Consider the following 52142-nt stretch of genomic DNA (forward strand, 5'->3'; position numbering starts at 1 on the left):
TTGCATTTATCTTCGTCTTTTGTCCAATGTTTGAATATAATAATATTTCTTTGTTTACTTCGTTATCAAAATATAGTCGGAACAAAATGCAGGCGAGTCCAAAACATACACACGCACAAAAGTATTCACAGGGATGCAAAGTTGAAGCAAAAATAAGTTAAATAACTAGAAGTTCAACCATTACAAACCGTTAAATAAGAAAAGAAAAAAAAATTCAACGCTCTTTACTTGATTATGCAAACAAAACGCCAATGCAAACGCGTACGTTTAAATGGAAAATGAATACCCAGTAAAGTAATATTTATCCTATTTTAAATGTAAACAAAGTTTAAAAAAAGAACGAAATTAATACACAAAAGTTGCTTAAGCTTTAAATATGTTATCAGTTAAATTTTTGCAATAATTTTTAAATTTTTAAATCATTGCAATAATTTTTTTAAGGCAAATGTCATGCCCCATAGAATGTGATGCCCGGGGTAAAGTACTTTAATGTCCCCTCCCTCTTGGTGGTCTTGTATACAAGTATATATATATATATAAATATATATATATATATATATATATATATATATATATATATATATATATATATATATATATATATATATATATATATATATATATATATATATACATATATATATATATATTGTAAAACAACTTGCCATTATTATTTGCTTATTTTAAAAAAGATTGTTCAATAATTAATGAAGAGTCTAGTTTTTGTTTTGAGAAATTGATAATTATAACATAAAAGTTATTTGCTTAATTTCAAATGGAAACTAAGTTTCCATTTAAAAATTATTTGTTAAAAATGACGATAATGTTAATTATGATGATAATGTCTCATTTGTTATCTATTTTGTGTATTCCTTTTTACTTTATCTTATTTAGACTATCAGTAGCTTTTTTAACTTTTTTTTTGGTATTGAAAGAGTACTAGTTTATATATTTTTTAGTTGTTTGTTTTTTGGCCCAGAATCTTTTTCTACTACTCACAGCTTTTTAAAGAAAATAAATAAATAATATTTAAACTAAAAAAAAGGGAAACAAATCTAAACTAAGGAGAAAACTGAAAATTATATATATAAATATTAAAGCTATAAAAAAGAAAATTCAAGTAAATTAAAAATGAAAAACTAATTCTTTAATAAAAAATAATTTGTAATTGTTCATTGTTCACTGGCAGCGTGATAATACGCACGTTTATAATGTGATAACAAAAAATTTAATAAAATGTTATGTCTAAAGCTTTTATGTCATTTTAAATAGAGACGTATTTCATTTTAAGTATTTAGATCTTTTAATAGAGGGTGTTATAGTGTGTTGCGATAATAGAGGGTGTTATAGTGCTTTGCGATAATAAAGGGTGTTATAGTGTTTTGCGATAATAGAGGGTGTTATAGCGCTTTGCGATAATGAGTTTATTAAAAATTCCCTAGACTTAAAACCAGAAATGTTTCTTTATAAAATTACGTAAAGTGATAGCCGTTATCTTTCATTATTTGTTACATCCCAGTCTATATTTTTTAGGTGTTCAATGCTCTGGCATGTGTTGCATAGGCGGAGAATGTGATTTTAAAAAAGGAATTATGCGCTGGACCTGCCCTAAAAATCAAAACTGCTTTAACGTCAATTGCGCTCGAAGTTGTCGTTTGTAAATGTCGAAGTTGCCGTTTGTAAAGGCTTTTTGAGGTTGCAGCAACATGTGGAACAAATTTTTATTTCATTAATGACAAAATATTTTTTTTACTTAAATATAAATAAATTTTCGTGTTATTAACTGGATTTTGATTTTAATGGTTAGTTTTAATAGTTCAATCATTTCAAAGAAAAAGATTATATACACTGGCTTTAAATATATCGACCAATTTTTATTTTATCAATACTTAATTACTTTTAGAAGTATGTATGTGCAGTTTGTTTGTAATATAAAATATGATAAAATATAATATACAACACTTTTTCATATTTTTGATGAATTAAATTGATAATTGATTTTACCTTTTTATCAATAAATTTAGGAATTTTCACCATTCCGGTTTTGACAAAATATTTGATCGAATAAGAAATCTATTTTTAAGGATCTGTTTTGAGTCACTGGTTAGTGCAACTTCTGGTTCAGACACGGCGCTTTTTAAGAAAATAAGCAAAACCTGGACAAAACTCGACAACTGGTAGAAATGAAGTGCCTGATGATGTCCGCTCTATCTTACTTAAAATAGTAGAACACTAACTTTCTACCTTGGCTACTTGAAGAAGCAACCAAGAACGTAGCTGATTTATTACAATTTGATTGAAATGATGATTGATTGATATTGACGTAGTTATAATTACGTTCTAAATCATAGTAAGTAAACATAGTAGACTTAATGATTATAATCATAAAACCTAATATGTTCCAACTTCACTCTTAAAAAAAAGGTCGAAATTTCTACCTTTTTTTTTAGTGTGTTAAAGACGTTTGAGATCTGCCGAGCAGTTGTCCAATTGACCGGAAATTTACTTATTGGAACTTATTGTTTTGTAGTTAAATAATGCATTTGTACCTGAGTGATCCTTTAACTCCTCGTATGTATAGAACAGTTAAAACATATAAACCAGAAAAGAATTGCCTTATGCGTATTTTTGTTTCTACTATACCAACTTCAAGTTTAAATAGCATTAGTTCATGTTGTGACAAAACTAGCTAGTTTTTTTTACGTACACTAAGACAGCAGTTATGCTTTGATTGCTACTCAACCAGTAATCAAGAGCTTATTTGAAACAATTAACGGATTTTGCTGTTAAAACTTTAATTGAAATTAAATTCCTTGCAATAGCAATTCTGTTAAAAAAGAAATCTTACCTGGAAGGTTGTTTAGCGAATTCTTTGTGGTGTTTAAACAATGTTATCAGTTTAAACAGTCTAAACAGTTTTTAACAAACCGAAAACATTTTCCACTCTTTATTTTATCTATACCATATATAGTTCGAGATTTGATCAAGTTATACCATGCATAATTTAATCAAATCAATCCATTTTTTTTGTCTGTTGAAGTTATCAAGCCTAAGGCAACGAGCCAATCTTCATATTTGAGACTTCTAGTTTATGAACCAAGTTTAATTGCTCTTTGTTTTATTTTTTTAATCGTTTCGATTTTTAATTGTTTCATTTAAGAAGGCCAAACAGAAACTTTAAAAAGTGGGCAAACGAATGTTAAATAAAGAGATCTCATAAGTTAAAAGCCGAACTTTGCAACCAACTTCTTCATTTGTCCCAGCAATTAAACTATTTTACCAATTTCTATAGATTCTTGATCTTGCATTTCAGATTTGAGAAAAGTATGAATCCGAAATCTCGTTCAAGCTCAGAATCATGAAGTTCCATTAATGAAAGGTGGGCAACTCTTATTGGTGGAACCAATAAGTTACTTACTTTTTGAAAAGTATCACCAAATGTCCTCCAGTGGTATTTACCAAGCAAAAACTGTGTATCTATTGCATACATTTTCGGATTCAGTGGTAAAACTCAAATCTAATGTATTAACAACAACTTCATTTGAGATTTGGGAAGTTGGAGCCCTTAAATACTGATATATAAAAAAATGCCATTTAATGTGTACTAAAGAAATTTTTAATTTCCTATCATTTATAGAAGTTGCATTTCGTTAGTCCAGTTCATTAAGAAATAATTGAAATCTCCCATAAATAAAACATCATAGAACCGCTTTTTGTCATCATTTTTTTCTAGCTTCTTTAAAAATTAAACCAAAATTTGTAGTTTTTAAAGAAGCTAGAAGTTTTAGAAAGAAAGCTAGAAATCTATTTTTCAAAGATGTTGCGTTTAATACATGCTGTTTCAAAAAATGTTTTTTTTTATGTTTTAATATAACTTTTTATCTAGGTTACATAAACATTTTTTTATTTTTGGGTTTTTATTTTGACAGCTTCCATATCGAAAAGGAGAGTTGGAATTCAATTCTGAACTAAATTTATTTCTTGTTTGAGTTGATAATGCAACTATAATTCTGCTTTAGTTAAATTTGAACTTAAATATACTGGTTTATGAACTTCGCTATTTCTCAAGTTTTTGGTTGCTAAAAGAATTGGATTTTATAGGCTCGCTTCACTAAGTTCAACAAGGACCGGTTTTTGTTGAATCTTTAGAATGCTCGTGTATACTGGCTTATCGTTTACACTGGCTTCACTTCAGTTTTATCAATAAAGAACAAAATAGCTTTCACACAATTTCACACAAACTTTCGCATCTTATTTTGTTCTAAACTTTTTGAATAATCAGAGAGTAGATACCCAGAAAAAAAGCTCTATAGAATTTCTATAAACTTTGAAACATATGGCCTATAGAAATTCTATAGAATTTCTATAGAATCTCTGTTAATTTCTATAGAAATTTCTATAGAATTTTTTTCTACTATTTTTTCTATAAAAAAAAGATTTTTAGCAATTTCTATAGAAATTAATAGATATTCTATAGAAGTTCTATAGAAAATCTATAGAATTCTATATAATTTCCATAGGCCATATGTTTCAAAAGTTTGTAGAAATTCTATTGAACTTTTTTTCCTGGGTAATAAGACAAACTATGAAATTTTGCCACACCAATTATGTAACAGTTTCGCTGCGTTTAAACGTCTCGAAACTTCTGCATTCAAACGATCATACAGCAAAAAAATTAGAACATAAGAGCAATATCTATTGCTATATATTAGCAGTATTTAAGGCATTTATAAAATGCCATGATGCCAGAGCAATAACTATTGCATTTTACAGCAGTATCAATGTAAAATCCTTTTAGAAATTTGTCAATGACAGCTACAACCGTTTGTTAAGCTGTAGATAATGCTTTAAAGTTTCTTGATATTCTTCATGAACAGGGTTCTTATCTTAAATACAGAGCTTGAAGATATATTTAAATATTTAAATTTTTTTAGGTGTAAATATCACTTCAATAGAAATGAACAATACGAATTCAAAGTTTATCGTTAAAGAGCTATTACTAATTTATAATTTTTTATAATTTTTGAATTGTGTCCAGGCTATCGCCTGGACACAATTCAAAAATTATAGTTTATTTGGTTTTATGGATAGAGCATTTTTACTGGTTTTATAGATAGAACTAATAAAATTTGCAGCCAACGATATCTCCATCTAGAGATTAGTTATTTGACACATGTCTTTTTTGAGGATGAGTATGAACTAATACTAAGATTTAACAAAATTATAAAGTGTATCTAGAAAAAAAAATCTAAACTATCTAGAAAAAAAATCGAATATCGTAATAAAAATCGTTGTAAAACTAACAAACTTTAGCAAATCGAAAATAGGCAAAACAGCTTTAAAATTTTAACAAGAAAACTACGACTTAAGAAATCCATTCAAGATTGTAATTGAGATTCCTCTGGAATATCAAATCATAAATAACTGTGTCAAGGAGCAATAAATTGGGATAATATAAAAAGAGTGTCTTAATCACACAAAAAAAACTTTAAAAAAAGAAAGAAAGATCCTAGAAATTCAACAGGACCAAATGATTTCATGGGTAATATACACTTTTAGTGTATTCTACCAGCTTTGTATTTAATTGCCAAGCAATAATCTACCTTGGTAATTTGTTTAAAAACTAACAATAAAAATTATGGGACTTCCGTAACTGAGAAAATTTAAAGAAATTATCTGACTCTTAAATCCAAGATGTGAAATATGTTTGAAGTTGATGGTATAAAGATATTTGAAAAGTATAAACATTAAGTGGATAGCTACAGTTAAGAAATTTCAAATTCTGGTTGGGAAAGGGGGGGAGGGGAGAATTTATTCATCTATACACCGCCCCCCTTCCTCCTCCCCGCCAATTCATTACTTCAAAATAAATTGATTTATTTTATTTATTTATTTATTTATTTCGTCATTAAAAAGAAATAAGCTTTTACAATGTTTTTACAACATAAAAATATAACATTAAAGTTTCGACCGGAGCCGGCAGAAGACATGGTCTTATCATCCAGCCCCGTTAATATAACTAAAAAATTCAGCCGATAAAAATGAAAAAGGAAAGTAGAAACTAAAGAGAAAACTGATTTAACAATCAATTTACTATTTGCAGAAAAAAAAGAAGAAGAAAAAAAAAAAAAAATTTTTAATTATTTTTTAAAATTATTATTATTTTTAATTTTCTATTTTATTCTACTTTTATTTTTATTATACACGCACACACACACACATACATGCAAATATAAGTCCGTTCATATATACATACAAAACCAAATAAATTCTGTTTTATATTCCATCTACAAATGGCGTAAGTTATAATAAATATTGCATTTACAAATTGCGTTATTATTATAATATAGAATAATATCAAACATGTTTTTAAGTACCATACAATATAATTAACATGTTGCGTCAATTTATTAGATATTAATTAAATAACATTATCAAAATTTTTAATAAAAAGATAGTAATTGCTTTGTATCAAAATCAAATAAGTGTTGTTTTGTTGCACGTTTAAATTGTTGAGTTGAGGTTAAAGTTTTTATATTACTCGTTAAAACTAAGTTCCATAACCGCGGCCCTCGGCAAGATATCGAAAAATCAGCTTGTTTTAATAATGTTTTAGGTATAAAAAAGTTATTTATTGAGTATTTAGTTTCGTATTTGTGGTTTAAAGAAAAAAAGTAAGTTTGGAAAATGCTTGGTAGCATACCATTTTTAAACTTGAACATAAAAATAAGTATATTAAGAATATTTATTTCATAGACATTAGGCACTCCAAGTTCTCTTAGTAGTGGTCTGGCACTAGCGTATTTATTTGCATTTAATATCAAGCGACTTGCTCGTTTTTGTATTTTGTAGATTGTATTTAACTTTGAAGGATAAGTACTTGCCCAGATAACGTTGCAGTAGCTGATGTAGCTATGAATAAATGCAAAATAAATATTTTTTAAACAATTTGCGTTCAGGAGATGTTTTGTTTTATACATAATACCAATAATTTTAGATATTTTATTTTCTATTACTTTGATATGATTACTCCAGCTAATATGTTCATTAAGAATTACGCCTAAAAACTTGATTGAGTATTCTCGTTTAAGTTTTGTTTTATCAATTAGTAAATCAGGTAGTTTTAAGGGGAGGGTTTCAGATTTTGATAATTTTGTAAAAAGAATATATTTACTTTTTTCGACATTTAAAGAGAGTTTGTTAGCCTTAAACCATTCGTTCAGGTTCTCAAGTTCTTGATTAACAGTGTTAAATAATAGGCTAATGTTTGTGTGGCTAAAGAATACTTGCGTATCATCAGCAAAAAGGACAAAGTTAAGTATGTTAGAAGATAAGTAGATATCGTTAATGTAAACGAGGAATAACAATGGACCAAGAATTGACCCTTGTGGGATCCCACAAGTAATGTTTTTAAGTCGTGTTACAGTGTTGTCATATGATAAAGCTTGTTTCCGATTATTAAGGTAAGAGCGAAACCATTTTAAATTGTTATTTCTTATTCCATAATTATACAGTTTATAAAGAAGAATCTCATGGTCAACTGTGTCAAACGCTTTTGAAAGATCGAGAAAAACCCCAAGAGTGTATTTATTGTTGTCAAACCCATTTAAAATTTCGTTGACAAGTTTGGCTATAGCGTGTTCTGTTGAATGGTGTTTTTGAAAACCATATTGGTTATTATTAAGCAGGTGGTGGTTTAACAGGTAGTTGTAAAGCCTATTGTGCATTATGCGCTCTAATATTTTTGAAATGCAAGATAAAATAGAAATAGGCCTGTAGTTAGAAGCTATAGAATCATCTCCGCTTTTAAATATAGGAACAACTTTTGCTAGCTTTAGCTGATCAGGGAATACCCCATTTTTTAAAGACAGATTACAGATATGCAGAAGGGGATATTCAATAATATCGTAGACATTTTTTACAACGTTCACGCTAATGTCATCTAGACCTGGACTTTTGTTTTGTTGTAAGGTATTAAATGCTTTTTTTAAGCTCATCCGGAATTATATCAAGCTCGTTCATAACTGACGTTTTTTTTTCTAAATACGATTTATAACATTTTTTTCCAGGAGTTATTTTATTAGCTAGATTTTCCCCAATTTTTATGAAATAATTATTAAATTTCTCTGCAATATCTATTGCCTTATTGGCTACTGTATCATTCTCATCTGTTTTTAAGTATTGCGGGAATACTTTTGTGGCATCTTTTTTTTTCCCTGTTACCTCTTTAATTACGCCCCATGTTTTTTTTGTGTTACCGCTATAGTTTTCTAATAAATTGCAATAATAGTTTTTTTTTGAATGCTTTTTTAATTTTTCAAATAGATTTTTGTATTGTTTATATATTTTTTCGTTTTTATAAGTCTTTTTTTTCAAAAACTTTTCATAAAGCTTTTGTTTTTTTTTTGAAGATTTGATAAGACCTTTTGTCATCCAAGGACTTTTAAGGTTTTTGAGTTTAGTTAACTGTTCAAGCTTCGGAAACGCTTTTTCGTACAAGCTTCGTACGCTTTTTCGATTGTAAACTTTGTTTAAGTTATAACTATTGTAAACTTTGTTGAAGTTATAAAACTATTCGTTTTTCTGTCAATATTTATGTTGTGTTATCATTTACAGTTACTGCATCAGTTATACATTTTATTCTTCAAGAGTTTTAGAAAGATACTTTAGTACGTACATAATGTAGTTTGTGAAAAATAAAGTAGCAACAAAATTAAAAGAAAGTATTTGCTTTTGATTAGAAAGTCTTTTTGATCTTGCTATTTATCAAATGTTTTTTTAATGAATGAATTTCATAAAAGCTTTCAGATTCTGAACAAAGCGCTCTTACCGCTTGGTTTTGAATAGAGAGGTTGGTAGTTCAATGCCTGCGCTAGACATATTTACGACATCGGATAGGAAGAAAACGTGAACGTCCTTGGTGCGGTGCGTTTTGACCGTAAAGAATTTTTAGAGAACTTAAATAACTAGCAAAAAAAAAAGCTTTTAATCAATTTGAACAGTTTTAATGTTATCGCCACAAGCTGTCTACCAGTTTTTAACAAGTTTCTTAATCACAATACATTTGGCTACGTAAAACATATCTTAATTGGTATTTATCTTTGGATGTTTAGTAATTGATGTTAACAAGAAGACCTACATGTATTGTAACATAAAAGTGTAAGGTTAATATTAGTTATAGTAAAGTTTGCTCTATATAGTTTTGATTTACTTCAAAGCTTAAAAGGTATTTGATGCTGATGAAACATTGAAATCTTTTCGCTTCAAACAAAAATGATACATTTTAGTATTATTTTGGCAACATATCTGATAATATCAGGGTTTAACAATAAGTTTTATAAGCTAAATCTAGTTTACCAAAGCTATGTGATATCTATGGTTCAAGAGATACTCAAAGGAAGTGTTGAATTTCCCATCATTTTCAACATCAGCACAAATAGTTATAAATATAAATACAGGAAATATTATCAATAGATAATACATAAAAAAATGGCAATATAAAACACGGCAGTCAAATCTTTGGAAAATAAAACCAACAGGATTTGAAAGTGAATTAAAAGTAAATTATGTTATTTTTAAAACTTTTTTCATAAAAATATCTGATTCATCTTGAATGCCACATCTAGTAGGAGATTTTCTTGATAGACCTGGAAAAGAAGATGACAGAGAAAATAAAATTTCTTTTGTAGCATCATTCGATTATGTATATATATATATATATATATATATATATATATATATATATATATATATATATATATATATATATATATATATATATATATATATATATATATATATATATATATATATATGTGTATATATATATATATATATATATATATATATATATATATATATATATATATATATATATATATATATATATATATATGTATATATTTATATTAGGGTGGTCCAAAGTTATAAACTATTAAAATTCATTTCTCCACAAGGCTGCCTTTGTTCCTAATAATATTTGCAATATTGTAGCCAAATTTGAAGCAAATCTGAAAATATTTAGGGGTTGCTATAAATTTTGACTTTTCAAAAAATTTATGTTTTCACTATTATTTAATATCAAATTGAAAAATTAAAGAAACTAACAATTTAAATCAAGTAAATATGTATGCTTGCAAAGTATCTAATGAATATAGATCATCTGATCAATTTTCATTAAAGTATTTCAATATTTCGTAATTTTTAAACAAAAATGTAATATCAAGCAAGAATATTGTGAATATATTGAAAAATGTATGTTTATTAATCAAAAATTTTGTCATCTTTCGCCAACTTGGCTGCTTTGGATGAAGTAGGGTATAGCTGGCGGTGACGTTGAACAAAACTAAGTAGGAACTGATTTTGTTCTTCATCCTTTGTAATCGATTCTTTGTACTGTCGAATTAATGCAATTCCACGTTTCGCGCTGTCATTAACGTCTTTCATTCTTTGAACTCTCTCTGCCAACTTCTGATATGATTCATTGTCTTCCCAATATCTAGGATCTTTTAAAATGAAGTTTTTAGCCTCTTCTCTATCTGTACTGCTCAACAGTTCGAATAAACTATAGGTTCTCATAGTCACAAATGTCTCTAGTCTGTTGAAGTCGGTATTCTTGGAATCTGCTCTCTTCGGTGCTAGAGTTGTTTTGGGCACGTGGAGGTTAACTACCATGGCCCTCTTCACATCCAGATCAAACCGACTATCAAAAAATGCCAGACCTATAAGATGTTCTGAGAAGAACCAATGGTGTCGAGAAAATGCAGTAAAAGCTGCAACGGCGATTGTGCGGTTTAGATACTTTTGAAACTGTTTCAGTATTTGAGCATCATTAAACGGAGCATTTGCAGCCAGAGGAGCTTCGTGCCAAAAACGTTCATAAATTAATGCCACAAACAATGCAAGCTCTACTAGATCTTTCTTCTCTTGAACAGTCAGAGTAAGCTGATCTTGAAATAGTACCATTTTCAGAGCATAGATGGTCTTCGACATCCATCGAGCATGATGCATTGCTCCTGGAGCGCGAAATGTTATCTCAGCACCAACAAAGCCTCCCCAAAAAAGACCAGACATAACCAGTTCAAGATAATCCTGCCTAGGTTGCTTTTCATCGATGGCTTTGGTGTAGAATGCTACCATTTCCTTTCGAAGGACTTTCATATCTCCAATAAAGAGCTCATTTTTAGCTGGAAAGAATCTCGCATGCTGAATATATAGCTACTTCTTTTGAAACTGTTTGAACAAGCCAACATCAGGTCCCCCTGTTCCACTAAAGAGAGCTGTAAAGACATTGTTCAGAACAACCTCCAGAACATGGTGGCGGCAACCAATACTAACAAGCTCACGACCAACTGCTTCCTCGATTAGAAAACATGCTCCTTTGTAAATGCCTGTGTTGTGTCAAAGACTAAACCATGAGGTTTGTCTCGAACTTTCCAATCATCTAAGATCTTTAAGCAAGCTGCTGCTTGTTTCACTCCTGTTTCTCTTCCATATTTTGGTACCACTAGCAGTTTCTCCAAATCATTTCCAGCTACAATCACTGCAACGCGGTTCACTGTTTCTTTTAAACCAGTAATATCTGGAAGCAGTTTCCCATCCCAGGGTAGAAGCAACGAAAATTCAATGGAAAACTTGTCTTTGTCATTCTGAGTAATGTGTTTACGAGTAGACATTCGAGATCTCCTGATTGTACTTCTAGACAGGCTTAAGTCTGCAAGAGAATGTCCTAGTGCTTTAACCACTGAAGCAACAACAAACATAGCTTTGCGATCTGGAAGGCTAACTCTGTCCAAAGCTCCAGCAACTTCTGGGCTTGACACAATACTTTTCAGACGCTTTGGCTTTGGTGTAGAAGAAATAGATTGCAGAAGACAGAATCTCAAAACTCGGGTTATCATCGCTGTCTTGACTGTCTTCTGAGCTGCTGATGTTGGCTGAGACAGGACCACTGAAGTGTTGCTGTTTTGACAACCTTGCATCAAATGCTTGATCTCAAGCTCTCTTTCTGGCTTCCTTTGCCAGTAGGTTCATATCAACTCCGGCCATGCTGCAATTGGTAACATCTTCTCGCTGCGTTGTAAGAAATTGCCTATCTTCAGCAATGGTTATTGTCTCAATTGCGGTTTTAGTTGCCAAGTCAAAAAGCTCATAAAGTGTGTCCTTGAACATCTCTTCTTTAATTCTACAGCTTTCTAGGTCTGTAGCTCGATTCTTTTTTAGAAGCTGAGAGGAATTGTATAATTTCCGAAGTTTTCTTTCACCAGAATCAATTCTTTGTGCTGCGATTCTTGCCTTATTCTAAACAACAATCCTCTAATGAATTGTTTGATGAATGCTCTCCTTTATTGTGAGATGCTTCCAGATGATAAAAGAGGAGACAACGGAGGACATCTCCATTTGTTGCCAATCTTGATGATTAGAGCTGCTTAGATGCCTTTTCAATGAGCCATACCTCTGCAGAGCTTCTTGTAGTAACTGCAATAGGTGGTGATGAATCTGTTGATATAAGAATATTAAGTATAAGAAAATAAAAATATTTGTTACCGGAAATAAAAAAAATAATCATTATAAATTGTTTATTGAAATACTGCAGACATGTGCCTATTACAAATTGGGCACCAAATTTTAGACAACTAAAAAATATTAGATATATAAGTGAATTCATATAGCATCTGCTTTTCAGCAAGCATTAATTTATTTACCAGTGTTGAGATAGATGTTCAATTATGCAAAAATTACACAAAAATTTGTATAAATTCTTAAAAGTTGAGTATTGTCAAAAAAATAATGAAATCCTATCGACCTCTAGAACTGTTCAGATTGGTTCAATTTTTTGTATGGTTAATCTCTTAGCATAGTCGAACAAAATTAGGCTTGTGGAATGAGAATGGAGACATATTTTGAATTTTTACCACACAAATCTGGACCACCCATATATATATATATATATATATATATATATATATATATATATATATATATATATATATATATATATATATATATATATATATATATATATATATATATATATATATATATATATATATATATATATATATATATATATATATATATATATATATATATATATATATATATATATATATATATATATATATATATATATATATATATATATATATATATATATATATATATATATATATATATATATATATATATATATTAGGGGTATTCCAAAAAGTGAATTTTCAAATCTAAAAAACCATACCCCCTAAATTTGGGGCAAATATATAAAAAATGAGCCTCACAAAGTTTGAGCGCTGTCCGTTCACTTTTGACCCCCTCTCAAGCTAATAATTTAGGGGAAAATTGACCGAAAAGTGGTCGTTTTCGGGCGTCTTGAGGGAGGGGCAATTTTTTTTTTTTCAAATTTTTTTTTCTGCTATATATATATAGGCCTATATTTTTGTTTAAAAATATATGGTTTTTTCTTTACTTCTCAAAATTCTATGTTTGGTGATATTGAAAATCATGAAAATTGGTATTTTTTAAAATATATTTTCTGTTATGCCTAATGTTATATACATACATTTTCGTGTAAATTCTGATAGTTTAAAACTTTGAATTTTTCTAATAAATACACAAGTGAAACAAAACTTAGGTCAATAAAAAAGGAACTTTTTATTATAAAAGAGGCAAAACCAGCTATATCAGGTATAAACATTTTTATTAATATTGGAATTATAATGAGTCATTAGTTGCTAAAAAATTTATTTTATTTATAAAATATAAATTTTTCTATTTAGATATACAACTTCCAACAGGCTTGGATATATTTCAACATTTAATATATAACCAACAATGTCGATCTGTATCAATATCAAGTATTATTGCTTGTCCCCCTAAAAAAAAATTTTCTAGATGTTCGGAGAGTTGTTGTGAATGTATTTTGTCTAAAATCAAGAGACCCTGGATTAAAGGTGGATTTGATGTGTTAACTGATTTAAGTTTAGTTAAAAAACTTTTTAAATTGCATAAGTCCTATTCCAACTTGAAAAAAAAGAGGAAATAGTGGTGATTTGGCTAAACAAAACGAGTTTGAGATTGAAATAAAAAAACTTTTTTGGGCTGGTAAATCTAATTTCAAAGACACAATCAGTAAAGATAAAAAAAGATCATTAAAAGACAAGATTGAAAATCTAAAATTTCTTGAAGATCAGGAAAATGAAAGAAAGTTTGTTATTGGTTCAGAGGACATTAAATATAGAAAAAAGGTATTCAATACTTTTAATGAATTACTTTAGTTCTATCTCAAGCTCTGTTAATTCTTTTTTTCACTAATTTTAAAATTAAAAACTAAAACTACATTTTTTCTGTTAATTAGGCAAAAGAAAGCATCAGGAAGAAAAATTGTTTACAGCCTAAGATTTTGAGAGATGATGTACCCAACGTTGAACTTATAGACACAATTCAAAGCGATGATTCTTCAATTGAATCTGATTTCGAGCCAGGTGATTGATATCATATAGAAGTCTCTGAAAACCCAGACACAGTAATTGCAAAAATTCCAAATGATGTTTTTGCTGGTAATGTTTCACTTACTGCTACAGCCTGTGATATATCACCAAATGTTTTACAGAAGGTAACAAATGCAATTCTATATCAATCAGGTGTTGATCTTAAAGCAGTTAAAAGCAGTTAGTCTACCGCATATAGAAAAATGAAAAAAGAAAATGAAAACATGGCAAAAATTTCAAAAAAAGATGTTAAAGCAGCCATAGACGCATCTCCATATCCATGTATAATTCATTTTGATGGGAAGACCTTGTTTGAGCTAAACAAAGGAAAAATGTTAAAGAGGGATAGAATGGCTGTTTTAGTTAACATTAATGGACAGACTTACCTACTTGGAGTACCTCCACTAGCATCATCCACTGGTGAAGATCAGTTCTTAGGTGTAATGAACTTAATTAAGGAGTATCAACTTATGTCAAAAACTAGAGGAATATGCTTTGATACAACATCACCCAACACCGGGACGAGTAAAGGATCAGTTTCCAGAATATCTCAAGAACTGGATAAGTATCTCCTCCAAATAGCATGTAGGCATCATGTGACTGAATTAAGAATGCTTCACTTTTGGAAATTAGTGACCAATGAAGAAACTAGTGGACCTGATAATCCTCTTTTCAAAAAGCTTAAAAATATTTTTGAAGAACCTAATTTTAACTATAATTCAGTTTCACTGTTAGGGTTTGATTGGAATAAGGTTAAAAGCAGTTTTTTAGAAAAGGCAGCTATGAAGTCATTAACATTTTGCAAAGCATACGTTAGTAAACCAGGTATTACAAGAGATGATAGAAGTGAGCTTGCAGAATTAGTTGTCACGTACTTATCCCCTATAACATATAAAGTAAGAAAAACTGGTGCTATTCATCATGCAAGATTTTTAGGAAAAGCAATTTATTATCTAAAGCTTCGGCTTTTATCCAATCAACTTACGTTTGTTCAGGAAAATGATAAACTGAAAATTGAAATTAAGCTTATTACAGAATTTATTGTTTGCTTTTATGCAAAATGGTATCTACAATCTGAGGATGTCATCAAAGCTCCTTTTCTTAACATTACAGCCATACATCAAACGCATCTGTATAAGAAGGTATGATCAAACCCAATAGCTGTCGATGCTGTATTAGAGTCTCAGTATAAACACTGTTGGTATTTGGATTCAACAATGATACCTTTAGCTTTGCTAGATGATGAGTTAGCATCAGAGGAGAAGGCAAAAATTGCATCAGCAATTCTGTCATTTGATATGCCTAGCTCTGACTATTATAAGCCTGAGAATAAAGTAAAGCAAGATATCAAGGAAATTTATAAAATAAATACAAAAATTGGGAAAAAACCACCATCCTTGTCTGCCTTGGTTGATGTCTTTTCTAACCTGATTTTTGACATAATTGAGTTTGATAAGCAACGAGTTCAAGACTGGCTCTAACTTTCACCAAATTTTTGGCATACTCAGTCATGCTTCAAAAGTTTTCAAAAATATGCTGAAACTTTGATTTTTGTAAATGACCATTCAGAACGGTCAATAGGTATGATGGGGCAGTATATTCATAGATATTCTGATGAAACTGAAAAGCAAAACTGTGGACAAAGTTCGATCTGTATTCAGATCACAAGAACAAAAATCCGGTACAATTTCAAAGATTAAGTTTAATGATGGACTTGGTGTGATGCGAAAAAAGATATAGAGTTAAGCTTGATTATTATTAGATTTGTAAATTTTTTTTCTGTTATAAAACTTGAATATAAATTTATAATCTTATTTATTCTTGCTGATTTTGATTTTTCAATATAGATAAATAGTGTTTTTTTCAATATAGATAAACAACATTGCTGAGGTCACAACCAACAACTGTTCATTCTTTCTGGCAAAATGAAGTTGGTTGCTCCCTCTGGTATGTTTTGGGAATAGTTAGAGAGGCCTTGTGTGTATATGTTAATACACACAAGGTTTATAAATAAATAAATAAATATATATATATATATAAATCTAAATTTTCATGATTTTCAATACCACCAAACATAGATTTTTGAGAAGTAGGAAAAAAACCATATATTTTTAAACAAAAATATAGGCCTATATACATATAGCAGAAAAAAAAAGTTAGAAAAAAATAAAAATTACCCCTCCATCAAGGCGCCCGAAAATTACCACTTTCCGGTCAATTTTCCCCTAAATTTTTAACTTGAGGGGAGGAAAAAAGTGATCGGACAGCGCTCAAACTTTGCGAGGCTCATTTTTTATACATTTGCTCCAAATTTAGGGGGTATGGTTTTTTAGATTTGAAAATTCACTTTTTTTGAATACCCCTAATATATATATATATATATATATATATATATATATATATATATATATATATATATATATATATATATATATACATGTATATATATATACATATGTATATATATATATATTCATGGTCGTAATACAATACAAACCATGGTTTGTATTAGATTTAAACCAATTCTTTCTATTACCAAATTTAGTTCTTTTTAATTTTGGTAACGCAGATCTTTTTATAGCATCAAGAACAACAAAATAAATGTTAGAAGTTTATCAGTTAAAACCTATTTTAAAAGCATAAATGTTCATAAGTTTATATTATTAACTTATGAACACTTATGCTTTTAAAATAGGTTAAGTTTATTAGTAAATTTATAACAACATTCATAAATAAGAAAAAAACAACGTATATAAAAATTAAATCTCTGAAGAGTGTTTAAAATTATCGTTTATTGCAAAAAATAAAAGGAAACTGCGAATTACTATATTAAAAAAAACTCATTAGCTTTCCTAAATATTAGTTTTTATGGCCGCCCATGGTCGTCTGTTTATTTTTAAAAGGAGAGTAAAAATTTACGGTAAATAAGCAGTTGCGATTTTAAACACGATTTTTTCACTTTAAACACGGTATTTAGTTAAAAATATACATTTTTTAAACTTGAAAATATGATTTACGACCCTAAAATCTCATGTGAACCCAATTTTTTTTTTGTTAAGCTTTATTTAAACTTCTTTTAAATAGCACTATTTTAGTTGTTTTGTTTTTTGGTAACCGTTTGTTTTTATCTGTTTTTGCAAATTCTTTAGTACCTATTTAATTGTCCAAAAAAAAACCAGCAAAAAAAAAAAAGAGGCATTTTTTTATTATAAAAAAAAAGGAAAAATCCTATTAAAACTATGTATACGAGCATACAACAGACAAAAAAAAAACAGCAAAAATTTATTTGTTTATGTCAACGAAAACATAAAGTCATGGCAAACATACAATCTATAAAACGTTCAAACGGACTATTTACAATTACGAATTGACCATTCAGTTAAAAAACAAGATGGGTTTGTATCAGAGGCTACTATGGAACCTTACTAACTATTATAGTGTTCCACACAACCAAGTTGCGTTGTACTTATCATTATTAACTAACAAAAACCATTTCCCCATATATTAAAAACTTAGTTATACAATAATTTAAAAAGACTTTATAACAATTTTTTTCTCTACAACAGGTTAGCATTTTGTTGTGTCAATAGTATTGTTAAATTGTAGACTTAATTTTGGTCTAACGTAATATTTTAGCTAACGTAGTATTAGCATATAAGTACCAACTTATTCGTCAGCATTGGCATTGTGCATGTTTTACCAGGTTGGCTTTAAAACTTTAACTAGGAAATGCAGTTTATGATCAAAAAGCATTGAAATGTTTTTGTTATCAATTGAAAAGATTGAAACAGTTATTCGCTTAAAGGTCAAACTGGCTAGAAAACATACTTGAATTTTTAAGTCAAAAAGTAATTAAATGGTATAGTTAATTTATTTAAATGATGTACTTTTGTTGGCAGGCAAACGTTTTAAGTTCAATGAATAAAACTTTGGAATGAGTTTACTTGTGATGCAGTTATCGATAACAACATAAAACAATACATTTACAAATAACAAAATAAACCTAAGTGCAGAAATAACTTTTTCTCTTTGTTTTTCCAACTAATGTAAAAAGAGGTGGCCGTTACAGGTTAAATAAAGTACAGGTTGCTTAGGATAGATCCCAAGCAACCTGTATTATTTTAACCTGTAAATATTATTATTAACAACTTGCTGTTGATCTTGCATTGTATTTTTGTACAGTTGTCGTTCTTCATTAAGTTTGTTTTTAAGATCAGCAACTTTGTTTATCAAACCTTCAACTTCAACTAAAAGTGTGTCGTTAAATATTTTATTCTCCGATATCATTACAGTTCTCCATGAAGTATAACTAACTAATAAAACAAAAAAACCTGATAGAAGCACAATATACATTATTTTCCATTTTATTTTCATTTTTCTAAATTCCAGAATCAAAATCAAATTCAAATTAAGAATTACTTTTAATTAAAGTTGTACTACAACATTGACTATCGCATATATATTTAAACAAAAAAAAAAAATCTGAAACATTATCTCACATTGCTTAAGACTAACTTAGCAATTGTTTTTTAAAAGCAGTAGCTCAATGCATTTATTGAACTATTGAAAAGATAATAAATTATTGGATGAGTCATGATATTAAAACTACTTACATATATAAGATTATATTTTTGTAAGATTAAAAATTAAAATTTTAAAAAAGACTGAGAGAAACAATAAAAAAATATAATATAAGGATATTTATTTTGGAGTTTTTTCTGCAAAATTTGAATAAAGCAACATACGCTGTAAAAGTCAACTCTTTATGGTGCTTGTTTATTTGCTTTGGAATACTAATTAAAATCTTCGGTAAAACCCCTTTAAATAAGTACATGACTAAACAATCTAAATATATAAAAAAAAAAGCTGAAATAAAATTGTCAATTTAACGATAATGTAAATAATAAATATAAACCTCCGCATAAGAAGAGTTTTTTGAAGTTTTATGTCTTTAGATATACAAGTTTAAAAAATGCCTAAAAAATTCCCAATTACCTTATATTAAGGAGTTTAGGCAATATTTATAGCAAATGTAAATATTTTTTATATTAAATGCATTATATTCCTTAATATATTTCTTTTTCAAAATGGTTTCAACCACCTCTGTAGCTTATTTAGTTCCAAAGATATACGTGTTTTAATATTTTCAATTCATAGACTTTTTATGAAATATTTTCTTAAAAAATCTCGTTCAATTTTTGGCACCGAAAAAAAAAACTTTTTTATCTTTTTTTTTTTTTGCGTAAAAAGTTGCGTAAACTAACTTATAATAAAATTTTATTAGAAAATAAATTGTAAATCTAAATTATTTGAACAATTCATAAGTAGAATTTTTTGGGGGGTTAACGCAGACGTACCATGAAGTAGTCAAATAACTGTATAATATGTTTTAAACCTTTTTGACACAAAATAAATTTTCAAATGTTTTAATTTATAATACGTTGAGCGTAACAAAACTTTGATGATAAATATTAACTTAAATTAATTTTCTTTTTCTTTAATAAATTATCAATTGAACAACGTGGACCCAAATAAAAAACGCCGAAAACGTCAAAATACGTACAAAATAAAAATAAATCTAAAATTTATTTTTACACAAACAAAAAAAGAAATTAGTCAAAGACTTGTTAATAATTTCAGTATTGTTATAGATTCAAAAAAAGATTTAACCACTTATAGTCTACTGATTCGACTAATTTATTGTTTTCAGCACTTATCATAATATAAAAAATGTTATATTTTTTAATGGGGTTAGGGTTTTTAACTTTTTAAAAATTTTGAAAACAATGAATGAAAAACTCGTTGAATTGTTCTATTTCGTTGTGTTTGGCTTTATTTGATTGTGTACTCTCGAGTCCTTAACTCAAGGGGGGGGGGGGCATTTATTATTTTTGGGAAACTTTGCCACCCACACTAAGCTTATTAAGACCCCCTCCCGTTTATTAATTTTTACTTGTTTTAACAAAAAAATTATATCTAAAAACTAAAAAAAAATCAGTGAAAATCAGCTTTAAAAATCAAAAAATACATACTAGTTACTGATAAGTAATAAAACTTTCAGTGTAAATTCTGACCCTCCCCTCCCCCGGTTCATTAAATCTTGACTAAACCCCCCATCCACTTTTATTACCCCCCTCTTGTATTAAGAAATTGAGATTGCATAGATTAACAGACACATGGAAATACTTATACGGATTATCTTATCTATCTATTTGTCTTAAACTTTTTAATAGATGTTTTGTCTTTGAAATAAATTATCGCACTATTAATGTACCCAAATTTGACTATATCTTGCAAATTATTTGAACTCAGAAAAAATATTTTAATTATCGAATTTCAATTCAAACTTCAGAGTAGGCTGTGTGTGTATTGTTAACAAACAATTTTATACATAATTTGCCTTGGCTATTCCGTTCATAAATTAGACAAAATTGTCTAACTTACTTAACGAAGAGCACCAACGAGAAGGTAAGCCATAGGACTTTGCACTCCATCCGTGAGCTGTCATGTTGCTTAAGGTTAGCCTTCCATTTCTGGATTCTTTCCTTTACTTGATAGGCAGTTCATGTAAAAGTAATAGTAAATTAGCCTAAGGTTAGCCCTCCATTTCTGGATTCTTTCCTTTACTTGATAGGCAGTTAATGTAAAAGTAATAGTATTTTTGCATAAACTTTTTTTTTTTTTTTTTTTAATAGTAAAAATGTGCAGTTAAGCTGCAAATAAACAACAACAAATAAACAAAATTGGTACAGATAAACATATCAGATATGATTCATACTATTTGTAAAGATAAAAACCACTGAACTCAAATGCAGTAAAAACAAACTATTGGAACATAACAATAAAAGAAATAAGATTAATATATACTGTAACATAATTCTAAATTTACATTAAATAAAATTACCTCGCAACCCTAGCTACAAAGAATAAGATCACCTTTTTCAAAATCAATCAATAAAGGAAATGACCATACTTCATCAGGTTCGTTATCATACTTAACAAGGTATGTAGTTCTTCTACCGTTTAATTGATCAATTTGAACCACTAGCGCACGTTCCCAAAATACTTTAAGAGCATCTTCTTCTCTAACACGATGTTGTATAGAAAAACCTACAAAATCAGATGGATTGTTAATAAATTTTGATAAAGAGTGCTTTTTTTGTTGCTCTATTAGTTTGTTTAGTCTTGCATCCTGAATTTTTTCCATTAATTCTTTTTTTTTGTTTTCAACAGCTGCATCACGAGTTTTTTATTGTACGAGGCTTTAAATTATTACTTATATTATTACTTAAAGATTGTTTGTTTGGTGTTAAATTTGCTTGAATAACAATAAGAAGATTTTGATATAATTCCTCTGAAGACAAGTTTATTCTTTTGCTTCCTTCTACTTTTGTTTTACAAAAATGTTTTTTGTCACATTCAACACATAAGATTATGCGATAAAAATTAAGTTGAGCAAGGAGTACTTTTGATTTCAATGGCTTTTCTATATTAGAAACTGTTTTCTCTGCTTCCTCTAATGATACCCATGCCCTTACATTTAAATTTATCAAATCATTACAAGCTGCAACCTTTTTATGTTGTAGTTTAATTTCTTCTCGATTTTTTTCTTCTTGCTTTGCTAGAAGATGCACAGCTTTATCTTTTTTAAGAGCTTCTTTTCTTTCATCATATTTGCTTTTCATTAATGTTACTTTAGTTCTTGAATATTCAAGCAATTGTTTTCTTTCTTCATCTGATTTACTATTAAGCCATTCTAATGTTTGGTTCTGAGACCACATTGTCAAAGCCTGGATAGTTTGAACATTTGCATTGGGTTTTGTGCGAACCATTAAATCCAAAATGGCAAAGTCGCTTTCTGATGCTTTATTAGTGACAGGGACATTAGAAGCAGCTTCAGAAACAGAATTAGATGGATTCCAATATTTACCACCTGGTAATTGATCAGCACACTGACGTTCCAAAATAACAAGAATTGAGTGGAAAATAATTTCAAGTGATTGAACAGTTAAAGAATCAAACTCATCATTTTGAGTGCATTCAAACAGCTTGGTGTAAACCACATCTTGATGAAGAAGATTGGTATCCTCAAAAATTTTTCCATTAGCAAACAATAAAGAAGATGCATCGATATAAAGAGATGAAAGTCTAACTTTCAAGCGAAGTAGGTAGGGGTTTAAAAATAATATACTATCAAGTGATTCAATAATTCTCCACATTGGACCAGTAAGTAGTTTGTCAATAATACCTAATGCACGGACTTCAGCAATGAATACAAGATTTGTGATATCTTCCTTAATTGCTTTTAATAAATTATTAGGGTTAGACCAAGCATTAAGAAATTCTGTTATAGAATCCTTATGATAGTATAGGGCAGCTGCATTGTAATACAAAATATTAAATCGATTTCCAATAAATGGAACAAAATAAGATTTATCGTTACGAGAGGAAAGAAAAGAATTAAACCATGATGCAACACCAGCTTCCTCACTACCCCATGAATGAAATGCCTTACATGTAGTACGAACTAACCGTACAGCACCACATTCTTTACCACTAAAAGCAAAAACAGTTTCAAAATCATTTTGAAGCAGAATTTTTTCAAAAGAATTTAAAACTTTATCAGTTTCAGAAGCAAAATTAGCAAGCAAATGAAGTTTACAGAAAAAATTACATATGTCCTTCATATTGTCTTTGACGTTTGAGGAAAGAAAATCCCAGTTACTAATTGCAATAGGCAAAAATTTTTCCCTTAATGTTTTTAACTGCGAGTTAAAAAGAAGATTAACCGAAGAAAGATCAGACATTGTTGATTTTATTGATGTTATTAGTTTAGCAAAATTAATTTCTTTTTCGGTAGCTGAGTTGCTAACAATGTCACAAATGTCATCTACTATATTAGTAAAGTTTTGCAAAACAGTTGCTGCATCTTTGCCAACCACTTCTGACAGACCAAAAGATAAAGTTTTCCCACTACTTGTAGTAATTTAAAAGTTTTGATAATGGTTATGGTATTTCTGAGTACCATCACCATGCAAACAATTGCCTATATTAGAGTTTTTATTTATCAAATTATTTTCAAGCATTGCTTCCGCAACTTGAAATTGACCTAAAATTGAAGCTTCCTGCATTAACCTACATTTTACAGCGGCTGATGGCAGTCTAGATATGTTCTTTTTGGCTAGTTTGTTTAAAACTACTTTTATGACTTCGTTGACACTATTCATACTCACGTTCATTGAAAGAAGTTTCATTATTGTTTCTCAAATGTCATCACTGTATCTGCCATCTTCAAATGTTATTACTTCGTCATGTTCCAGCAAAGAAACCAATTTTTGAAGTTCTAGATCTTTTTTAAGCATTTTGTTTTCGCTTATCAGTATTGTTTCTTTAAGAATTTCGGATGCATTCACTGTATTATCAGAAAAATTTGCCACAGGTGGAAAAAAGGCTTTACCTAATAACAATGCTAATATTTTTATTTTTTGTTGTTTCTTTAATTTTCTGATGGTGTCAACTAATCTATTTATCTTTTTGGCTAAAGCTTTCTTGCAGCAGAACAGTTCAACTTTAAAATCCACACAATATCTACAATATATTGCATCATAAGATGTATCTTTTAAAGCCAAATACCAATCATAAATACTTTCATATATCATTTTATCTAAATAAATAAAGATTTTCAAGTCATCAATTCGAAAAAATATATAAACATATAAATATATTATTTTAAGTCTTTTACTTATTATATATATATATATATATATATATATATATATATATATATATATATATATATATATATATATATATATATATATATATATATATATATATATTATATATATATATATGTGTACATATATATATATATATATATATATATATATATATATATATATATATATATATATATATATATATATATATATATATACATATATATATAAACTTAAAAACTAAGTAAATTGTATAAAAAGAAAATTGTAAGTTACAAATAAGACTTACTGATAAACTGCTGTGATTCAATTACCAAATAGTTAGCAAAAACCACATTAACAACACAAAACAAACTCACTTTAGAATACCTTTAGTAAAAATTTATAATAAAATCTCAGCTATATAAAATATTGAATTCAACGTGTGCAAAAATCTCTAGTCAAGTAAAAGAAGAAACGGCATATTTACCAAAAATATCTAAAGACGGGGGAAATTATAATAATCTTTACTTAGAAAACAAAAAACCCACCCTATAAGACTACAAAAAAAAAAAAAAAAAAACTTATTCACTTAATAAATAAATAATTGTAGAATTTGTTTTTACGTGGGGACGAAAGAATTATTTTAACTTACTTGTATTTTAACAAAACTGAAAGATTTAAGACTAAATAACTTTATCAATTCTAAACCAAAACGTCGTCCCCAAACAAATTATTGTAGTACAACCTTTTCTAAAAAAAATAACATCTACATGTACGTATATACTATTTATTTTCATGGGTGGGTTTTTATTCTTCAACACCTACATAAAATCATTTCTGGCGTTTTTTGGACGAAGTTTTTCAAAAATATATTAACGATTTTTTTTGCGATAAAATGTCACGTGACAAAACTCCCTACTTATATTTCTCGCGTTGACAGTTCACACTAACTGCAGGGGTGAATAAAAAAAGCTGCTTCAATATATAATTACTTTGCAATCAAGAATTCTTAAACAAACCATTAGAAATCCTCTTTCCCCTAATCTATCTCCATTGTTACTATACCTTTTGATATTTCAAAAGATAGTAATAACACTATACAACCTTAACTAGCTCATACACATTTGCACAATAGACCAATTGTTTTTTTTTTGTTTGAAGTTCTGTAACACTAAAGAAACAATCTAAAACACTGTCTTGAAACGCAAGTTTTTTCTCTTTTGGTATGCTTAACTCATCAACACTCTTATTTCTTTTGAAAATGTCGAAATTGAAAAGTCACAAGGAATTTACTTCAAGAATAACGTTAAGTGGTCTGATCAAATAAATATTGCATCATTAAAAGCTAACCAGATACTTGGTATTCTTAAAAGAACTTGTATTAGTTGGAATCTAATTAGGTTTTTTAAACTATGCACCACCTATGTACGTCCGCCGCATGAGTTTTGCGCTTCATTATGAAACCCCTATATAAAAATGATATTGAGAAATTCAATTTCAAAATCAACTCAGAGCAACTAAACTAGTTCCTCGATTGAGAAACATGAACTACGAATCTCGATTGGCAAATTTAGGCTTAACAATACTTTCAGAAAGACAAATGAGAGGCGATTTGATTCAGTATTTCAAAATCTTCAAAAAAATTAATGAATTCAAGTTCCTAAATCCAAATATAACACTTGTTTTTCAAATTGTCCTGCAGGAAACTTACGAAACAAAATCCACAACCATGCCATTGTCAGAGAAATTTCAAATAACTTGCAGACTCAACTTCTTGACTAATAGAATTGCATCCCAATGGAATGCCTCGCCTTCTGTTGTTTTCTCACATTTTGACAACGAATTTAAAAATAAATACGATAATTTTTGTCGCTCCATGAGAATAAAGCTTACTATAACAGGACCTCGATAGATGTCCAGTTCATAGAAGCTAACTACTTCTACTGTAGATTATTTATAATAAAAATAAAGTAAAAAACTAATATCGCCTGAAAGTTCAACACTTTTGAATCGATTTTAAATCAGACACGGTTGATTTAACATCAAACTTATTAACAAAGACACAAATAACTTTCCTTAATTCTGATAATTCTTCTTTTAAAAATGAATTTTCTTTTTTTAAGATTGAAAGACCATATTCGCTACCTTTCAAGTTTTTAAATTCGTAGTTCAAAATTTTAAGCTCAGATTCTCAAGTTTTGATTTTTTTGTGGTTGTTAATACAAATCTCAGACACATGTTTTTCTACAGGAGTTTTAAGAGCTTTATAAGACTCATTGCCGTTTTTAAGAGAAACTTTTAGATAACCAGTATATTAAGAAAGTCACTTATAATTTATCTAGTCGGCTGTTGAAATATTTCAATACTTCGTTATGAATAGTTTCCACATCTGCTCTTTTTTTCCTTTTATGTATAACATTTATGGAAATTATCGTATATTTACGCAAGATTGCCTGTGGTTCTGAGAAATCTTGTAAAAATCGTTAAGGAACTTATTAAACTATTTGACTATCAATATCATTAAATATTTGTTAAATTTTTTTAAATAACTTTTCCTCCGTAAATTTGGCTGCCATCTTTAATTCTCGACTTAATAGGTGACTTTTGGCTAGGGATTGTAATAAAACCAGAGGTTCACACGGTGGTGAATGGTGTTTATACGGTGTTTACACTCTTTCCTATCAATTTTTAATTTTTATAGAATAAAATTTTTATTAATTTATATTATAATTGTATATACGAAGATTTTGAAAAACAAAAATTAAAAATGACTTGAAAACAAATTTTGATTTGCAAATAAACTACAGTAATATCCAAATATTATTCCTTAGTTTCTAGAGCAACTGAACCAGAAATAATTTCCGTAAGTTCAGTGGTGATAACAGCTTGTCGAGTGCGATTATATTTAACTCTAAGACGATCTATCATGTCACCTAAAAAATATATATCAGATTACCACATGCAATAAAACAGTCTTAAACTAACAATTTGTATTTTATATAATCGACATTAAAAGATTAATATAAATTAAAACAAACTAGAAAGATAAAGGAGTATAATACAGTATTTAACTAACCAGCGTTCTTTGTAGCATTATCCATTGATGACATTCTAGCACTTTGCTCTGAACATGCTGACTCCTTCATACCAAAGTAAATTAAATTTGCTAGAGAAAATTCATGATAATTACGCAAAACATCTTCATCAACGTCATCGTACTGTAGCATCGTCTCTAAAAAAGAATTAATACAATTAAAGCTTAAAATTCAGATAAACGGATTTATTTACACAACTTAATATTCTAACCTGCAGTACTAAGAGTCTTGAGGGAATAAATATCCATTGGAGTGCAGGAATATGATATCACAGATCTAAATAGGTTATTAACTATAATATATAATAACAAACATTCTCAACAATTAATTAAAACATAATTATATACAGTTATGGCCATAAAAAACCCAACCACTCATAATATTATAGATAATTACTGCATGCTAGAAACACACCAAATCAAAATGCCCAAGATAACTTTTTACAATATCATTAAATGCATCAGATCAACAGATAGCATCAAACCAGGAAAATCCTTGAAAAATTAACATTAAAATCCTAAAAACTAACAATAAGATACACTGTTTAGCTATGAAGGACGTATAGTTTTCAAGCTTACAAATACTTAGTCAACTGTTTCCTAGTGTGAATGCTAGTTGTGAACGTTTTCACACACGACAAAGCAATTTGCTATTAGGTACAAGTTGGCAAGACATAGTTCCAAGAAAATGCAATTATAGTTTTTAACATGTGGGCGGGCAATCACTTGATTTAAACTCAAGAAGGGAATCAACTCAAATTCACCAGATCGCAAAATTTTTTGCAGAAAAAATAACAAACTTTCAAGATCATTAACTGGCTTTGGCCATTTACAAGTCACGATTGCTTAATTCACCATTTGAAACTCCATCAAAAACTAATGCGTGAAAACCAAACCTCACAAGCACATCTGAGAAGAACACCTATGAAAGTTTGGTGTCATTAAAACAAAGCCCAAATTATGTCACTTGGTGCCTTAATGTTGTAAAGAACAGAAGCTGTTCTAAAAGTTCAAAGTACTAAGAAGTTTATACTGAGAAGTTTATATTGAGACTTATCTAATGATAAATGCATTCAATATACAGCTGAAAAACCAGTTTTGCTATAAATATTACTATATACAAATAATTATTGGGTGGTCACTTTTTGGCCATAACTGTATACAAGTATAAAGAAGACTACTATTAACTCACTTAAATCTGTTGTAAAACATTTCTCCATGATCAAAGTCATAACCTGAATCTAAAACCTGCTCTGCAATAAAAGATGCTTCTTCAAAAATCGGTGGCTTGCGACCCAATTCATTCATATTGAATAGAATGTCACTAGCTATGTACAATAGTAAAATTTATTTTTAATTTGGCTATTTTGAATACCTTATTTATATTTACTTCAAGTCAACAAAATGCTTATAAATATTACAATGCAAATAATAACTATTTTACATCTGATCAAATAGTTTTTTAAATGATTATTGTATATAAACAAACAGTTATGGAGGTTGATTTTGATTGGTTAGATTAAATAAAGCGGAAGCTGGTTTGGAAGCTAGATTGATTAACTAATAATAGATTACAACTTTTCTACCTAGTGGACACCTGCTGTATTAAAACCTATTTAAACTTAAATTTACAATAGTTTTAGGTAGAAAAGTTATTTAAAAAGTAAATAACACTAATTTATGCATAATAGATATTTTAGCTTGACTCAAATAATATATAAAAACTTTTTATTAACACATCTATTGTAGCTATAATTCTTTAGATTATACATTAAAAAAAATTCTACATAATTTATAATAATTTTTGTATAACAATTTATGTATCTACTTATACTCTATGTATTTCAATTATAATTATGTGCCTCATAATAACTTATGTAATTTATTTATTTTAACTTATATAATTTATTTATTACTAAGATTAAACATATTTATATGAAAATTTTAAGTCCCTCTAAAAAAATTAAAAGAATATAGTTTACATTTATAAAATCTTTTTATGTTCTTTTATAAATTATACAAAGATATTCTTTATTATTATAATAAAAATATACAACCCTCGGAAATAGGGTCGGCATTTGGCAATGCTGACCTAAAAGTGTTTGAGGTCGGCAATTTTTTGCAGACCTCATTTTTATGTTTTATGGTTTTATGGTACCCCTTTGAGCTAAATATTTTTTGCCAACCTCTAACAGTTTGAGGTCGGCAATTTATTGCCAACTTTTCCTAACTCCAAGGGTTAAATATAATGACAAATAAAAAATATAATAATGATAAATGGCTGAACAAAAAAAAATCTTACAATGTGTTCTTTGCAAGATGTTTCTTGCTTTATCACCACACACAACAAGTTTAGTTTTGACCCCTACTGGTAAGGAAGCAACACGTGCTTTAACAGCTTTAGAAAGACCAGAGTGAACTGAGCCACACAAACCACGATCTGATGAAATAGCAATAATTAAATGATTTTGCTCATCCACTTCCTTGGGTAATGAGGCTTTTTGATACAAAGCTGAATAGAAACACAGAATATAGTAAACTTTTCTTTACTACTTGCACTTTTGTTAGACCATACATAATTCCTTATTTTATATTGAAATTTATTTCAAACAAACCTTGGGCCCCAATTCCATATACTCGAGCTGTTTTGAGTTCCCTTTCAGCTTTTGAATATTTAGCTGCTGAAACCATTTGCATAGTCTTTGTAATTTTCCTGATGTTTTGGACAGATTTCAACCGAAGACGAACTAAAATTGTATTAATAATATTAGTATATTAATATTATATAATATACTAATATAATATAAAAATATATTAGTATAAAAATATTATTACAATAATAGTTTAAATTTTATTAAGAAACATAAATTGTATTGAATTTTGTTATTGTATGTGAATTTTAGTTAAGAAAATAGCAGGTTTATTATTTAATAAAAGTTCTTAATACACTTTCAAATACTAAAACTATGATGTCCTAATCACACACTAAAATACTTTAGTTAGCAAAAAACATAAGCATTATTTTAATTGCAACAAATCTTTTTGTTTATCTATTTCTTTTGTTCGTTAAATAGTTTGATAAAAAATCATGATAACACTTTAATGTACAAACTATTTTATTTAGAATTTAAATAAAACCTAGGCTTTTTAATTTTTTTTTAATCAAGAATACATGATTCTCAGAATTTGACATCCACATTATTTTCAGTTGTCATGCGCAAAATTTTGGGAGGTAAACAAACATTTAGCAAAATCAACTACCCATTAAAATTTTTTCTCAAAATCTTGTGTACTAGTTAGTATTGGCTACGGATAATACCTTTTTTCAATTTTTTTTTTCTTCACTCAAAAAATATCTAGAAATGTCAGATACAGTATCTAATGAACCTGATGATGCTTTATTTTTAAACAAAATGACATGGCAAAACTTTAAAGTTATGTCTATTGAAGCACTGCAAGTGCTTCAACAAACATAACTTTAAAATTTTGCATATTTCTATCATTAAGAAAAAAATCACCAGGGGATCACAAAACTTTAGTATATTGATAGTTAATTTTTATCAAGATAATTATCCAAACAAATGAGAAATGGGTTGTAATATTACTTCATATATACTATATCCATATCACATTATATATACTATATCCTTATATATCAGTATCAAGCCTTCCTGGGAAGCGCATACAGTCGCACACCTTGTTCATCCACATTCGCACACCTTGTTCGTCCAGTAATTTTTTTAGACAATTTGACCACATTTTTATATAGTTTTTAAGAATTTGCGGCAAAAGAAACTGATAAGAAACTATAGAGAATAAAACAGCAATACTTAAAGAAAGAAAACAAAAGAAATGAATACTATAAAAAATAGAACAAAAAAACTAAACAAAAGTTGAAAACTAAAAAAAGAAAATTTTTGTCAAAAATACAATACAATACATACATGCATGCATGCATACATACATACAAACATAAATATATACATATATACACACACATGTTATAGTAGTTAAGTTTGTAGTTGCTTTGATTAACTAGTGTACAAGTTATGCTTTCCATCTCTTATAAGACGCAGTGTTTGTTGGTTAAAACAATTTTTGTATGTTGTATTTGAAGTGGCTATCTTGAACCTGAAGTTGGAACTTTGTCTTGTTATTTTAGAATTATTTTTTGTCTTTATGTGTAGCAGATGGTTTGGGTTTTGTAGAATTTGTTTCAGGATTTTTATACATATATTTTGTTCTTGCAATTTATGGACTAATGCCTATAGATTTTAGCGTTTTTAGATGTATTTTCTGTATTTGGTGCTTTATTTTGAAACTGCTTGCACACAGTAACGGTGCACTATAGATCAATTGACTAAGTCCAATGTTTCGGTATATTGTTACTAGTATTTCACTATGAAAGCCTAGTTTTTTTAGACTATTAATCAAGTATTGAGCTGAGGAAAATTTGGGCTTGATATGCTGCTATCGTTGGTCGGTGTTTATTTCTATATTTAAATTTAATCCTAGGTATTTATATGATGTCACATATTCGAGAGATTTGGAGTTAATGAAAAGAATTGGTGGTGGGCAAGTGTCAAGTTTGTTACTCATTTGTCATGATTTTGCATTTTGTTATGTTTAATAACATTTTGTTTTTGATGCACCAGTTATTAGCTTTGTTGCAAATGTCCTGTGGTAGAGTTGAGTGGGCTAGGTCTCCAACAATGTATGCAAGGATGTCATCAGTAAATTTTTATAGCTCAGTATTGCAGTCAATTATATCATTTATATCAAGTATGAAGAGTATAAAGAGAACAGGTCCAAGTGCCTTGGATGAATCTACCTTCCACAGGTCGCCATTCTGTTGCTATGCTGTTAGTATAAATTCACTGATATCTGGTCTGTAGGTACAATGCAATCCAGGAAATAAGCCATTAAGGGTTTGGTAATAATTTTTAATTTTTAGTTAAAATCATTAATAATTTGGTAAGAAGACGCTTATAATCAACTATTTCAAAAAACTTGAAAAAACTAAAAAAAATAAATACTAAAAAACAAAATATTAGGTATATTGATAATTTGGTAAGAAGACGCTTGTAATCAACTATTTCAAAAAACTTAAAAAAACTAAAAAAAAAAAAATACTAAAAAACAAAATGGAAAAAAACACAAAAAACTATTTAGTTTTTTAACTTCTGATAGTAGCATTTGATATAAACCTCTTTTTCCTGGCAGTACATACAATGTTATGTTTCACATCAAACATTCATTTTGAACGATAAAGCTTTTGTCTGCCATAACATAAGAAACTCGAGGAACTAAATTAAAAATTTTGATTCTATTATCAACTTTTTATCTGGAAATTGATCCTGGGTATGCATGAAACAAATTTAATGAACGAATTAAGTGTAATACTGATTAATATTTTTATTGTATTATGGTCATAGATCATCCTGGTCATATTTAAAAAATCCGGAAAATTGTTTAGGTAAAATATCCAAAAAATCCGGATTATATTTTTGCTTATTTTCCTCTTAATTTTTTTTTTAGCTTGTTCAACGAGTTGTTTCAAATTTTTTTTTCTAAACTTTTTTTAATTTTTGTATGAGTGATGAGTGGAAAAGCCTAAAAAACAAATATATAACAAAAATATATACCTAAACTTGTATGTATGGTAAATGTTTTGGATATCCAGATAACCTCAAAGTTGAGAAAAATATCTGGATTTCCGGAAATATCCAGAAAAAGATAATCTCTATATGGTGCTTATATTCAGACCAAGTAATTTTTTGCAGATCAGGATTTTGGGTGTTTTAATAAATCAAAAAGATAAATCTTTTTCTAGTAAGGCAAATCTTATTTTCATTAATGTTAGCAACATTTCATCTTTAGAGCAAACTTTGCTTTTGCTCCAAATTTATTAGGAAACTTTTTAAATTTTCTATTTATTTTTAATTTTGTTAGAACCATACCATCATTTACGTATTAATTGATGTACTATACCATGTATGGCATTAAAAATTTCTTTATTTTTAATACCAGTGTAAAAATTTTTTTTTTTATCTGTACTTAAGATTGTTTGGTGAAAATCTTCATGAAATTTGTATTTTGCTAGCTTTCTGAGCAATATTTTATTTTCTTGAATTTTTATTAGTAAGCTCATCAAGCAGTTTATTACAAAGATCCTCTAATTGTCGTTTATAAGTTCTTTATTGTTATGGATAAAAAATGCATCAACATTCCTATTATTACTTATTTCAGTAGTATCTTAGTTTATGTTGTGCAACATTTCTGAATTAAAGTTCACTTTTGTATGTGAAAATTCTTTTTGATTTTTTTCTGGTAAAAAAGTTACACTCTCAGGTAATAAAGTTACACTCTCTTTTTATATATTTTATATAATTAAAAGATGCCAATCTTACAACCCATCCAAAAAAAAGTGTAGCCTTTACATTAATAAAAAGGATTTTTTTATGACTTTTGATAATGAATCAATATAAATAAAAAATACAGCTATATACAGTAGTGGCCAAAAAATTAAGGCATGTCATTAAAAATAACTCAAATTTTGCAGTGTAAATTTTTTATTGAATAAACACAATAGAAAATGTAAAATAAATTAAAAAAAAAAGATAAATTATCAAAAATTGTTAATATTCAATAAAATAATAGTTATAGCACCAAATTATAGCAAAAGTACAGTTTAAAAGACTTAAATGTTACAGTTCAATACTTTGTCGGATGTCCCATATTATTAAGCACGACTTATATTCTTCTTGACATACTATTTACTAATGTTTTACAAAATTCTCGAGTGATTTCATTAGTCCACACTTCTTTAAGAACTTTTTGAAGATGTTCTAAAGATTTAGGCTGATGTGCTGGAATTTTCTGCTTCATTATATTCCAGCAGTTCTCGATAACATTAAGATCGGGTGAACTTGAGGGCCAATTAAATAATAATTCAATTTTATTATCAGTAAACCACTTCTTAACTGTTTTAGCGTGTTTAGCATGTTTGTATGACAAGGTGCTGAATCTTGCTGGTTTTAGTAATTTCCATGCGCAGTTTCACTTTGTCTTTCAATACACTTAGATACTTTTGTGCATTGACTTTTTCACCTTTTTTAAAGATGTGCAACCCGCATTGGCTTTGCGCTGTGATTACTCCCCATACCATGACTGAAGGAGGATGTTTTACTGTTTTTGTGGTATACTTTGGATTCAGGTGTTCTCCCACAGGTCTTCTAACATAATTATAGCCCGTGCTTCTAATTTGTTGAAACATACTTTTTTGAAAGGTTTTAAGCTGGTTTTCTTGCAACTAGACCAAAGTCATAACACAACCTTCTTCTTATTGTTCTCGAACTAATAGTAAGTCTCCTTTCCATAGCAAGTTGTGATAACCTTGCAGATGTTGTGTGGGGCTCACGATTAACAACATTCTTTAAAAAACAGTCTTCTTGTGATGTACTCACACGTTTTCTACCATAATTTTTGCGATTTGAATAGTCTTGCACATGTAAAGCATTTTGCATGGCACATCTTGATATTTTTAATTATTTTGCTATACTACTTTGAGAATAGCCCTTCGAAAATAGTGCATTTATTTTACCTTTCACAAAGTTATTAATATCATGCTTTTTACCCACAATATCACAACTATGGCAACCTGACGGTGTAAAATAAATCAAAATATCTTCAAAAATCAAAATGTAATAAAAAAAATTATGTATCCAAGGTAATAACGCCATAAATAAACAATAAGTTTAAAAAACATAGCTTGCCTTAATTTTTTGGTCACTACTGTATATGTGTGTATATATATATATATATCAGTGGTGTACCCTCATGGCTGTCCGCTGGCACGGTACTTGTTTTCTTCAAAGTGACTGAAATTTTAATTAAAAATTTCTGTCAGTAGCCCGGCAGGATGACCAAACAATTTGTTAATTGTTCTTATTAATAAAACTACATTTTAATTGAAGTAGAAAAGCATCTAGAAAAATAGAGTGGATATTCAAATAATATTTAAAACTTATTAAGGAACTTATACAACTTTATGAAAATGTACTGTATAAAAAGTTTAACATTATGAAATGTTACGCATAACGAAAAATGCATTATGAAAAATGTTACCCATAAAAACGCACGTTTATTTTAAAAATCAACTAATAAAAACTTTTTATTGGTTGATTTTAAAATTAACGCTGTTTTTATGGACTATTAGAAACAATTTTCATAATGTTAAACTTTTTATAAAGTACATTTTTATAAAGTTGTTTAACTATTTGTAATAGTTTCTAAAGTTTTTAATAATATTTGAATATCCACTTTATATTTTTTAGATGGTTTTCTACTTTTATTAAAGTTTGGAATTACTAATGTTGTTTGAACAAAAAATGAAGTTTAAAAGTTATAAGTACTTTATAAAAGTAATAAAACTATTATAGTTTTATTACTTTTATAATGCAGTTAGTGACTAGAGTGTTGTTACCTTTGCAGTCATTTGAGTTAGTGATTAGAGTGTTGTTACTTTTGCAGTCGTATTGTTTTGTTTTTTAAAGATTTTTCCCTACAAACCTATAATAATTTTCTCCTTAAAAACAATGTAAACGGCTTTTTGCATAAACTAAAATTTTTAAAAAATCATTAGTTTTACCCGAGAAAAAAAAAACAAAACTTTAACACCAGACTACTGATCATCATAGCGGGCAACTCAAATGAGAAATAAAAACTGTTTCAGTTACCCGCAGGGCGACTGGGAAAAAGCTGGAGGGTACACCACTGTATATATATATATATATATATATATATATATATATATATATATATATACATACACAACCCTCGGAATTAGGAAAAATGAGGTCGGGAATAATTTGCCGACCTCAATCTTTTTGAAGTTGGCATAATTAAAATATATATTTTATAAAAATATATTTTATAATTAAAATTAAATTTAAATTTAAATAAAAAAAAACAATTAAAAGCAGTATAACAAGAAAATAAATAAACTACCATCTTTTAAAGTGATGTTTTGTTGAGGGGTAGTGCTAAAACTTCGGCTGCTAAGAAATATATATAAAGAAGAAATCAGAAATAAAAAATTGCACTAGAAAATCAAAAAATAAAAGTAGAAATAAAAAAAAAAACCATTGCAAAAACAAAACTTTTTTAATTAAAAATCAAACCTAAACAATTTATTTATAAAAGTTTGCAAATCTTTCAAAATTTATACTATTTTTGAACTGATACAACTTTCGTGTTGTTCAACATGCTAGTTTTGAATACATTTTTTTAGCAAAATAGGTAAGTCGAACAATTTTTTTGGTAAGTCTGACAATTTTTTACAAAATGGTAGGCTTAAAAGTACAGTCTTTGTTTTAATTTTATATACTTCTTGTAGTAGAGTCACTACAGTCTTGATTAATCTTTCTTTTTTAATTATGTTACAATGCTGATGTGCAGAGAAAAACTAGTTGAGTGCAGTAATACTGCAATATTACTACTACTACTACTACTACTACTACTACTACTACTACTACTACAGGCCTTCTCAGGAGAGGCGTGCGGTCGCACGCCTTGAGTGAACACAGATATAATTTTTTTTTAGATAACTCGGCCACGCTTTTTTAGCATATATTAAAAATGGCGCATTTTTAAAAAGGCGCTGAAAAAATCAAACTAATTTGTTGTATTATTCTATTATTTTTATTACAAATTTTTATTTGTTTTTTATTACAAATTTTTTTCTTATCACAAAATTTAAATATATATTTTTTCTTGTTACAATATATTCTGGCTTTAATGCTGTTTTACATAAAAATAGGAATACATAAACTCGATATCCGTTTAACAATAAAAAAGAAATATAAATCAGTTGTAAAAAAAGTTTTAGGGGGGAGGGGGTAACACCTCGGGCGGCGTAATATTCGGACCACTGAAATATTTAATACCACAAGCGATTTTTAAAAAATGCATCTGTGATTCTTGCTAGATTATTATCCAAACTATTTTATATGTTTTTTTTTTCTTATTTTTAGGGTGTTTATTTTTTTCAGCAACGATATTTGAGACAAGTCGAGGAACGAAACAGAAAATGTGTTCAAAAACTTTTTTAATCTATTTTAAAAATATATTTATATTATTGTAAATGTTACAAGTTATTCAAATAATAAATCGTATTTATGAGTAGTTTTATCATTTGAAACTTTGAAAGATTTAAAATCGATTACACAAATGCACTTTATATTATTTCGTCATCTATAAGATGCCCAAATTTGACATTAATACCATTTGGCAGCTGTTGAGGTCGTTCGTTTTATGCAAAACCTTTAAAACCGATCATTCCATTAATTATCTCTTCCGTGTTGCATTTGAAATGATTTTATTCTTACATCAAACTTGTTCCGTAATTACAATTAAAATACCACAACATTTCCTAAGTACTTTTTTGCAATGCAATAAAATGGATTTTCCAAATATCTTGCTAATAGCTGATTTGTGTTTGTGTTTTTCAGCATCGAATAGTGCCGTCGAAAGATGTTTCAGCACACTAACAACAATATTGTCAGATAAAAGACTTAGTCTGCAGCATAATACCTTGGAAGAGTGCATGCTTATTTCTGGAAACAACCATGCATGGACTGTAGAAGAAAAAAACAAGATATTGCAAGATGCCGTAAGAAAATATTTACAAAAGCGCAGAACAAAAAAATTTCCACTCGAAAAAAAAATTAACTTTGCTCCAAATCCTGAAAATGTAAATGAAGAACCGATAACTGCACATCCAATAAGTGACACAAGTTCATCCGACAATGAACTATTGTGTCCAGATGAACGAGATGCAAAATCTAGCGAAAACAAAAGTAGCTCCACTGACATCTCGGGAACAGATGAGGAATGCAGTGACGATGAAAGTTGTTCTACTGACAGTGAATGCAGCAAAATACTTTAAATTTCTTTGTTAAAATAATAACTATATAATACTTTAATAACTTGTAACAATTATAATAATATAAATATATTTTCAAAATAAATTAAAAAAGTTTTCGGTCACATTTTCTGTTTCGTTTTTCGATTTGTCTCAAATATTGTTGCTGAAAAAATCAACACCTAAAAATATATTATAAATAATTATAATATAAAAAAAATAAATAAATAAATAAATAAATATATATATTTTTTTTATGTTTACTTGACATAAAAAAAAAATTGTAATAAGAAAAAAAAAAAAAAAATTTAAATAAATATAAATATATATATATATCATTTTTATGTTCATATTTTTATATTAATAATAAGAATAAATTATGAACAAAAATAATAAAATAATACGACAAATTAGTTAGGTTTTTTTAGCGCCTTTTTAAAAATGCGCCATTTTTAATATATGCTAAAAAACGTGGCCAAATTCTCAAAATATATATATATATATATGCGTGGTCACTCAAAGCGACCGACCGCACGCCTATCCTGGGAAGGCCTGTACTACTACTACTACTACTACTACTACTACTACTACTACTACTACTACTACTACTACTACTACTACTACTACTACTACTGTTGCTGCTGCTGTTATTGCTACTGCAGCTACTACTAACACTACAGCCTCTAATATTGCTGTTGCTCTTGCAATTTTCTTGACTAATCAGATGTTGGGAGATTATAATATTTTAATTTACAGGTGCTTATACTTAAATGCTTGTGTTTCAGGAGTTATGTAAGAAACCTTTTTTCAAACAAAAAAATAATAACTAAGACTAAATAACTAAATAAACTAAATAATAATAAAGAAGAGATAAAGTGAAAGTTGTTATAAGGGTTATTCCATGGCAAAAGGAGCAAAGATTATAAGGGTCATTCTATGACAATAAGATGAGCAAAGGTCCTTCATGAATCTTTTCAGATTTTATTGAAACTTTTTGCTTTTGTACATATATATGAGAAAAGCATGTTTTGAAAATTTTAGATCAATATCTAATATAGTTCTTCAGAAAACACTATTTAAGTAGTGGGCTATTTTGCATGAAATATAAGCAAAAAGGGTTTTTTTTATTTTATTTTTAACAGCTAATAACTTTTGAACAAGTTAGTTTTATACTTCAATTATTTCAAGATAGCAAGTATGCTGTGGATACTTTTAAAAGAACAAAAAATTTTAATTCTGGCATCTCAACTTTTTCCATAATGGCAGGCTAAAGTTTATATTTTCGTTTTGGAATGGAAATTTTTTGTGATTTTAAAGAGCTTAATCTTAAAACCAGTTCAAAAATTAATACAAATCAAATAGACTTTTCTCTAATTCGATTGCGCTACTAGTTTCTTAACATTAAAACGAGGCCAGTAAGGACAAAAATGTAAACAAATAGTGACAAATTGCTTAAATAACCCTTCTTAGTTTACTAATTTATCTGCTTATCTATTTTTAAAAAAAAAAAACTTTGAATTTTTGGTAAAACAATTTACAGAAGACAATAAAAAATTAACAAATGTCAAAGACATGTTAAATCATAATAAAATTGTTGAAACACACACACACACACACAAATACACACACACAAACACACACAGATATATATATATAATATGCCGGGAAACTATTTCTTAAGAAGAATCACTCATTTGGCTATTATGCACAAGTCCAAAGGAATGAGTTTATTTGGACTGAATCAATGTTTGTTTATAGATATGTTTGTTTATGAAATGACTTATAGTGGAATTATTGTAAACATTAACTTTGATAAACGTGATTTTTTAAATGCTGTAGATAAGTTGGAGTATTTTTATAAAAAATGAAATTTATCTCAATAATAAATAGTACATTTCATGTATTTTTACAGTTTTATAAGAGGATCTATAAAGTAAAAATGGCACATTCTACATGAATTTGTAAAGCTGCTATTGTTTGACTTTCTATAACTTCTTTGTGTAATAGTTGATTTCTTCCATTACGTGTTATACCAAAAAGCTTAAGCTCTCTTAGAATTATCTGTCTTTCATAAGCTAAAGATTTTGGTTTAATACCTCGTCAAAAAATTTACACTAGTTGCAGAAAGACCCTGCATTCCAAACATCATGATTGAAAAGAAAATGAACTCCAAGAAAAAGAAATTTATGTTGACAACCTTACATTAAAAGAAGATTTTAATTCAAGTATTGCAAGTTTTAGAACTCTTACACTAAAGGCTGTTGCCAGCGTGCTAGATTTAGAATTAGCTGCACTCGGTGAAATCTAATCATCTTCAAAAAAATGTTTGAAAAAAACAAAGATTTAGACAATATTATGATTCAAATCAAGCCAAAATTTAATAAAACATTGTCAAAATCAGAAAAACACTTCTTACACTCACTCCAGACAGTTGGTCAATAGCGAAAACTCAGAAGTACTTTTTGACTTCAAAAAGATCTATAGTTCAAGCCAGAAAATTAAGAAAAAAAAGTGGAATATCAGTGTTTCACAGAAAGACTTGTGATCGATCGTCATTATATGACCAAGCAAATCACATTTTGCTTCGACAATTCGACCATGGCTATTTTAAAAAAACGTTTTAAAAATGTGCTAAATGAAAGTATACTTTAAGTGAAATAAATTACATCAAAACTTTTTGACAAATGTTTTTATATTAGCGAAACGCTTTTAAATAAAGTAACAATTTACTGATAATGATTTTTTTTAAAAGTAAAAATGACAGTAGTATATAACTTTTTAATTTATATTACATAAATTATTTAAGTACGCATTTTTTATAATAAACATTAAAAGATAAAAAATTATTTTGTTTTTATAAACAATAACTTTCTTTGACAATGAAAGTCTCTTTAACGAATTTTAATATAAGATTAATTAAAGTTAATACATTTAAAAAGATGAAAAAAAAATTTTGTTGAAAAAAAAAGTCAAATTTTTTGAAAACTCTTACAATTAAATAAAAAAATAAGTTAGATCTTTAATGCTTTTATATCATTGAAACGCTTTTTAATGAACTAATAAAACACTTCTAATGAATATTAAGTAATAATAAAAAACTTTTTTTTTTAATTTTATTTATATAATTATGTATTTATTAGGATAAATGTTAATATTTTAAAACAAATTTAAAAAAAAAAAAGTACAAATGTTAAAACAAGGAATGAAATGGTTTTTTAATGTGTAATTATTTATTTGTTTACATTTACATGGAAATTGATATATTTAAATTAGTAAAAAAAAAAACACTATAATTTAAATCAAGTGTGCTTATTTTTTAAACAACCATTAAAAATATTTATTAATGTTCTAAACATTAATAAAGGCAAAAAATTATTCCGAATGTAATTAAAAATATCATTTAAATAACTAAGCATTTTAGTTTGTTGAGCTTTGTTTTAGTTAAGTTTAATATATATATATATATATATATATATATATATATATATATATATATATATATATATATATATATATATATATATAATTTATGTTTTTGCTTTAGTTAAGTGTTTCTTTTATTTTCTTTTTCATTAAGATTTTTTTTCTTTTTTAAAAGTGAATTTTTTTTAGATAAGTTCAAGTAAGTTTTTTTAGCGCATTTTTTAATATTGAAAACATGTCAAACGCGTGGTCAAATCCCCAAAACAAAGTATTTTTTGCGTGGTCATATAATTGCGTGCGATCACATGTCTTCCTGTGAAACACTGAATATTGTCAAAACTTTTATCAAAATCAGGTAGAAAACTTAGCAAAGATGTAATTACAGAGGTTGTTCAGTTCTATCAATGCGATGAATATTCAAAAGTTTGTCCAGAAAAGAAAGAGTTTGTTTCAGTTAAAGTAGATGATATAAAGCAATACATTCAAAAATGATTTCTTTTAGTCAATATGAAAGAACTTCATATTGAGTTTAAAAAGAAACATAATTATCCTAAAGTTGGACTTTCAAAATTTTGTGAGCTAAGGCCATTTGTGGGTTGTGCTTCTGATCTGCATGCAGTTTGTGTTTACCAGTACCATCAAAATGTAAAGGTCCTTGTACAGAAAATTCCTGGAATTGACACTTTGTCTAATGAAAATGAAATTAGTAAAAATTATTTTTATCAATGGCAAAAATTTTGTTGCACGAGCTATTCTACAGTCACTTAACGATCTTATTGACACATCAAGCAAAATGTACAGCTGGTGTGTTCAACAAATATCTTAAAATATTCAGTGTACTATGTTTGTATTTAAAATGTTTGTAAGTTTTTTTCATCACAACAATTTACCAATTGCAAAACATTCTGTTTGTTTTTCATTTAAAAAAACTTGAGTTGTAAAGTGGGGTTACAAGTTTTTATCTATTGGGATTGTAAGGCTACAAACATAGATATTTTTTAATTATCATTTTATAACAAATAACATTATTTAATTCAACATAATTATTTATTTTGTAAACTTCAGATTTTTTTTAGGTAAAATTTACTTGACTTTAAGAGCCTATCTTTTGGGATTATAAATAAGTGACCATTAATTTTTGTGGTTTTTATTAACACTCTTTATATAATGCATATAAGGAATTTTATGGAAAAAAAGTGCCATTTTAGGCAATAGATGCTTTGCATTGCAGATCAATTTTAAAAAAAATCTTGATCTGACTCATTTTGATGACCTATAACTTTTGATTGCAGCTCTTCAATCAACTGACTTTTTTTTTAATATTTATTCACCATGTGTAGATCAACAGTAAAACAAAAATATCAACGTTATCCTGCCATTATGTAAGAAGTTAAGATGCCAGAATTTAAACTTTTTGTTCTTTAAAAGTATCCATAGCATACTTGCTATCTTAAAATAATTGAAGCATAAAACCAATTTGTTCAAAAGTTATTAGCTGTTAAAAATGAAAAAAAACAAACTTTTTTGCTTACAGAATGAAATTTCATGCAAAATAGCCCACTACTTAAATAGTGTTTTCTCAAGAACCATATTAGATATTGATCTAAAATTTCAAAAAATCAAAAAGTTTCAATAAAATCTAAGGTGGTCCATAGGAAACCTCATAAAAATTTGCTCTACTTGGCATGGAACGACCCATAAGATAAATAAAAAAAATTGCTAATGTATCAAATGAATAGCAATAAGAGAGTAATACTCTAACTACTTTATAATTATTTATAATTATAACTTTTTTTTACCCTGTCAAAAAATAAAGCTATGAAATAAAAAGATTTCATTGATATACATTGTAAGTACTAGCACAATTCTCGTAATTAAAGTATAATTTCGTGTTCTGGTATCGGTGACAGAGATTGATTAATTGTCCTATTCTTTTTTCGCATTTTAGAAATACCTTTACCATTTATCAAAAAAAAATTGTAAAAATGAATGAAACATTTTATTACCTAGAAATTGAGATACCGGCAAAACGGTTTGCTAGTCTTGGTACCGCCATCTTCTTAAAAATTTCACCAAGCCAGTACTTGTCACATACAACCCAACATTTTAAATCGGATCTCCATCGTTTAAATCGGATCTCCATCTCATAGTATACTGTTGTAAAGTAAACAATATTTAATATTTAAAAAAAAATAAAGATTGTTCTATTTTTTTCTGAATTTTAAGTTGAATAAATTTGAAATTTTGTTTTTAATTTTAACTTTTATTCTAAAGTAATTTAAAAATGCCTAAATCGTTTAGCATGAAAATTAAAGAAAATCGTGAAGTAAAAGGTGTTCACAGGGATCAAAGCGATAATTTTTATTTGGTGTAGGCCAAACAACTTTTATTAATATATTTTTATTTTTTGTATTACATTTTATACTTTGCTTTGCTTTGCTTTGCTTTGCTTTGCTTTGCTTTGCTTTTTGTGCGTGTGTGTGTGTGTGTGTGTGTGTGTGTGTGTGTGTGTGTGTGTGTGTGTGTGTGTGTGTGTGTGTGTGTGTGTGTGTGAGTTTAGGAATGTGTGTGGTGGGAGTTGTGATGTCGTGGCGATGAGGGCAAAGCCATCGCAGCCTCATCCTACCTACTTTCTCCGCTTCTACAATTCACGGTACCGTTGCATATAATAAAGAGAGCCATAAATAGAACTGAAAATATAATACTAATGCAGCATCAATAAAATATTTAGTAGGTGTCAACAGTCATTATTAGCTTACTAATAGTAAGCCACCTATATAAAATACTATAAAAAACACTCCTATGTCCGACAATTTTATGCAAGTAAATAAAAAGAAAAATTGTTTAAGGAATCTTTTGTTTATATTTAATTACTCAAAATCCATGACCAATTATGGTTATGTATAATCATCAGCAGGTTAGCAACCTAGGGGCTACGCGGGGCAGTGCCCCAGAGCCCTCAAACTCAGGGGCCAGCGAATCCTTACCAGAAATCTTGACCGAACTGAACTTTTGGAAGTTTCTCACATTTTCAAAATAAATATGACAGGTTGTAAATTGCAACCCCACTTTAATCATGACAACTCAGTTGAGAGAAATTCAAAAGTTATGCCAAGGGAATTCTCCTAAATTCTTTTCTGTAGATTGGCAGTGTTGTCAATTTGACGGATAGTGATATATGCGTCATTCCCCAACATCAGTGTGTTTATGTTTCCTTTTATTTTACTTTTAACGTCGTCAGTGAACAGTGAGTACCTACCTTCTCAAGCACAATTTAAATTAGATTGTGCTCGAGTAGGTAGGTAGTAGTAGGTATTTGTTTAAGTATTATATATTATATTATATTTAATGCTGGGCAAATTAACGCGTTATTATCGCGTTAATGCATTAATAAATTAAAGCCGACAATTATTTGATCGCGCGTTAACGCACTTTTAATTTGTTGTTATTATTTTGAAAGTCCGTTGCTCATTGCTTCTGAATACACACACCAAACCCTGGGTAACCCAGGCTGGGTCAGAGCAGAGGGTGGAATGTTAATCAGTAAGCTACTGGCTTCTTGGGGTGGGCCTCATCAAGCGTTTTAACCAATGAAAGCATTTGTTGTGAGCCTTTGAGAGCTGCAACTTGAAAACGAAAACATTCATAAAATTTTTAGAACGTTTTTGAATGTTTTTGACTAAATAAGAATGTTTTTATGATAAAAACATTTTTACTCAGTCAGAAATATCCAAAAAGGACTTTTTTGAAATTATGTTTTTTTATGTTTTTAGAATCTGCAAGATATCTTAGTGCAACAATTTAAAATGAAATGATTGAGAGCTTGGGAACCAAACTCGAAACCCATATACTAGAACAAATTAGAGCGTCACCGTTTTTTGTCATCATAATGGATACGACACAGGACATATCAAAGGTAGATCAGCTAAGCATTGTTGTAAAGTATGCAGTAATAACCAGTTCGGAAAATGGGCAGCCAATTGATATAGAAGTAAAAGAAGTGCTTCTACGCTTTTAAGCAGCCATCAAACATGGCGCAGTAGGTTTAGTCAACCAAGTGGTGTGCATAAAAGTGTGATGAGTGGTGTGTATAATGTGTGATAAGTGGTGTGTATAATGGTGTACAAAAACATATTAAAGATATCCAGCTTAGCGCAGAGTACTAATTTTGATATATCAAAGATAAGCGTAGTGAAGCAGAGAGTATTAAAACAAAAATTCTAAATTTCGAGTTCGTGTTGCTTTGCGAATTCATGCACAGTGTATTGAACGACATCAATTATGCATCCAAAACTTTACAAAAACGCGACATCAATTTGGGCGAGGCGATTCAAGTTTTAGCAGAGACCAAAGCAAAGTTGAAAATTTATAGAAATGACTTCGAATTATTCGAAAGTGCAAAGCCAGTGAAACTGCAAGAAAATATGGTATTGATATCCATTTTCAAGAAAAAAGGCAAAGAAAAGTTAAAAAACATTTTGATGAATTCCGAGAAAAAGTATTTAAAATTGAGATTTTCAATAATGTACTAGACACAGTAATATCTCAATTAGATACACGTTTTATTGGTATAAGTGCAGTCTGTCATATATTCGATTTTCTAACACCAATATTTTTATTACAAGTTGATGAAGCAACTTTATTACAAAAGTGTGACGAATTCTAAAGAAAATATTCAGATATAATAGGCCCCAGTTTTTCACTTCAATTTATTAATATTTACCATCTAGTTTTACCTCAACTAATTCAAGCATGGGCTTGAATTAGTTGAGGTAAAATGTTCACCAATTACGTAAGGAAATAATGAGTAAATATGGAGTGCTAGCATGCGACCTAACGGAAGTATTTACAGCAATGTTATTATTCTTTACGATTCCTGTCGCTTCTGCAGCAGCTGAAAGGCCATTTAGCAAATTAAACATAATAAAAAATTATTTAAGAAATAAGATGAGTCAAACTCGACTCCGATATTTATCACTATTAGCAATTCAAAACAAAACCGCATCAAGCCTGAATTTAAACAAAGTCATTGATACTTTTGTGAAAACGAAAGCTAGGAAAATTTTTTTAATATAATTGTTATTTAGTCAGTTGGTAGGCCCGACCTTTTTATAATAAACCCTTGAATCTTCTCTATTTCGTCTTATTAGCCAAACCTACACTAAGTATTAATTGTAATTTATGTTGTTACTGTTTAATATTTTTATTACCTGCCCTGCAGTGCACAAGAGCTTAAGTAGCTTAGCATTTTAAAAGTATTTGTATATTTCATATTTTTATTTGATAAAACCTAATTAGTTTACATAGCAGTAGGGCCCCATTTTTTAATTTGCCCTTGGACCCTTGGTTACCTAGCTTCGCCACTGATAACCATTAGTTGTTCTAATTGGTTAGACATTTAACAAAGTTTTAACAAAATTGCTGTATTTTTTATTCCTAAATACCAAATGCCTTTTTAAAATAATTTTTAATGATTTGAATGTTTTTATTAGCATAATGAAAAGAACTTATCGAAGCGGCGAACAAAAAAAAGCAAAGAAAAAAAACAAACAACCAAACTTGACACAATTTTCCAAACATGGTAAAGAATGTAGTTGTAACTAATAAGAGTAACAATTTTAGAATTATATATTGTGAATGAAGAATATTTCAAAAACTGTTTAACGTATTTATGTTTTAAAAATATTTCGCGAGCATTAAAACAGTAGGTACCTATTATATGGAACATGATTGTTTTTGCTCTAAACTTTTTATTCATTGGAAAAAGAGCAAATAATGATAAATATAACTGTGCATTGCTAATGTATTCGCCCTCAAATGATAACGCTTTTGCTTTTTAAGTATAACATTTTTCAAAAAATTATTTAAACTCATCCAAACATTAAGGGGCTTAATGTGGTATTTGATTTTCAAAAATAATAATAATAAATAATCACTTAGAGAACGAGGCAAGAAAAGAACATAAATATTAGCAATCAATTTTTGAAACAAGTAGTAGCAGTTATTTGTACATTACTTGAAAATAATCTTGCGTTTAGAGGGTGAAACAAACCATTTGACGTAGGTAATAATAGAAACCTCTGGTGATCCTTTCTTTTTTTTTTTTAAAAAAAATGTTCAAGAGTATGTTGGTTTAGCCAAAACTGTCTACCGCTCAGAAACAGTTTGCGAAGAGTTCATTTAATTGATTAAAAAAAATAGAATTCAAGAAAACATTGCGCCAGATGAAAAAAATATAAGTTGAGTAAAAAAAAAATTATGGGAAATGCACTTGATAACCTAAAGACAATTACTAAATATTTTAGAGAAAAAAATCCTTTTCAAACTAAAAAATAATTGACAGTATTTTAAGATTGACAAATGCTTTTTAATTATTTTTGCTATAATATCCATTATTATGAATATATTGAAAGTTTTTTGAAAACTTCAATTTCTCCGATACGAAATTACAAAAATGTTAACAGTAGCATTTAGATGTAAAAACCTTCAAAAGACAAATACTAATCTAGATGTAATTTAAAACATAAAAGTTTATTTTATGTTTTAAAATATAAATTTTATGTTTATTTTTAGAATTATTTACATTGTAATTTAAGGTTGGATCTTTATTTGGCCTAGGTGGTAAGATGAGTTTGCTTTCAATAAAAAATGATCATGAAAAAGGCATAAGAGGTTTTGGCGGTAACAGGAAAATTTTTTCGGGTTAAAACTTTCAGTTAAAACTTAAAACTTAAAACTTTCAGTTAAAATTTTCTTTTTGTTTAATAAAAATTCAGTTGACAATTTAGATGAATTATAAATGAAATACAAAGAATTTATTTACAAAAAAATATTTGAAACGAATTTAAACAATGCCATTAAAAATCATTGCAATATTTAGTTGAGCACCAACGTGGACGACTTCCATATTTAAAATTGTGGCGTAATGGGTAATCGTATGTTGTACAGCACGTGCACAATCACCTCTCATTATTTTATTTTTGGCCGCAGTAATAATTCTTTCCAAATACTTCATTCGTTGTTCCACAATCCCAGCACTGGATTCAGGTGGAATTTGATTCGCATTTTTAACGTTACTTTTGGTTTGGACCAGATTGTTACCACTGGGTTTAACATTAGACTGTAAGGTCCTAAACGTAACAACTGAGCTGGTGAATTTTCAAACACCCTTTCCGAAAAAGCGTAACATGGAGCATTGTCTGTTATGACACTAAATGATTCCCGGATACAACCCACTGGTGAAACGTAGTTAATACCCACTCGTTAGAAGAATTTGCATTAAATAAGCATCTGCGAGTTTCATAACATCATTTTTTGTTGATATATCTGCAATCAAATGTATTTTTGCACCTTTGAAACAGGTATTTTCATTATTGCTCTTTTTCCCTGTTTGGCACAAAAAAAATTTCAAATGTTTGGAGTTTGCTCTATGTCTGGAAGTTAGCTCTCAAAAACCAAAATATGCTGGATCCGTCACTGTTCATAGTATTTTGACAAATAACACAACAATCTTTCAATTCTATTATTAATTTCTGATGCATTTAAATGCTTTGTTTGATATTATTAACTTGTTCAAGTTCATGTTTCAGAAGACCTTTTATAACGACCTACAAGCTTACATTGTGAATTCGCATTTAGAAATTATGCATTCTCATTTACATATTACAATTTCTTAATTAAAATTTATGTTTTCTTAATTACATACTGCGATTTCTTATTTACATGTTGCGTTTCTCAATAGTAAGTGACTAGGGTTGATATTTAACCGAGGCTGAGGCCGGGTTTGATAAAATTTAGCCGGGGCCTGGTTTGTGACCGGGGCTGCATAAACATTCTAAAGTATTTTTTTTATTATTCAAAACTCATGTTATATTTTGTATATAAGCATATATAAACACCATTATAATTTACAAAGTCATTATAATCATCATTACCATCATTATGATGATAATGATGATGGGATCATCATTATTATCATCATCATCATCATCATCATCATCATCATCATCATCATCATCATCATCATCATCATCATCATCATCATCATCATCATCATCATCATCATCATCATCATCATCATCATCATCATCATCATCATCATCATCATCATCATCATCATCATCATCATTTGTAAGGCACTCTCTTTAAGTTTTCTTACTTCTACCACTACCATTTTCTACTGAAGCTGCTTCCTCTCTACACGCTGATAACTAAACTACTTTAATCTCTTCTAACAAGCAATGTTTGTTTTTCTAATTAACAAATGTTTTTTCTAATTTGACTAAGATTATACTTCTTTTTCTTGTCTTGCTAGAGTCACATCACAAATATATCTGATCATCTTCTCTTTCGGCAAATACTACACCATATAAATACTAAAGTATATATAATAATGAAAGGATACTGTATGCCAGCATCTAAATAAATAGCAAACATATATGTTTATATCCATATTATGTATGCATAAAGTGAAACTTGGAAGCTTTTATTCCTTCTGGAATAAAAGTTTGGAAGCTTTTATTCCTTCTTTTTAATTTTAAGTCAAACCTCATTCTACTACACATTTTTCCCCATTTTGAGTAGCATTAAACATTAATCACTTTTTTAATCATTTTTAAGAGAACATCTTTCTTAAGAACAAATGTCCTTTTATAGCCAATGTAAAAAAGTCCTGTCTGATGTTAAGCTCTGTTATTCTCAGTTTACCAAATCTTGTATCTCATCTCAGATGTTAGGTTCTAAAGACTTTTGATTAGTCTTCAACAGTGTCATTAACTAAAGTAAGTCTAATATTTAATCTCTAATTCATAGGTCTTATCTTTTTACTTCTTCCCAGAATAAAGGATATTATTTGCAAAAAAATCTTACTCTAATTTGACTCTTCTATCTAATGGCCATACTCTTCCTAACAGTTAAACATATTAACCCATTGCTAAACATTAAAATCATTCTAGCTTCCAATACTAAAGTTAATTCTCAACTAAACACTTCTACAGTTTGTGCTCCAGACAAGATTTCTATTATAGTTTTAAACAAGTGTCCTCCAGAATTCTCTTCAATTTTTGCTAAACTTTTGAAAAGTGCTAAATAAGTGGTTCCGTTTTTTCAAATTTCTAGAAAACACTTTGACCTACGATTATTCTTCACTCTGTTATTAGTTTCTTTATATAAAGGTTTTGAGGTTATTAAATTATTTCTTTCTAACTGCAGTAGTAAAGTTATTCTTGAAGGAATACACTCTTCTTTATTTCAAGTAACTTTAAGGGTACCACAAGGTTCTCTCTTTGCTCCTGTATTGTTTATTATCTACAATAACGATCTTCGTAAAATCTAAAGTGGCTCTATTTGCTGACGACTCAACTTTATGCTCTTGTCTTAAAAAATCTTCACTTTTTAATTGCTTAAAACAAGCAGTTGATTTTAAATCTGATCTCTCTTCTGTAACAGCCTTAGGTATGCAGTGGCTTATGGATTTAAATTCTGGACTTAAAATTTACAATTTTTGCTAGACAACAAAACTAATTTATTTACTGCAAAAAAATATTGCAATATTGTTGGCATTCCTATATTGACGAACAGCGACCCTCTTACTCTCAGACAAATATTAAAAAAAAGTCTAAAAGGTATTGCAAATGTAATTAGACATGCTTTATCTGACAAGATTGAGCCACTCTCCCATTGTTGTAAGGTTGCATTTTTTTTCTTCCTACAAATACAATCATGGTCAATGCTTAAACGAGCCATCATCTCTATGACAACAAACCAAAACTCATTCTTGCTTGGCTTTTTATTCAACAAGTTGCATCCTTTTACTGTATCTGTCCCTTCATGCTATAAAAACTTTTATTAATCCAATTTTTTTCCTTGAACATCAAGAAAACCTTATAATTTTACACATCTTCATGTTTTCCTTTTTTATACAACTTACAACTTTTTAAGTCTTCAGTTATATGTTTCCTAGTATTTTAACTTATTTTCTATTTTAAAGTAACTCATAACTTAATAGTGGTTGCTTGTAATCTTGTTGGAAGTAAGCAAGAATTAAAAAAATATATATAAATTTATGCAAGTATTTAATAAGTAGTAAATGTAAGCATAGAGTTATAATATATTAAATATTGTAAACTTTTTTCTAGCCGAGCCTATCAACTCCTGCTAAATGTTATATCTTTGCCGTGCCGGAGCCGGGTTTGAAAAAAGTCCCATTTTATTGAGAAATTGAAAAGTAATAAGCCGGGGCTGGGGCCCCGGCTTATTTCTCAATTACATTTTAAGATTTCTTAATTACATGTTGTGTTTCTCAATTACATATTGCGATTTCTACTTTCTTATATTACAACTTTCATATTCTCAGTAGCTTATGATACAATCGTAAATACTTTTTTAGTCACCAAAAGCAATATTCTTTATAATAAGAAATATCTCAACATCGACAAAGTCTATAAAGTAGGATCTATTGGTTAAAATCTTTGTTAAAATTAATTTTTTGAAACTTAAATAAATTTAACATTTTT

At 28.3% G+C, this 52142-nt stretch overlaps 2 protein-coding genes and 1 long non-coding RNA gene across 5 annotated transcripts in view; 1 reads left to right on the top strand and 2 right to left on the bottom strand.

Annotated features, from left to right (window-relative positions):
- LOC105844011 (uncharacterized) overlaps positions 1 to 1998 on the top strand; it is a 19800-nt gene extending 17802 nt beyond the window's left edge. Inside the window, exon 3 of the long non-coding RNA XR_010643574.1 lies at positions 1534 to 1998. This is a non-coding gene — a long non-coding RNA (uncharacterized LOC105844011). The remainder of the gene's footprint in view (positions 1 to 1533) is intronic.
- A 6394-nt stretch (positions 1999 to 8392) lies between these two features.
- On the bottom strand, positions 8393 to 24652 carry LOC136090423 (uncharacterized). Of its 3 annotated transcripts, none has more exons than XR_010643414.1 (3): positions 24495 to 24652; positions 21391 to 24150; positions 8393 to 9647 (listed from the first exon to the last, which is right to left on the bottom strand). XR_010643414.1 is itself a non-coding variant. In XM_065817037.1 (2 exons), the coding sequence occupies exon 2, from the start codon at positions 23291 to 23293 to the stop codon at positions 21725 to 21727; it is 1569 nt and encodes a 522-aa protein (XP_065673109.1). In that variant the 5' UTR covers positions 23294 to 24150; positions 24495 to 24652; the 3' UTR covers positions 17962 to 21724. The 3 variants fall into 3 exon arrangements, 1 of the variants encoding a protein (XP_065673109.1); XR_010643415.1 differs by lacking the exon at positions 8393 to 9647 and adding an exon at positions 10114 to 12498; XM_065817037.1 differs by lacking the exon at positions 8393 to 9647 and having other exon boundaries at positions 17962 to 24150.
- Positions 24653 to 26955: 2303 nt separating this feature from the next.
- On the bottom strand, positions 26956 to 43778 carry LOC100209701 (ATP synthase subunit gamma, mitochondrial). Its single transcript, XM_065817588.1, has 8 exons — positions 43635 to 43778; positions 36291 to 36340; positions 29897 to 30028; positions 29584 to 29793; positions 28474 to 28609; positions 27494 to 27558; positions 27264 to 27419; positions 26956 to 27120 (listed from the first exon to the last, which is right to left on the bottom strand). The coding sequence occupies exons 1-8, from the start codon at positions 43769 to 43771 to the stop codon at positions 27008 to 27010; spliced, it is 999 nt and encodes a 332-aa protein (XP_065673660.1). The 5' UTR covers positions 43772 to 43778; the 3' UTR covers positions 26956 to 27007.
- Between the last annotated feature and the right edge of the window lie 8364 nt (positions 43779 to 52142).

Source organism: Hydra vulgaris, chromosome 14 (genome assembly GCF_038396675.1).
Source record: "Hydra vulgaris chromosome 14, alternate assembly HydraT2T_AEP".
Lineage (NCBI taxonomy): Eukaryota > Metazoa > Cnidaria > Hydrozoa > Anthoathecata > Hydridae > Hydra > Hydra vulgaris.

Excerpts from the sequence above, each read along its gene's own strand:
- LOC136090423 (XM_065817037.1), bottom strand. The coding sequence starts at position 23,293 with ATGTCTGATCTTTCTTCGGTTAATCTTCTTTTTAACTCGCAGTTAAAA.
- LOC100209701 (XM_065817588.1), bottom strand. The coding sequence starts at position 43,771 with ATGGAGATCCGATTTAAACGATGGAGATCCGATTTAAAATGTTGGGTT. Across the intron at positions 28,610-29,583 it reads CATCTTGCAAAGAACACATT|CTAGTGACATTCTATTCAAT; the intron begins GTAAGATTTTTT and ends TATTGTACATAG. Across the intron at positions 27,559-28,473 it reads ATGTTTTACAACAGATTTAA|ATCTGTGATATCATATTCCT; the intron begins GTGAGTTAATAG and ends TAACCTATTTAG.